At 37.2% G+C, this 72,089-nt stretch overlaps 5 protein-coding genes across 6 annotated transcripts in view; 3 read left to right on the plus strand and 2 right to left on the minus strand.

Annotated features, from left to right (window-relative positions):
• Window positions 1-1,874: 1,874 nt before the first annotated feature.
• Window positions 1,875-6,529, minus strand: LOC121793664 (laccase-6-like). The gene is made up of 6 exons (XM_042191703.1): window positions 6,267-6,529; window positions 6,027-6,178; window positions 5,712-5,956; window positions 5,491-5,619; window positions 4,221-5,162; window positions 1,875-4,001 (listed from the first exon to the last, which is right to left on the minus strand). Exons 1-6 carry the CDS (start codon window positions 6,396-6,398, stop codon window positions 3,871-3,873), a joined length of 1,731 nt encoding a protein of 576 aa, XP_042047637.1. The 5' UTR covers window positions 6,399-6,529; the 3' UTR covers window positions 1,875-3,870.
• Window positions 6,530-7,684: 1,155 nt separating this feature from the next.
• LOC121793767 (pentatricopeptide repeat-containing protein At5g08510-like) lies at window positions 7,685-9,611 on the minus strand. The gene is made up of 2 exons (XM_042191801.1): window positions 8,615-9,611; window positions 7,685-8,485 (listed from the first exon to the last, which is right to left on the minus strand). Exons 1-2 carry the CDS (start codon window positions 9,539-9,541, stop codon window positions 7,868-7,870), a joined length of 1,545 nt encoding a protein of 514 aa, XP_042047735.1. The 5' UTR covers window positions 9,542-9,611; the 3' UTR covers window positions 7,685-7,867.
• A 4,468-nt stretch (window positions 9,612-14,079) lies between these two features.
• On the plus strand, window positions 14,080-18,515 carry LOC121795310 (bifunctional fucokinase/fucose pyrophosphorylase-like). Of its 2 annotated transcripts, XM_042193829.1 has the most exons (7): window positions 14,080-14,529; window positions 14,854-15,115; window positions 15,304-15,668; window positions 15,822-15,948; window positions 16,116-17,129; window positions 17,262-17,956; window positions 18,043-18,515. In XM_042193829.1, exons 1-7 carry the CDS (start codon window positions 14,215-14,217, stop codon window positions 18,439-18,441), a joined length of 3,177 nt encoding a protein of 1,058 aa, XP_042049763.1. In that variant the 5' UTR covers window positions 14,080-14,214; the 3' UTR covers window positions 18,442-18,515. The 2 variants fall into 2 exon arrangements, with proteins under 2 accessions (XP_042049763.1, XP_042049765.1); XM_042193831.1 differs by lacking the exon at window positions 14,080-14,529 and having other exon boundaries at window positions 14,977-15,115; window positions 15,356-15,668.
• Window positions 18,516-52,002: 33,487 nt separating this feature from the next.
• Window positions 52,003-53,855, plus strand: LOC121793900 (GRF1-interacting factor 1-like). Its single transcript, XM_042191922.1, has 4 exons — window positions 52,003-52,394; window positions 53,025-53,101; window positions 53,177-53,261; window positions 53,372-53,855. The coding sequence occupies exons 1-4, from the start codon at window positions 52,314-52,316 to the stop codon at window positions 53,687-53,689; spliced, it is 561 nt and encodes a 186-aa protein (XP_042047856.1). The 5' UTR covers window positions 52,003-52,313; the 3' UTR covers window positions 53,690-53,855.
• A 6,243-nt stretch (window positions 53,856-60,098) lies between these two features.
• The window catches only part of LOC121795312 (myosin-11-like), a 20,776-nt gene continuing 8,785 nt past the window's right edge, over window positions 60,099-72,089 (plus strand). The window contains exons 1-15 of the mRNA XM_042193832.1: window positions 60,099-60,174; window positions 67,927-68,055; window positions 68,786-68,929; window positions 69,014-69,159; window positions 69,249-69,405; window positions 69,553-69,611; window positions 69,738-69,897; window positions 70,000-70,149; window positions 70,250-70,386; window positions 70,465-70,611; window positions 70,717-70,818; window positions 70,933-70,990; window positions 71,061-71,162; window positions 71,730-71,767; window positions 71,979-72,089. The exon at window positions 71,979-72,089 is cut by the window's right edge and continues 16 nt beyond it. Coding sequence (XP_042049766.1) covers window positions 60,172-60,174; window positions 67,927-68,055; window positions 68,786-68,929; window positions 69,014-69,159; window positions 69,249-69,405; window positions 69,553-69,611; window positions 69,738-69,897; window positions 70,000-70,149; window positions 70,250-70,386; window positions 70,465-70,611; window positions 70,717-70,818; window positions 70,933-70,990; window positions 71,061-71,162; window positions 71,730-71,767; window positions 71,979-72,089 — 1,643 coding nt within the window. The 5' untranslated portion in view covers window positions 60,099-60,171. The remainder of the gene's footprint in view (window positions 60,175-67,926; window positions 68,056-68,785; window positions 68,930-69,013; window positions 69,160-69,248; window positions 69,406-69,552; window positions 69,612-69,737; window positions 69,898-69,999; window positions 70,150-70,249; window positions 70,387-70,464; window positions 70,612-70,716; window positions 70,819-70,932; window positions 70,991-71,060; window positions 71,163-71,729; window positions 71,768-71,978) is intronic.

Below are 72,089 nucleotides of genomic sequence, written 5' to 3' on the forward strand. Positions count from 1 at the left end.
TGGGGGTTGGGTGCACCGGTTCAATGCAGTGGTGGTCCACCCCGCTGCTGATTCCGAGCCGCGAATCCAAGTCCGATACCGCCCGATGATGCGACTTTGTTGGTTGCGCCGGCTAGTTCGGTGGAGATTGCCGGCATGATTTTAAGCCGGGCGGTCTCCCTCTTTATCCAGCCGTATGCGACCTCGGCTGAGGGCCACGGTCGTTCTTTGAGCACTTCCCGCTTCATCTAATCGTATCTCTGGTTGAGTCCGGTTAGGAACTTGAATAATCGCCGGGTGTCGATGTACTTCCGGAATTGGCTGACCCCTTTCTCGCAACATGTGACCGGTTTCTCTTGACACCGGTCCACGTCGATCCATGTCCCGTGTAAGTGCCGCCAATATGTTTCGAGGCTTTGATCTCCTTGTTTGACGTTTTCTGCCTTTTCCTCTAGATCGAACAGTAAGAACGGATCGGATTTTCCTTCGAAGGTCACGGCTAAGCTCTTCCATAGAGCCTCTGCCGTTTGGTGATGAGCAAAATCAATGACGATGTCGGTCTCGATGTTGTCTAGTATCCACGAGAAGACAATTAGATTCGTCTCCTCCCACTCCGTGTAGTCGGCCGCCCCTGGTTCGGGTGGTGGCGGACTGCCGTTGATGTGGCGGAGCACCCTTCTACTCCCAATCTGGATCTTCATCAATCGTGACCATATTGAATAGTTTGTGCCGTTGAGCTTTACGGCAATATTCACGTTTTTGCTGACTCTCAGCTTGTTGTCGTCTGAGATTTTGGGTTTGTCGTCGTCGGCCATGGCTTGTTCTTCCTAAGGTCGAGAGAGGTATATTTCTAAGCTATGATAAAAATTTTCTGAGCCTTTGCTCTGATGCCATGTTGAAAGGCATAGATTTTTCATTCAACTTATGATTAACCGTGAATTACAACCATCTATATAGGAGGGAGGCTATAAAAAAAAGGTAAGATCTACCCTAATTCTAATTACCTTATTCTCAGTAATTTACAATCAATTCCATATCTTCACAATTATTTGCACTTTGATTTGATTCCACAATCTCCTCACATTAATTTACTTGATTTCTTTCCAACAAAAATGTCTCCCAAGAATCCGGCAAAGTATTGAGCAACCATAAACCAAGTATCTCGACACCAACACTAAACAACTGATGTGCTACGTCTTGAAAGTCATTCAAATTATTTGATATTATATACGTACATTTTTGAAGGAAATATAATAGGTCGTGCATCGCACCAATGAGATGCTAAAGTGAAAATTTTATGGTTTTCCCCTTTCCTTGATTTTAGTACCGAACATCCTAAATTAAATTTCGGAGAAAGTTCCTTGAATTCTCACTCCTTGTATAAATATGATTAAATAAGTTAATGCTTTCATATTACGATAAAAACAAAACTTTGCATGAGATACATTTTTGTGTTCGTGCTTATGAAATTATCATCCCTATAATAATCCCCTTCCTTAATTTTATTACCGAACTTCTGGAATAAATTTAGGGAGAAAGTTTCTTGAATTCTCACTCCTTGTATAAAAAATTATCCAAATAGAGTGAACTAAGCAAATGGTCTCTGAACTAATGCGTTTCGCACGTAAAATCTAAATTTTAAAAATATCATAGGTAGCCCCCGGATCAATGTAATCACATTTATGGTACCTTTTTCATTATTCATTATAAATTTACACCAAAAATGCCCCGAAAACATTTTTTGAATTTCATATCTAAATATTGGATATGAAATTATTTTATAATTTGAGTATATATTTTTAGTTAGAATTATGTTTTATTAAGCAGTATTAATTTGGCTGTTAGTGTTAATTAACTGAAAAAATGTCTATCCCCCAATAATCAATCTACCGGGCGTCGGCCAAGTCCAAAATGCCGCCGGCGCGGGGAACATATCAAATTGAGCTCTGCGTCTCGTTGCTCGCTTATTCTTCGATAATCGAATGCTTCCTTTTGGTACGTTTTGACCTTTGCTTGAATTACTTCCATGTTTTATTTCAATTGGATAACCATAGTTTTCTTCTGCTATGCTATTTGGATTGTGAGTTACAAAATATAAGTAGAAATTAGAAGGTATTCACAGAGATCTCGCATGCAGCCTTACTTCATTCATGCTTGTTTCATGTACATATTTCGATCGATTTGCATCTTGAATATTGCATGACGATCTTCTGCAGATAAATAGAGTTCAAATATGTTTCACTTTGGGTTCTGTTGCTCTCTATTGCCTTTGAAATTAGCTCTGGAATTTGGAAACAAGGGTGATGAAAGATGAGATGAGACTGATGTATGAAAGGTTTCACCAAATGAGATGATGAATTGATGATGTGTGCTATGTGTTTGAGTTATAATCAAGGATATGAAGTTGCATGCAGACATCATTGTAGATTTAACTTACCTGCACTTCATATTTGGTGATTGCTGCAGGAGTCTCTTCACCATATATGGTTCCCTTACACCTTAACTGACTAATACTTACACAACTAATCCCCGATTCTTGTTATTACTCCATTAAGCTTCTTCTAAAGAAGGTATGTCTTCTGTGCAAAACATCTTTCTCACATGAGTGTCTCAGTCGTGACATTTTCCAATGTCTGAGTTGGGGAACACTCATTTGAGCAAGATGTTTTCCAAATGAGGAGACTCGTCATGCCATATCACGTCTCTCAGAGGGCCTATTTATACTTGTTTTCAGGCCTCAGGACCCGGTTTATCAAGTAACTTAATGAAAAATCGCAGTTACTCTTATCTTATTGTGAGCCTGTCATTGTTTAACTGAGAGGATGTTAAAATATTGGTAGACTATCTTTCATTGGCTTTCTTTGTGTTGTTAGAGTTGCAGTACAGAGAATAATTGTACTTACAACAAGGTATTTGGCAGTACATTAAGTTAGTACCCTCCTTTGCTACTATAAATAGAGGGATATGTTGAATTAATTAGGAAATAGGTTCGATCTTTTCCCTCTTGAACTTGAGTTGTTAAGGTATGTGTATAAATCATCTTAGTTGTTGCGTAAGTTTTCTTCTATTTCTTTTTTACACTTACTGTAACTGTGGTTTAATATGCATCTTATTGTTTGAGGATAACCATAGTTTTTTCCACTTTTACGTTCTGCATGTGCTCTGATCTTCGAGCAGCAGCGAGCATTGATTCCATAAGGTACGTTTCAGCATATTCTGCTTGCAGTTTGTAGAACCCACTCACACATGTCAATGAACCAAGCTATTTCACTTATTGATCTTGAATTTCTTGAGATGAATATGCTAAAAATAAAAAACAATAGGCAATTGGTTGGTCCAGAGTTGATTTAATCTTGCCTTCTTTTAAACATTTTGAACAGACAAAATAGAATGAAAATGCCATGGTGATGTGTGGTTTTGTTCACTTTTGATATGTACTTTGTAACTTTTATAGTACTGCCATATTCTCAGTATTTTTAATCTGAGCATTATATTCCTTGAAGAATCAGGTTGGCATTTAATAGCTGTACATGTTTGTTGTAGAAACTTTCCATTTATAATAGGTATAGCATCTTCTATCTCCTGCACCTTCTCTTCCTCCTATCTTGCTTTTTGAAGAGGTTATCATTATAGCTTACTTTCAATACTGCCATATTTGTCTTCTGAATGAGCATTCATATTGAGATGTGTATATTTACCATCCATCACTTACAAGTTACAACAACGGCTTCTTATAGGTGAGAAAGCTAACAAAATGATTTAGAAACAGAGAGATTTTTATTGAGACAACCAAGCCACACATAGAAATGCATAATACACACTTGCACGAAAGAATCTGATCATGGAAAATAACGAAAGTCCTTCTGGTGATTCTTGATACAAACAAAGCTTCTAGCACCGAGGGTAATCAGCTGGTGGGTGCGGGAGGGTCTCCAGAGGTCCTTGCCCATTCTTGACGATAATCGCCACAGACAAACCCCATGATAAATGTATCTCCAGATGGCAGTGCATAAACCAGACCCCTACACCACATTCATATGGTCTCATCAAGTTTGTTTCGTGTAACGACTCAGATGTCTGTGTTAGTATATGTGTGTAAGACGAACGTGCTTATATCTCCATATGTATTTCTCTTATGCAGAGATGTTAGATTATATTTGATTCATCAATTTTCCGGTTATGCATGTCATTACATTAGGTGAATATTTGATGCAAAGACTGATTTTAAGTAGATACAATACCTGGATTGTCAGCTGTAAATCTAATTGCTGCCCATCCACCAACAGGCACGCCAATGGTGTTCATGTAGGGTGGATCCACCAAGTTGAAATTAGCAGTATCTGGATTGTAGTTTCCCGTGCCATAGCCCACGACATAGAAACTGTAGCCATGAAGATGAATCGGATGATTCTCAGTCGAGACAGTTCCAGTATCCTGCAAGATGAGCTGAACCCTTGTCCCATATTCGAGCACAAATACCCTCGTCCCATTCATAGAGTTGGTGTCGATAGGAGCATTGTTAGGCGCACCGTTAACAAAATCATAGAATTTTAAGGGTGCCCCAGGGAAATCATCTGTGAATATGCCTGCTCTATCCCTGTAATAAGCTTCTAGAAGTGAAACATTAGGCCTAATAAAACTTATATTGTTCATGGAAGCAGCAAACACCCCCCCATTGGTCCCTTTACAGTTTTTCTTTGGGTTTTTTCTACTACACTTCTGCACATTCACACCTATGGTGACAAACAAGTTCTTGTCAATCACTTTAGGAACATCCGAGGTGTTCAGACCCCGGAGCCCGTCCATTACAGTTTTAACGACAAGATTATCGTTGAACCTAGGTAGCATGGCTGGTAAAGATATGCTGTTTGGTGTTGCACCTAGGTACTGAAAATACCCAACTGAGGTTATGTTTTGAAAGGGTACGTTTCTAGCAGACATGTACGGCCCAACAGCCATGGAGTATCTGCTTATGGGCTGATTTGCTGTGACGAGGACATTGAGGGTCTGGCCCGGACCGAGCATCACCTTGTCCGTGGGCAGCGCCTTGGTGTACTCTGCGTCTGCTTCTACTATGGTGAGCTTGTGGTTGGCGATTGCAAAGAAGTTTTCTGTGTTCAATCCTGCGTTGATCAGCCTCAGCAGGTAGGTCTTCCCAGGCACCACGTTGATCCTGTAGACATCTGTGAAAACGACAACGAGTTTACCTTTTGTTACATATATACTACTCCCTCCGTCCCCTAAAAATAGGATCTTTTGAAATGGCGAGTTTTAATGCAAAATTGGAAAAGTAAGAGAGGGATAAAAAGAAAAATGTGTTAGTGGAAAATGGGTCTCACCAGAAAGAAATTGCCTTAAATAGAAAGGTTCTATTTTTAGGGGAAAGATTTTTTATTTTTAGGGGACGGAAGGAGTATTATATATACTGAGTTATGCCATAAACGTATATAGCATGATGTGAACTTGGTGTATTTTGTGATAAAACAGAGAAACTGAGGCAGCAGGTGTTACCATTGGCGGAGCAGTTATAGTTAGGGCCAGGGTGGCCGTTGATCGTGTAAGCATCAGCCTTCGGAGCACCTCCACCGCTGGCCAAAACTGCCTGCTCGAGCTTTAGAGCATCTTTCAACCAATATTCCCCTGTTATTTGCACAAAAGTGTTAAGACTAATTAACAACACTTGAGGTAAGTATACTTCCAAAGAATTAGTTAGCCATAATTAAGAGATGAACCTAGTATAATAATATGCTCCTCGTACGGGTAAGGAAAAGGGTAGGGGACTCCGGGTTTGGGGTAAACGATGAAGGCGCCATAAACGGTTGCCCGAAGCCAGGAGAAGTGAGCATGCCAGAAAAAGGTGCCCTTTTGTTGAACCAGAGTGAACTCGTAACTGAAAGTCTGCCCGGGTTGGATGGGGCATTGCGTGACGTAAGAAGGGCCGTCGAACCAGCACGACAACCGCTGGCGAACCCCATGCCTGCAGGATATCACATGGTCAAATTAATCATGGCAAGGGAAGGGAATCAAGGGAAGGGTCTGTATACTACCAGTGGATTGTGGCATTATGAGGCGTTAGATTGGTGACTCGAACGATGACTCGATCATCTTCTTGAGCGTAAACTACCGGGCCTGGGTACATTTCGTTAATGGTCACGATCTCCTTGCTACTACACAGCTTCGTCACCCTCTTCGTTTGCACCTATCATCGATACATACATACTTCACTCAATACAGTAATATATTTACCGAGTTACGAGAGAGAAAGAGAGCTAGAGCGAATAGGAGACCTTGAAATCGTAGTATCTTGTGGAGCCACCACCAGGCCATCTCTTGATTCCATGGACGCTGTGTGAGATGGAAAGTAAACTCAACAATGCACACACCAAGGCTGTGGTTGTAGTTGTAGTTGTAGTTGCCATGGAGAGAGATGGTTCAAACTAGCTCAATTGAAGGCCTTTTTAATGTAGCAAAACAATCAGATTATTGAAAAAATAAAAACGTAGCCAATAGCGATATGTATGTGTTTTTTTATTAAGTTGATGAAGTTAGATGGAAAATATTACTTATTTAAAATATAATTGTCTATCAGCTCCATGATTACAATTTTGTTATACTTTGCTTTTAATCGATTAACTTGGCCATGCGATTTGCTGCATTAGCTAAGGTGTTATACTTAGATTACTCACCGTATATGTTGGCTTCGACGAAAGGTGACTAGGCTAAGTGAGTAACTGAGTATGACCCAAAACAATCAGATTTATATAAATATCATTAAGTAAAAATAGAGTTTCCCTAGATATGATCTTATTACTCTTTCTTATTCATTTTCCATTTTTCACATCCATTTATATTATTTAAGAAATGTTTTTTCGAGCCTTATAACTGATTTGTACAATAGCAGTTGGCCTAAACAAGTCCATGCAATACGTATAAGCTAGCCCGTCTGTAAATTATTGGAATTAATTTTATTTAAGTCACCAAATTCAGAATTAAATAATTTTGAGGCTTGACTTTGATGCACTGTACCCAGCGGTCTTGTCGAAATAAGAATCTCTGATATTCAATTGCTCATGCGTAGCCATTTTTTTGTGCTCCCTCCGTTCGCGAAATAGGAGTCCCGTTTTTCCATTTTAGTTCGTCCGCGAATAGGAGTCCCGGTTCACTTTTACCATAAATGGTAATAAGGTCTCACATTCCACTAACTCATTTCACTCACATCTCATTTAAAACCAATATATACAAGTGAGACCTATATTCCAGTAACTCTTTTCCACCCATTTTTCTTAAAACTCGCGCCGCCAAGGAATGAAACTCCTAATAGCGGACGGAGGGAGTAAGTATAAAGCAAATGGGTAGTTGGAATATGTTCATATAAATATATACATAAATAGTGTGTGTGTGTGTGTGTGTCATGCACAAACTTGTTCTTTAATAAAAGAGCAGGCGTTTGCTGCAGGAAGAAAAAATCCCAGTTATAGACGCTGACAAATTGAAATTGTATAAGGATTGATCGTTACGGTATAACTAACTTCTTAACAAATCTCAAAATATAATGCGCAAAAATTTCATGGCTTAGACAATTTTTTCTTCCTGCGTCACATATTTAAATCGGTAGGTACTTAAATGATCTAATATTCGACTTCAGCCAATCGAGCTACAACAACTATAAATAGGTGACAGAGATACCACAAAGTTTGTAAATGAATTTTTTATAAAGTCAAAATGGTAATTGAGTTTATTAAATCTAAAATCAGATGCAAATGAGTTTCCAAGTACACAGAATGGAAAACAAAAAACAAATTGAATTCTGAGTAGAAGGTGATGAACAGGTTAGAAAGATCCTCATAATTTGGCTCATTAAGTATTTTCCTATTGAAACACAAAATATTCAAGATGACTCCATGAATCTTATTTCATCAGTGATTGAATCCAAAAAATCAGTTTTCCGAGGCAATCTCATTTGAGCAGTGACAAAATCTAACACAGTAAAAATCTCATTGGATCTGGAATGATACTTATCTTCGACTAAAAACTTGTGGAGTCTGCCTCCTTCTTCTATAAAGCTGTGGCCTGCTGCTTTAGAGGTGTTGGAGCCTTTCATGAACTTCCTCAGCTTCGCCACTTCGTTCCATTTGTTAGTTTTCGCATAGATGTTGGAAAGAATCACATAATTGCCAGGATTCCATGGCTCCGACTTAAAGAGTTCCTCAGCAGCTCTCTCGGCAAATTCGACGTTTCCAAGAAAACTGCAGGCTCCGAGCAAAGCTCCCCATACGACTGAATCTGGCTTCATCGGCATGGCCATAATTAGTTCATAGGCTTCTTGCATTAGTCCTGCTCGACCTAGAAGATCCACCATGCATCCGTAGTGTTCTAGCTTTGGCGAGATGAGAAACTTTTGCTCCATTGCGTTGAAGAGCTCCCGGCCTTTCTCAACCATCCCTCCATGAGTACATGCTAGGATCACACCCACGAACGTGACATCATCCGGGGTGATTCCTTCCCTCTGCATTACCAATCACAAGCAAAAAAAGGCCAGTTTGAATAATTTGGTGGGATACGCAACACTATTCTGCTGCTTTGTCCGAGCAATCAATCTCGAACAAAGTCAAATTGAAGCATTCAGAAAGCTCACCAGCATTTGGTTAAACAGATCCAGAGCTCCCTGACATCTTCCATGGACAGCTAAACCCATGATCATACTATTCCAAGAACATAAATTTCTACCGCCGCCAATTTCATCAAACAACTGCATTGCCTTCTCAATCATGCCACACCTTGCATACAGCTCCAGCGCCGCGTTACAGACAAAGGCGTTTCTGAAATAGCCATTTGCACGAGCATAAGCCTCAATCCTCTGCCCCACCTCCAACGCACCAAGATTAGCACAAGCCGGAAGAACACTAGCTATTGTGACATGATTAGGCCTAACTAAGCCCTCTCTCTCCATCTCCAAATACATCTCCAAAGCCTCCCTATATCTCCCATTCTGTGAATACCCCGACACCAAAGCAGTCCAAGAAATGACATTCCTTGACGGCATAGCCAAGAAGCAGCGCAACGCTTCATCCAAATCCCCTCTTCTTGCATAACCTGAAATTAAAGAATTCCATGTGGGCACATCTTTGCCATCCATCTCATCAAACACTTTTCTTGCGAAATGCAGCAAGCCCATCTTAGCATACATGTCAACCAATGCGGTCAAGGCATAGGCGTCTTGATCAAGCCCGAATTTGAGAAAATGGGCGTGGACCATTTGGCCGTGGGAACGACTAGAAAGCTTGGCACAGGCGACGAAGAGGAGGGTGAAGGAATGAGGAGTGGGAAGCAAGGATCGTTGAAGGAGTTGGGAGTAGAGAGAGAGGCATCGAGAATGCGGGCCGTGAGAAGAATGGGCTTGGATGAGCTTGTTGTAGAGGGAAATAGTTGGGTGGGGAAAACTGTCGAGCACCTTATGTGCATAATTTACGTTGGGGATTTCTATCAGTCTGGTGATTAGATCTTTGGCAAAATCTGTGCCGACCCTCAGTGAATGGGCGTGTAATTGTTTTAGTTGGTTCATACGAGGGATCGGACTCTATAATCTGTAGGTGTTCTTGAATAATAGACCTACTACAACCTCGTACACGACAGAGAGCTAATGAGCGCCAACGCCGCAGAGCATATTAAAAAGAGAAATTTCGGAATAAGGGTTTAAATTTGCTGACCTTTCATAATTAGGGATTCAATTCACTGACCTTTCGTAATTTGGGATCGAGGCATGCGTATTCTTCGTAATAAGGGATTTCTGATATTTTAGCTTATTTACGTGCTTTTAAAATATTATTTCTCTCTTAGCATTTATCAATCGTCTAAATTACCCCCTTCAAATTTTTACCAAAGTGTTCAAACAGCCTTCCAAATCCCGCAAGAACACGCTTGCTTCCTCAACACCAAAGTTTCTGCACACTGAAGACAGAATCTTGTTCCCATGTATAGCATCCAGTACAACTTTAAAGTCAGCAAAAAAAACTTAATAGATCATCGTAGTCCTTCTCATCACATTACCCACTAACGATTGCACTTATGATTAATCTACTTGGTTTCATTCCAAAACTCATGACCTTCCTAAACAGATCTCTAGCTTCCTACACTTTCCCATCCACACAAAGCCTTCAAATTACGCTTTCATGAATCCATTTTTTCTCCAAACTCCCCCTATCCCCACATTAATCATATCCTCGTGAACATGATACATCAATTGTGCTGCATCAACCTCAATCAAATACCTAAGCAGGGCTCGATAGCTCACCCCAGACGGCACTAAACCTAGGCCCCTCATTCTCTCATAAACCAACACAGCCCTATCCAATTCAAATTCCCCCACATACCCTTCAATCAAACCACTGAAAACTTCCTCATAAGCCAACAGAAATCCTTGGCATTCCCTCCTTGACAACAAGTTCTCCACCTCCCGATAAAACCCGGCCTGCACGAGCATCGAAGCCATAATATTACACGAACGAGGTAAATGTTCGAACTCTCTTGATTGATTGCTGGCCCACTTGAAAATTCCCCACAAAGATTCGACCTTTCTAACCTCAATCTCAGATTTCTCACTTATACATTCAAACCCCACCAGTAACTCAAGAACATCTTGAGGTCTTAACACAGAAACTCTCCAAAATTGACGCACTATCTTAGGGGATATGTGAGAGAGTCTAAAAATATAATCTTTGAGTAAGAGAGTGGTAGATTTATCACCTTTGTTCGAGGAGGACTATAATAGATTAAGACCGTTGAGTTATCGTGGAGCTGATTCTATTTTTATAAAATATTGGTAAAAATTTGAAGGGGGTAATTTAGACGATTGATAAATGGTTAGAGGGAAATATTATTAAAAAAGCACATAAATAAACTAAAATATCAGAAATCCCTTATTACGAAAAATACGCATGCCTCGATCCCAAATTACCAAAGGTCAGTGAATTGAATCCATGATTCCGAAAGGTCAGCGAATTTAAACCCTTATTCCGAAATTTCTCTATTAAAAAATAGACAATGACCCTCAATCGACTATCTATTTGATTCGGCACGAGTGTAAAAAATTATTTCACTTAATAAAAAGTTATTAACTGTATAAAAAATTATTTAATTGTAAAGTAAACGACTGAAAAAGTTGATTGAAATATAAATTCTATTTTTATAGAAGCATTAATTTTATAGTAGAATGTATAGTTGTTTTGTACTAAGTACTATATTACTTCCATTTATTAAAAATGAAAAAAAAACAACGGGTCATAGTGCAGTTAGCAGTGCGGAGCTTGATAACCTTGAGGTCATGGGTTCAAACCCCGCCATCCGCTTAGAGAATCCTGTCTTAATCCGCAAACACGATCGAACAAGATTAGTCGTGTTCGATACACATGTGGTCAAACCAAAAAAAAAAAAAGATAATTGTATCTTTAAATGTCGAACAGTCTCATAAATATGTGTCTCTATTAGTAATTTAATGAAAATTGAATCACATAATTAACTTCCAAAAGTTCATTAGATACTTTTATGGCTACATGATAATGGGTACTCCCTCCGTACCATGTTAATGGAGTATTTTGGGAAGTTTTAAGATAATTGAGTCATTTCTAGTTTCGGCAAAAAGTAATCATCTCTCTTATTTTATTCTCTCATAATCCTCTTACTTTATTTATTATCCACTTAACAAACCACTATTAATCCTCGTGCTGAAAAAAAATGTCTCTATTAATAAGGAACGGATGGAGTATATTTTATTTAAGATAGCAACAATTTCTTGACAATACATCTAAATCGTAGCTAAAGGTGTTAGGATATCTAATATTGTAAATGTTAGTACTTACGTTTTCCAAAACAAAATGTATACACCAAGGTTTCGTGGTGTAGTTGGTTATCACGTCAGTCTAACGCACTAAAGGTCAGGTCTCCGGTTCGAGTCCGACGAGGACGAAGCCAATTTTTTCTGATTTCCCAATACACTCAATAAAATAAATTTAAAGGTTTGTCCACTCTAAATAAGAGCATCCGCAGCGGCGCTCGCTGGGACGGACGACGTCCGTGCCGCTGCATTCCCGCTGCTGGCACGGCGCTGCTCGATGCATCGAGCACGTCCGTGCCGCTGAGCAGGCTACGTGGCGCGTTTTTATTGGCCAACGGATTATCCGTTGGAAATTCATTTTTTTTAAATAAAAAATAATATCAAAAAATAAAAAAAAATCAAATTCCCCAAAATATTGTCGTTTTATTACCGTTTTTCTGAATTTTTTTTATAATTTTTTTATTCCCAAAATCATCTATAAATACACACATTCATCATTCATTTTTCACATCAAATCATCTCTCATTCATCTCTCATTCATATTTTTTCATACAACTCATCTACATCTTCATCTCTCACTCAAACCCTCTCAAATGGATATCACCGATATCATGGCGGAAGCGGAGCGCGAAGAACAAGAATACTATGAACAATATCGTGCCGCCTATGAAGCCTATGTCGCCGCCACTTACCCCGCCCCTCCTCCTCGACCAACTAGATCAATTCGCCGCTAAATCCCTCGTGACCCGGAGGGAGCCAACGAAAGGCTCGTTGCCTACTATTTTTCCAACCAGCCGCGGTTTCCGGAAGATTACTTTTGACACCGTTTTCGCATGTCAAAACGGTTGTTTATGCGTATTGTCAACACATTGTCCGCCCGTGTTGAATACTTTCAATCAAGTAGAGACACAACCGGTCGACAAAGTCTCTCGGCGTTGCAGAAGTGTACTCGTGTCATCCGACAACTTGCTACTGGGTAAACAGCTGACCTCTTCGACAAGTATTTGCATGTCGGTGAGTCAACTGGAATCCTATGCCTTAAATTTTTTTGCAACGACGTTCGTTCTGCTTTCGGTGAGGAATTCCTTTGGGCACCCACCACCGATGATTGTCAACGGTTGCTTCGTCTTCACGAAACAGTCCACGGTTTTCCCGGTATGCTTGGCAGCATTGACTGCATGCATTGGAAGTGGAAGAATTGCCCGACTGCTTGGAGGGGGCAACACTTAAGCGGCCACAAAGGCGGCGGCCCAACACTTATCCTTGAAGCGGTCGCCGACTACCGCCTATGGATTTGGCATGCATATTTCGGTATTGCCGGATCCAACAACGACTTGAACGTGCTCTATTCTTCACCACTCTTCAATGATGTTTTGAATGGTGTAGCACCGGCGATCGCCTTCACCATCAACGGAAATGCATACCACATGGGTTACTATCTCGCCGATGGTATCTACCCAAGGTGGTCGACTTTCGTGAAGACGTTCAGCAATCCGTAAAACCTGAGATGGGTTCTTTTTGCGCAGCGTCAAGAGTCTGCTCGGAAAGACTTCAAAAGAGCTTTTGGGGTCCTTCAAGGCCGATTCAACATTGTGAAGGCCCCGTCTCGACTTTGGTACATTAAGAATATCGCCGACATCATGTACACGTGTATTATCTTGCACAACATGATTACAGCTGACGAAGGACCGAGGGCGGCTAACTTTTACGACGAGGATGAAGCCGGAAGCTCAACCGCGAGGTCTCCCCCATGCCGAGGTGTGCATACGACGGTGGGCGAGAGGATCGAAACAAGAAACACAATGCGCGATACCTGAACTCACACTGAGCTATAAGAAGACTTGATCAAACACATTTGCGCGAAATTCGGGCACGAGTATTGGGTTTTTTTAATTTTATGAATTTAATCATATAATTTTTAATTTTAGGATTTTAATTATGTAATTTTTTATTTTTTATAATTTGTAATAGTATTCCGGGTATTTTTAATACATTTTAATATTGTGGAAATGTTTTTATTTAAATTGAATAATAGAATGGTGAGACCTTGAGCATGTCCTTGCGGAAGAGCATGGATGTGGGTGTTGTGCTCTTGCCTTAGAGGAAGGAGTAAAAAAGTAATAAAAGTGAGTGTGGCTCTTTGGCAAGAGCACAGATGAGGATGCTCTAATACTCATACAAAATCATATTTTAATTTCCATTTTTTTATTTACCAGTAAAAGTACCGACGACGTCGTACATGTCTAACCGTCTTCCCCACCATTCCCAATTTTTCATTTTGATGTCGGATATAATTGCTCATCTCCAATCCCCATATATATTGACTTTAATTACTAGATTTCTCGCAGAAATTCACACTTCACACCCCATTTCTTAAAACAATTGACCACCCAGCCGTCGGAACTATGTCGGAGAGCTCAACCCGATCCAAGGCTGACCTCGCGGCGTCTCTGCGGCGCGCTTGGTACCATTTGAGGCTCTCGGTTCGTGATCCGACTCGGGTGCGCACTTGGGACGCCGTCGTTTTGACGGCAGCTAGTCCTGAGCAAGCCGAGCTCTACAACTTGCAGCTCAACCGCGCCAAGCGAATGGGCCGCATTGCCCCATCTACTGTCACTCTCGCCGTTCCTGACCCTCACGGCCACCGCATCGGCTCCGGCGCTGCCACTCTTAATGCCATTTTCGCTCTCGCCAATCACCTCTCTTTCATCGCTTCTGCGGTATCATTTCACCTATTTTCGTTTCTTCCCATCATTTTTTCGAGTAATCATCATTGTCTGTGACTCTAGTCTCTAGTATAGCTAAATTGCCTGTGAATGTGATCTTCTCAGTGCTGCTAGATTGAATGTGATCTTCTTTTGATAGAATACATGGGGGCAATGAGGTCAAATGTTAACCTGCATTAAGAGAATTCAGTCATATGCCTTTTTTTGTAGGACTCTCTTTTTCATTCTTCATCTTGCACTGGACTTTAATTGGTTTGTGGTGCTCACATAAGTTTTTCAATTAGCTATAACTTATCAGATACCTTCTTTGACATGAAGGACTGCAGCTCTACCTCTTCAATCTTGAACAGCTCTAGTGGAATTCCACTTCTTTCCCTTGTTGAAATCATAAAAAAGAAGCATGTCTTACTCCTTCACGCTGGAGGAGACTCTAAGAGGGTTCCATGGGCTAACCCGATGGGGAAGGTTTTCCTTCCGCTTCCGTATCTGGCGGCAGATGATCCTGATGGTCCAGTACCCCTGCTCTTCGATCATATACTTGCAATTGCTTCTTGTGCAAGACAAGCTTTTCGGAATGAAGGTACCTCTGTTCTGTCCTGTTAGCTGTAATTAGATAGTATTTTATAATTCAAGCTTTGATGCATCATAATTGATACTATAACTTGCTATGGTTGTGAAGCGTGCATCATAGACTAGGCTACAGTTGTTATGGATAGCATCCCATCTTCTAGCAAGATTATATTAATAAATTGAGATTTCAAATAACAGGCGGGATGTTCATAATGACTGGGGATGTTCTTCCTTGTTTTGATGCTTTCAGCATGGTTCTTCCTGAAGATACAGCCTCTATTATTACTGTTCCTATAACTCTTGACATTGCTTCCAACCATGGAGTTATTGAGGCATCCAAATCTGAGTCAGCAATTGATTACAGTCATGTCCAGTTGGTTGATAATTTGCTTCAAAAGCCTAACTTAGAGGAACTTGCCAGTCACCAAGCAATCCTTGACGATGGAAGAACGCTACTTGACACTGGAATTATAGCTGTCAAAGGTGAAGCATGGGTGGATCTTGCTACGCTTTCCTGTTCCAGCCAACCATTGATTTCAGGACTTCTGCTCAGCAAGAAAGAGGTTATCAAATTTTCTCAGTGATTTCTTTGCTTGCCATTATGCATGACTACAGTAGGTCCTAATCAATCTGCTTCTTGCATTGACATTTCAGAGACTCCAGTTCGTAAGCTTCTTGGAGCCTCTGTCTTAGCTTCTAACTTTTATCATGTGCAGATGAGCCTATATGAAGATCTGGTAGCAGCCTGGGTGCCTGCTAAGCATGAATGGTTGAAGAGACGCCCTTTGGGTGAAGAACTTGTTGCAACATTGGGAAAGAAAAAGATGTTTAGCTATTGCGCTTGTATGTTGAGTAAAATTTAGTTCTTGTGATATTAATCGATTCTGAAGTTTATATCCCATTTATTCTGTTTGGGCTTTCCATACTAACCCCACTTGGTATATATATTGGGCATCGGTTTCTTTTTCATGCCAATATATTTGATTCCACCATGTCTCAATTTTGTGCAGATGATCTCTTGTTCTTACACTTTGGAACCTCAAGTGAAGTTCTTGATCACCTCAATGGTACTGGTTCTGGACTTGTAGGTAGGAGGCACCTCTGTTCAATTCCAGCCACCACAGTGTCGGACATTGCTGCCTCAGCTATAATTATATCTAGCAAGATAGCTCCTGGTGTCTCTATTGGGGAGGAATCACTTGTGTATGATTCTGCCATTTCAACTAGTGTCCAAATCGGTTCTCAGTCGGTAGTTGTTGGCATAAATATTCCTGAACTCAAGCAAACCCCGAGTGGGAACTTACTGAAGTTCATGCTTCCAGATCGGCATTGTCTCTGGGAGGTTCCATTGGTGGGATGCACCGAAAGAATTATAGTATATTGTGGTCTGCATGATAATCCAAAAATTTCGCTTCCAAATGATGGGACTTTTTGTGGGAAACCCTGGAAAAAGATTTTAGGTGATTTAGGAATTCAAGATACTGATCTATGGGGCGCAAAAGAAAGCAAGGACATGTGCTTGTGGAATGCTAAAATATTTCCTGTACTTTCCTATCCGAAGATGCTACAATTGGCGACATGGCTTATGGGTTTAGGTAATCAACGTGATGAATACCTCCTAGATCTATGGAAAAGGTCTGACAGGATCAGTCTAGAGGAGCTGCCTAGATCGATTGACTTCTCTAACATGTGGATAGGCTCCATTAATCACCAAGCAGATCTTACAGCAGGGATTGTTGCCGCTTGCCTTAATTTCGGTTTGCTTGGTCGTAATCTATCTCAGTTGTGCCAGGAGATTTTGCAAAAAGAAGCCACTGGTGTTGAAATATGCCAAGAATTCTTGTCCCTGTGCCCTGATCTTCAAGCTCAAAATCCTCAAATTCTTCCAAAGAGCAGGGCTCACCAGGTCCACCTTGATCTTTTGCGAGTGTGTGATGAAAATGAGCTGGCTGCTGAAATGGAGCACAAAGTGTGGGCCGCTGTTGCTGATGAAACTGCTTCAGCCGTCAGATATGGCTTTGAAGGTGATAAGACTATCATATACTTATGTATTTTGTTCATTCAGTGTAAAGGAGCATTATAGCCAACTGCTGTAACCATCCTAGTCATTCAGTACATTGATATTAATCTTCTTTTTGTTTTCCAATTTGGTATAGAGCAAGAAACTAGCACATCTAATAGTATTCTGGAGCAACCTTTTCACCACAAGAAGGTAAAGGTGGAGTTACCTGTTCGAGTAGATTTTGTCGGTGGCTGGAGCGACACACCTCCATGGAGCTTGGAGCGTTCTGGCTGTGTACTGAACATGGCCATTACACTAGGAGGCTCACTTCCTGTTGGTACAATCATAGAAACTATGACAATGCCCGGACTCTTGATTAATGATGATACAGGAAATGAGTTGTACATCGACAATGTTACCTCCATTGTACCTCCATTTGACAGTAGTGATCATTTCCGGCTTGTCAAATCTGCATTGTTTGTCACTGATGTCAAAACTAAGATGAATCTTCAATCCAGTGGATTGCATATAAAGACATGGGCCAAAGTCCCTCGTGGTAGCGGCCTTGGCACTTCTAGTATCTTATCAGCAGCAGTTGTCAAAGCTCTTCTTCAATTAACCAATGGAGACGACAGTAATGAAAATGTCACCAGGCTCATTCTCGTCCTGGAACAGGTCATGGGTACCGGAGGTGGCTGGCAGGATCAGGTTGGTGGTCTCTACCCCGGCATCAAATTTACTTCGAGCGTTCCTGGAATCCCATTGCGGCTTCAAGTTAATCCTCTGCTCACTCCGCCTCACCTGATCACGGAGTTGCAGCAGCGACTTCTCGTTGTATTTACTGGTCAGGTATGAGAACATCACAGATACCCGTTTTCCTCGTTGGCATTCTCCAAATTGTCTCCAGTGAAATATTTATTGATATGACAATGCAGTTGCGACTTGCTCACCAAGTCCTGCAGAAGGTGGTGATTCGCTATCTCCAACGTGACAACCTACTCATCTCGAGCATCAGGCGCCTTGTTGAACTAGCTAAGGTCGGAAGGGAAGCTTTAATGAACCGTGATCTAGTCGAGCTGGGGGACGTAATGCGGGAGGCGTGGCGGCTACATCAGGAGCTCGATCCATACTGCAGTAACGAATTTGTCGACGCGCTGTTTGCGTTTGCCGATCCGTATTGCCAAGGATGCAAACTTGTTGGCGCTGGAGGTGGTGGATTCGCATTGATGCTGGCTAAATCTGCCGAGTCCGCAAAGAAACTGAAGCAGTTGCTTACTGAAAATTCTGACTTTGATGTTCAAATCTACGATTGGGAAATATTTTTAGGTAAGTAACCACATCTAATGTAAAGTGTCCATGTAACAATTATTGTTTGCATATAATGATTTCTTTTTATGATTCTTTATAAGAGATACGTGCAACATGTATTGGTATTTTTTCTTGAATTTTTATTATGGGTACATTACTTCTTTTCGTGAAAGCGAATTTCTCTATGCCAAAATCTGCAGATTGCTCAATTTAACATGAGAATTCGACTTTGGACTAATTTCAGAAATTAATCTCACTTCTAGTCTTCTGCCGGTGGTTGAATTTTATCTATGATGAAATTATATGCACAAAAATAATCTTAAATGTGTATTCTAATCATACATTGTTTATATATTAATACAATGACACTGTTTTTTCTTTAGAATAGGGTAGATAATTCATCTATGTTGGACTTATTATATGACAAAAATGATCTAAAATACATGTTCATATCATGTTCTGTTATAGTATATTAGTAATACAGTAACACCCTTTATGCTGTCAAGTTTTGTATATGAATACTATGATACCCTTTTTTCTTTAGTAGTATGGTTTAATCATTGAAAACTATATATAATGTGAAATCATTTTACGTTCAAAATATATAGTTTATTTAGTGATGTAATGTTGGTTGGATAAAATGCTCAAATTCAGCATATGCGTTAATGATTGGCGAACTTAGGAAATGCCGGAAAGATTGGTTGAAATTAGTTAAATTGCATAGTAATCGCATATCCAAATTAGGTCCACTAAGATATGTTAATTTCTCCTTTGACAACTATTGTTAATATTCTATGGTTTACAACTAGTCACTTTCAAAGTGACAAAACGCGTGGGTTGAGTCATTATTGAATCAACTTGAAAATGACCCAATCTAGTAAAGTTTAATCCAAATTTGATATAAATTCGTTAACGATATAATAACGACACAAACTAATTTACATGATTAAAACATGTTATTATAAAATTATTATTTATTTTTAAACTAAATTTACCCATCAAGACCCTCTATTTATATATTACTAACTCATTCTACTCACATTTTATTACTCCCTCCGTCCCGAGGAAGATGACCACTTTTTTGGGCGGTGCGGCAATTTATGCAACTTTATTTTGTATGTTAAGTAGAGAGAGTAAAGTAAGATATGGAATAAAGTAAAGAGAAAAGTGTTTCCATTTTTAGTAATATATCATCTTGATTGGGACAAACCAAAAAGAAAAATGGGTCATCTTTAGTGGGACAGAGGGATGGAGGGAGTATAAACTAATACTACCTCAGTCCCTTAAAATGGGCATTTCTATTTATGGAAAGTTATCCCTCATTATAGATTAATATATTTACACTTTATATCACTATGGTCCATTATTACAACTCATTAAACAATAATAATAGTATGAGTCTCATTATCCACTAATATTGTCACACCCAACCACTCTGACAATTATATTTTCAATAAATAAATACCACTTGAAATAAAAATAATCATATATCCATATGCATATGCCACTCTATTCAGTTTATTATTCTGTGACAAATCAAGCTTGATATATGCCCGGGTTTTCCAATATGCCAATACGATTTGACCCATATGTCCCAATATGAATTGACCCGAAGGTCCCACTGTGAATTGACATGTAGGTCCCAATATGATCTGACCCGAAGGTCCCATTGTGATCTGACCCGTAGGTCCCAATATGAATTGACCCGAAGGTCTCAATATAAATTGACCCGAAGGTTCCAATATGTCCACTATGATATCAGATCCAGGGCAAGACATCACAGATCCTCTTTAATCATATGATTCGTGTACTTTCAAACCATGAGTAAAATACATCAATTGCATCAAGCACATATCTATATCATAATCCATCAAATAATTCCAATACAATATATAAAACATATCCATTACACTATTCATAAATCTATATCATATTCTAACACAAATATCAAATAATATATAACCATATCAGGTTGCATTATCTAATTCAAATATTCACTCCAAGTCAATACAGAACAATCAATCATATAATATATGTAAAAATTAAAAGTGTGAATTTACCATGATAGGTATAAGTAACTTAACCGAACTTTTGTTTCATTCCGACGTTCTACTCCCTTGAACTTTTGTGATAGGAGACGGGAGTGTCTTCTACCTATTCTTCAAATTTCACTTCCTTTTATTTTTTTCTCGTTGTTTCTCTCATTTTTCTTTTTTCTAATAACCTGGAGTATCTATTATGCCCTCTCTTCTCTTTTTTTTTCCCTTATACAAATTGGCTATATATATTGATTAGTCAAATCCAATAACTTCCCAGACAATACAAAATAAAATAATGTAAACATATATTATAGTTCCATGCTTTTGAATTTTAAAATAATATAAGGGATGACATTACTTCCCATATGGTGCTACGCGTATAAAACTTAGTAATGATCCCTATATTTTTTACAACTAATTTTTGTTGCCATAATAAGTTAAAGAAATATTTATAATTAATAAATCTCAAAATTTATCCCACTACCTCGTGTCTATATTTTGCATGAATTATTGACATTACTATTTTCAACATAAAATGCTATAATTTGTGTTATCACACTCATCACGTCACTATCCATTTTTCAATTTAATCTCATTTAAAATAATAAACTTCTATTTTACACACCTTAACACATAACATATACATTTATAAACACACAATAAATATGAGGTACTCTATTATTTCATTAAAGATTATATTGTACCTTACCATATGTGTGTATATGTATGCTTAGCTATATTCAGCTTACCGTATTATCCTACCCACTTTTATATATATATATATATGATTATATTCAAATCCTTTTCACCTTATAAATCCTTTCTCCTTCTTAATTTCCGTGGATTTATAGTGATCTAATGGTTTAAATCTTAATCTGAAATTATCAAATTTTCTTAATTGTTAACGCTGGGGTAAAATAGAGAATAACAATTGGAGTTAGTTATGGAATGGTCCATGAATTACTCCGTTAAGGCTTTGTGCAGTTTCTCAACCTATTTTCTTCCCAAATTTCGCTGATTTCTTTCTCAATTAATCCGGGTTTAATTTTGATTTGATCACACTGCGAGAAATTGGTATTTCACAGATTCGTTGTCTCTGTATCAAACGCATACAGTTTTAGATTTTCCACGATTGTTCGATTATCAATGGAAGAAGGTAATTCACCCGCTTTTCGCCCATGTTTATTGATTTCGTTTCATTCTTTCTCCATCGACGAGAGCAAGCTCTACGATCTGTTCAGCCACGTTGCGCCTGTCGCCTCCGTCAGGATTTGCAGAGATGTGACACGCCGATCGTCGCTCGGATATGCCTACGTCAATTTCAATTCTCCGATCGACGGTGATCGTAATTCATTCTGTTTTTTCATTAGCATGCATCTCCAATTCATTACTCCACATATTTTTTTTGTTGGAATATCATTGAATTAATAGTGATGATGGTGTGATTTGATTATTCAGATCCCCAATCTGAATGAACTGTGTGTGTACAATTTTCCAATTCGTATTTCCTTATGAATTATGATTCTCATTTAGCAGTTTATAAGTGATGATAGATACAATTCTTGAGTGAAATGTTTTATGTTTGATGGCTTAAAATTGTGATAATGTGCAGCTTCTAATGCAAAAGATGCTTTGAATTTCACTCATGTCAATGGAAAGCCAATCCGGATCATGTTCTCTCACAGAGATCCTAGCCTCCGGAAAAGTGGATATGCTAATCTCTTCATCAAGAATCTGGATCAAGCAATCGACACAAAGGCGCTCTTCGAGACCTTCTCTGCCTTCGGAACTGTGCTCTCTTGCAAGATTGCAGTCGATCACAACGAGAACTCGATGGGCTATGGCTTCGTGCGGTTCGACAAGGAGGAAGCCGCGCAAAACGCACATAATGTACATATTATATAGTATAATGCGTAGTTTAGTTTCTGTAATGCATTATTTGTGATATGTAATGAACATTTATACTGACGCGTTTAATTTAAGTTTTGTCGTGTGTCGATGTTTGGCGTACGTTTCTTGTTTTCCCTAAGGGTTTAACAAGCCTAGGGGCTAGGGTGTAGTATGTTCTAAGTCTAAAAAACGTCGTCCAAATACACGAGCTGTAGTAATTCGTCTGGGTTTCCACATGCATAACGCGTAGGTATATTTTAAAACAGATATACATAATGTATACATATTGTGCAGTATAATGCATAGTTTAGTTTCTGTAATGCATTATTTGTGGTATGTAATGAACATTTATCCTTACCCGTTTAATTTAGGGTGTGTCGTGTTTCGATATTTTACGCACGTTTCTTGTTTTCCCTAAGGGTTTAACAAGCCTAGGGCTAGGGTGTAGTATGTTCTAAGTCTAAAAAACGTTGTCCAAATACACGAGCTGCAGTAATTCGTCTGGGGTTGCACATGCATAGCGCATAGGCATTTTTTTAAAACAAATATACATAATATACATATTATGTAGTGTAATGCGTAGTTTTAGTTTCTGTAATGCATTATTTGTGGTATGTAATGAACATTTATCATGCCCCGCTTTATTTAGGTTGTGCCGTGTTTCGATGTTTTACGCACTTTTCTTATTTTCCCTAAGGGTTTAACAAGTCTAGGGCTAGGGTGTAGTATGTTCTAAGTCTAAAAAACGTTGTCCAAATACACGAGCTGCAGTAATTCGTCTCGGGTTGCACATGCATAGCGCGTAGGTATTTTTTAAAACAGATATACATAATGTACATATTATGTAGTGTAATGCGTGATTTTAGTTTCTGTAATGCATTATTTGTGATATAATGAACATTTATCCTGACCAGTTTAATTTAAGTTGTGTCGTGTTTCGATGTTTGGCGCACGTTTCTTGTTTTCCCTAAGGGTTTAACAAGCCTAGGGGCTAGGGTGTAGTATGTACAACAGCAACCACGTGATACCTAAAACAGGATAAATAATGCATTCAAATAGCCAAATAATATACAGAATCACTCAAGTAATTAACATACAAATATTGCATTCATTCTTAGACTCATGTACAACAGCAGTCTAATGATGCATAATACAGGATAAATAATGCATAGAAATAGCTAAATAATGTACAAATATTGCATTTACTCTTAGACTCATGTACAAGTTTCGTACGGCTTCCTTCTGCCGTGGAGTTAAACTCTTTATACAATTCAGAAACTCTGTAGGGGTTCGTCGACAATACAGATGGTCGACGTTCCTACCCCTTGGTTTCCTATCCTCCGTCTCTTCCGGAGCTGTACTAGTCTCGGCCTCTGCTAATCGGTCCCGGAATTTCTGGGCAATTCCTACTGGCAGTATATCATCGACCGCCTCGTTGATGTCCAATCTTAGCTGCTTTGATGTTGTACAACATACAGAATAATAACATACAATTAGTTACATAATGTACAGACTGAATAAAATAATGTGGACAGTTATACTGCATTCACTTATACACCCTTGTACAGAAGCATCAAAATAATGCCTAAAAACTGATACATAATGCATTTTAATAATCAAATAATGTTCAGAATAAATCAACAAATGTACCATGAATATTGCAATCACCCATTGTCACATGTCCAACTACAGTCACATAAAGCATAAACCATGATAAATAATGCACTAAAATAACTAAATAATGTACAGATCCGGTCAAGTAATAAACAAACAAATATTTCATTCACTCTTTGACACATGTACAACAATAGTCACATGATGCATAAAACAGGATAAATAATGCATTCAAATAGCCAAATAATGAACAAAATCACTCAAGTAATGAACATATAAAAATATTCCATTCACTCTTAGACTCAGTACAACAGCAGTCAAATGATGCATAAAACATGAAAAACAATGTATAGAAATAGCTACATAATGTACAGATTCAGGTTAGTTATGAACATAAAAATATTCCATTCACTCTTTAACTCATATACAACAGCAAGCACTTGATGCATGAAACATGTATATAATGCATAGAAATAGTTAAATAATGTACAAATTCATTAAAACAATTCACATATAAATATTGCCTTCGCTCTTCGAAGGCTTTACAAAAGCAGTCACATTATGTATAAAACATGGTAAATAATGCATTCAAACAGGCAAATAATGCACTGAGTAAATCAAGTAATAAACATACAACTATTTCATTCTTTGACCATATACAACAACAGTCACATGATGCATGATACAAGATATATAATGCATAAAAATAGTTACATAATGTACAGATCCATTCAAGTAATGACCACACAAACATTGCATTCAAGTAATGACCACGCAAACATTACATAATGTACAGATCCATTCAAGTAAACACCAAGAACCATACTGTACACCACGCCGTACAATAATGTACAAATAATCCAACAAATATACAAGCAAATGCAAGTAATTGCTCACCTGCAGCCTGGGTTGGTTGGCTTTTGATAGGCATGCCTCTCTTCGTCATTGCAGATCTGTGAGACGAACCACAAATCAAAATCGGATACGATTTTCACTACCAAATCGCTCAATAGACAATAGTAAACCAGTCATTAACTACAAACTTCAATAATGTACATAACCCTAACAAAATCAAAAACGATTCTAAGATTTACGAAAATTCTCGGCAAAAACGAGTTTGAAAAATGTGATATTGTTTGGGAGAAAACATTGAATCGTCGATCCGGCGGTGAAAATCGTCGATTAACACTGTGTATTACGAAAAACTGAAGCATTTAAACCCTACCTTGTTGTCGATTTGAACTTGATGGTCACGGGCGAAGGGAGTGTGGTTTCGGCTGTGATTCACCGGCGGCTAGGGTTTGGAAAAGGGGGAAATTGAGGGAGACGAAATTTTGATTCTGGGTTGAGGAGAGTGACGGTTGGAGTGAGAGGGGGAGTGAGTAGATGGAAGGTCAATGAAAATCCCGCTGAAATCTCGCTCATTCCATTTTAATTCATTGTTGTTTTACAATTATACCCATATAATGCACAAAATGAGCCTAATAATGCAACACGGGATCATTAGTAAGCTTCTCATCCGGATCGTCCATCCCTCAAATCTAACGGTTCCAATTTTGAAGGAACTTAAATCTAAGGGAGGAAAAGGAGATTAACACTACCCATATATATATATATATAGGGGAGCGTTATTCTCCTTTTCACATCTTAGATCCTTTTTCCTTCTTAATATTACGTGTTAGATCTAAGGCATCAACGGATCAGATTGATTCTATAAAACTGGTTCCGTGTTGCATTATAGAAGGTGGTTGTATGCATTACAGGGTTATTATTGACATTTGACGGAAAAGTAACTACCACATTTTGGTATCTGCGAATAATGCACCACATGGTCACGAGTAATGCATATAATTGACTATATAATGCACAATATGTGAACTGCAATGCATACGAATAAGATGTACCATGTTATGATGTTTGGACACACGTTTCTTGTTTCCCCTAAGGGTTTAATAAGCTTAGGGGCTAGGGTATAGTACGTAGACACGTATGTAATCTTCACATGGTAACGAGTAATGGATATAATTGACTATATAATGCACAATTTGTGAACTGCAATGCATACGAACAAGATGTGTTGTGTTATGATGTTTGACACACGTTTCTTGTTTCCCCTAAGGGTTTAATAAGCTTAGGGGATAGGGTATAGTACGTACGCATTAATAACAAATTATAAAACGATACGAATAATTCACCAAATTGTCACGAGTAATGGATGTTATTAACTATATAATGCACAATATGTGAACTGCAATGCATACGAACAAGATGTACCATGTTATGATGTTTGACACACGTTTCTTGTTTCCCCTAAGGGTTTAATAAGCTTAGGGGCTAGGGTATAGTACGTAGACATTACTAACAAATTGTTGTTATTGGAATATACGTATGTGCATTATTTGGTTTAGGTAGTGCATTATGTAGCTGTCATTATCTTAGTATATTATGCATTATTAGAGGTATTGTGTATATGGGTTAGTCAACGGATTGAAGATTACATACGTGCATTTAGTAATGTCTACGTACTATACCCTAGCCCCTAAGCTTATTAAACCCTTAGGGGAAACAAGAAACGTGTGTCAAATATCATAACATGGTACATCTTATTCGTATGCATTGCAGTTCACATATTGTGCATTATATAGTTAATAACATCCATTACTCGTGACAATTTGGTGAATTATTCGTATCGTTTTATAATTTGTTATTAATGTGTACGTACTATACCCTAGCCCCTAAGCTTATTAAACCCTTAGGGGAAATAAAAAACGTGTGTCAAACATCATAACACAGCACATCTTGTTCGTATGCATTGCAGTTCACAAATTGTGCATTATATAGTCAATTATATCCATTACTCGTTACCATGTGAAGATTACATACGTGTCTACGTACTATACCCTAGCCCCTAAGCTTATTAAACCCTTAGGGGAAACAAGAAACGTGTGTCCAAACATCATAACATGGTACATCTTATTCGTATGCATTGCAGTTCACATATTGTGCATTATATAGTCAATTATATGCATTACTCGTGACCATGTGGTGCATTATTCACAGATACCAAAATGTGGCAGTTACTTTTCCGTCAAATGTCAATAATAACCCTGTAATGCATACAACCACCTTCTATAATGCAACACGGAACCAGTTTTATAGAATCAATCTGATCCGTTGATGCCTTAGATCTAACGCGTAATATTAAGAAGGTAAAATGATCTAAGATGTGAAAAGGAGAATAACGCTCCCCTATATGGATGTATTCATTTCCTTTTTACATATTTCCTCATATTTCCTTCTTCATCTTAGCCGTTGATTTACTATATCATATGGCCTAAATTAGTGGATTTAATCATTTAAATTAATCAGTAAAAAAACCGAAAAGGGCTTAATGGAAATCAAATTATTTGTTGGTTATGGCAACTTCCTTAATTTACTCATCTCAAGATCTTTACGTTTATTCTCCTTCTTCCAATTGATTTTTTTGCTGCAGACGTGAATTACTCCATTCTTCACTCTTCAATTGATTTTTCCTCTTAAGATCTTCACGGTTTTTCTCCTTCTTCCAATTGATTTTTTCGCTGCAGACGTGAATTACTCCATTCTTCACTCTTCAATTGATTTTTTCGATCAGCCACTCTTTCCAATTATCGAATCTCCATTCACGTTTCCTCATTGGTACTATCGTTTGTTGCCGGCGGTGTAGAGATCGTTGTTCTCTCAAAAATGGAAGAATGTAATTAAGCGCCGCGCTCGTTTGTTTTTGTATCGCTTGTGTTAATAACAATAAAGATCAGTCCGAATAGTCGGTTGTTGGTGAGCAAGTCCGATTAGTCTGATTAATCACTCGTTGTTTATGTATCGGTTGTGTTTAAACATATCCCGTGATGGAGGATCGCGTGTATGTGAGAATTATTAAGGGTGTAGATATCGGCCTGAATATGGTTGTAGTTTAAAAGATACGAATAATGCACCACATGTTAACTAATAATGGATATTATTGACTATATAATGCTCAATATGTGAACCGCAATGCATACGAATAAGATGCGTCGTGTTTCGTTATTTGGCACACGATTATTGTTTATCCTAAGGGTTTAATTAGTTGATGGGCTTGGGTTTAGTAGCGACGTCTAAAAAAACGGATACATATAATGCACCAAATGAGTATGCATAATGATATCTACTGTCTGTATAATGCATAAAACGTTGGAGGACGTAATGAAGGACCTCGAGTATGCCTCATTCATTTAGGTTTTTGATGTGCCGTGTTGAGATGTTTGGAACACGTTGCTTGTTTACCCCAAGGGTTTAATAAGCATAGGGGCTAGGGTATAGTACTTACATATATAAATCACATATTTTTGTAATTAAAATTTTTTTACCGAATAAAGTTATGAAAAAGGTGCACGGTTACATATAATGCACCAACTGAAAGTGCATAATGAAGTTTATTGTCTGTATAATGCATAATACGTTGGAGGAATTAATGATGGACCGCGAGTATGCCTCATGAATTTAGTGTTTTTGATGTGCCGTTTTTAGATGTTTGGAACACGTTACTTGTTTACCCCAAGGGTTTAATAAGCATAGGGGCTATGGTATAGTACTTACATATATAAATCACGTATTTTTGTAATTAAAATTTTTACCGAATAAAGTTATGAAAAAGGTGCACGGTTACATATAATGCACCAACTGAAAGTACATAATGAAATTAATTGTCTGTATAATGCATAATACGTTGGAGGAATTAATGATGGACCGCGAGTATGCCTCATGAATTTAGTGTTTTTGATGTGCCGTTTTAGATGTTTGGAACACGTTACTTGTTTACCCCAAGGGTTTAATAAGCATAGGGGCTAGGGTATACTCCCTCCGTTCCTTGTTAATAGAGGCGTTTCTTTTCGGCACGGAGTTTAAGAATAGTGTGTTAAGTGGTTGGTGAATAAAGTAAGAGAGAATAAAGTAAGAGAGATGTAGAGAGAATAAAGTAAGAGAGGGGGTTACTTTTTACCAAATATAGAAATGACTCAATTAACTTGGAACTTTCAAAAATGGTAAAATGACTCTATTAACATGGAACGGAGGGAGTAGTATTTACATATATAAATCACGTATTTTTATAATTAATATTTTTACCGAATAAAGTTATGAAAAAGGTGCACGGTTACATATAATGCACCAACTGAAAGTGCATAATGAAATATATTGTCTGTATAATGCATAATACGTTGGAGGAATTAATGATGGACCGCGAGTATGCCTCATGAATTTAGTGTTTTCATGTGCCGTGTTTCGATGTTTGCCACACGTGTTTGTTTACCCCAAGGGTTTAATAGGCCTAGGAGCTAGGGTATAGTACTTACACATTAATAACAACGATGTAAAATAGCGCGCGGTTGACCTATATATAAATCACGTATTTTTGAAATTTACATATTTTAGTAAACATAATGCATAAATTATGTTCCATAATACATAGTCTATACTACAATATGCACATATGAACTGCTAATGCATTGTCTCAACATGAAAATACACATGTGTTACACACAAAATGTATTAAACTATATTAAATAATACAACGCATATAATGCAGACAATACTACAAAAAAATGCAAGATTACAGTTCCACAATGCATTGCCCCCACAACATAATACAAAAAACTCATCCTGACTGAGGGTATAGTACGTAGACATTAATAACAAATTATAAAACGATACGAATAATTCACCAAATTGTAACGAGTAATGGATATTATTAACTATATAATGCACAATATGTGAAGTGCAATGAATATGAATAAGATGTACCGTGTTATGATGTTTGGCACACGTTTCTTGTTTCCCCTAAGGGTTTAATAAGCTTAGGGGCTAGGGTATAGTACGTAGACATTACTAACAAATTGTAAACCGATACCAATAATGCACCACATGGTAACGAGTAATGGATATGAATGACTATATAATGCACAATATGTGATCTGAAATGCATGCGCACAAGTTGTACCGTGTTCTGATGTTTGGCACACGTTTCTTGTTTCCCCTAACGGTTTAATAAGCTTAGGGGCTAGGGTATAGTACGTAGACATTAATAACAATGTTTAAAAATAGCGCGTGTTTGAGTTAAACATAATTAACGTATTATGTAATGTAAATATATACATAGTAAAGTTATTCTTAGGTCCATTACATGTCAGAACATGACATGCCATGTATGCATTTGCTGATCTCTTGGTTTTTTGTACAGTGGTTGTTGTACCTGAGTGTTATTCGGAGTAGAAGCCTCTTGTCGGTCGGAAACGTTTTAATTAAATAATGTCATGTATCCCTAAATTCTGGCGCAACGTTTTAATTAAATAATGCACTTATTTGAGTAAATAATGCAGCCCATTGATATGTCATATTCCCTAAAACATTTTAAATAATGACAATTTCTGGGTACATAATTCAACGGTTTAATCAAATAATGCACTTATCTGTCTACTGATGAATTTATATCCACTTTTAATATACCATGCATACTTCTCATAATGCATAATGCATTGCAAATAATGACAATTTAATTATACATAATGCACAGCTAAAAAAACGTAATGCACTTTGTTTATTGCTGAATAATGATAAGTTCTCGAAATATAATGAAAGGTTTAATTCAAGTAGTGCACATTTTCATATCGTTTTTATACATCCACTTATGACAAACAAGGCAACGCGGGCTCGATTAAGGGCGTTCAACACCCAATAAGCAAGATAACAGGGGATTTCCTTAATGTCAAAACAAAGGACCGCCCCAAACGTACAGTCGATCACCCTTTCGTCCTTTAGTCTGTTTCGGCTCACTATCATCTCCGGACGTACTAGGGCCTACCTCGGCCAACCTATACCTAAACTTTTTCGCCAGCGCAACGGGAATAACATCGTCCACTGCATCGTCTATGTCTAATCTAAGTTGCTTCTCTGATATGGAACAAACAAAATATTAAATCAGAAAATTATCACTTAATCAGAATACATAATGATATGAACTTTTAAAGGATAAATTCATATATCATATCAAATAATGCATGAATCATACGAAATTATGAATTAAAAATGACCGATAATGCATAACACAAGGCAAGTAATGCACATATGATACATACACTACCTGTTTCACAATGTATGTACACATACAAATTACCTTTGATAATGCATAATATACATCAGTTAATGTAAATATCATGATACATAATGCATTGTCTAAACCCAAGAATGCACATGTATTACATACAAAGTTTATTAACCCATATAAAGAATATCAGTCAACATGTACAACATACTCCAACAGATGCATAATTACAGATTCACACTGCACTGCCCACACCAAATAATTAACATATTTAATCTTGACTGAGTAGATTAACCAACACAACCAATACCCTTATGAATGCATAATATACTCAACATAATGCATAAATCATTGTACATAATGCACATTCTAACCTAAATAATGCACATATATAATCTGTCCTGAGTTTAGTCACTAAAACACACAAAACCCTATATATTGCATAATTTACTACACAAAATGACAATTTAAATATATACATAATGCACTACTCAAACCAAATAATATGTACATGTACTATTGACTTAGTTGCGTAAACAATACACACAATACCCTTAAAATGCATGATGTACTGCAGATTATGACAATGAACATGTTCATAATGCACTTCATAAACAAAATAATGCAGATACAAATCAAAATAATGCATAAAAAATTCTTTCAAGAACCACTTTTCGCAGAACCACGACAGATCCTGTTACATTTATCAATATTTTTTTCAATAATGCAACCCACTTCATATGCAATGCGGTTTTAACATGGCCTAATGCGCACTAAACAGACATGCAATTAACATTCCACACACTCAACACATATGGTTTTGAATTGCACAATTAGCGACTCAAATATACCTGCAGCTTGTGAAGGTTGTGAGCGCGGTCGACCTCGATTAGACATTTTGGATCTGGCAGAAACCAAAAAACCATAAGATACCGGAATTTATGTCTATTGAACCGAACCCAATATCACGACAGATTCAGTGAAAATCATGAACAAATAACAAGTTATTTCTGAAATTTCTGCGTCTCGGCATATTCAAAGTTGCAATTTTAGCAATTCGGGTCTGCAAAATCGCCCAGGAAAAAATGCCCACGTCCCTTTTCAAACATACCTAGACGAAAGGAGTCGGTGTTTAGAAGCCGATGTAACGCCGGTAGCTAGTTGTCGGCGAAATTTGTGTGCACTGCTGCTAATTCTTCAAACGCGGCGACGGGGAGTGAGATCTAGGGTTTTCAGTAGTGGAGAGAGTGGAGGGAGTGGTTTTGGTGGTGTGCGTAATGAATGATGAAAGAAGAAGAGTCGGATTGTTACAAACCCGTAAAATTCGCAGATACCAAAACAGGGCAGTTCGTTTACTGTCAAATGTCAATAATAACCCTGTAATGCATACAGCCACCTTCTATAATGCAACACGGAACCAGATTTATAGAATCAATCTGATCTGTTGATGCCTTAGATCTAACGCGTAATATTAAGAAGGAAAAAGGATCTAAGAGGTGAAAAGGAGAATAAGGCTCCCCTATATATATACAAAAGTGCAGTTCGGCAACTACAGCGTTTGCTTTGTACTTCCTCCGTTTTGCGTTAATCAAGGCACTTCTTTTCGGCATGAATATTAAGAAATAGATGTTTAATGAGTTAAGTAGATATGTTAATAAAATCGATAAAGTAATGCGATGCTTGCTTTTTATATTTAAACTAGTGTAAGTGTAACACCTATATGTGTTATGTACAGATCTTTTAATTTATTTTATAGTATTTGTTTAATTTTTTAAAAATTGAGCAATATCTACATTATATTTTTCTACTGCGGGTTTATTGGATAAATATAACACTTCCATTTGGTCAATGTAATATATAATGGAAAGGTTAAGGTAATAAAATTGCACTATTTTGACTTACGCTTTCTTTTTTGTCTTTTTTTCATATTTTGATTATTGTGTACATTTATTAAAAAAATTATGAAAGTATATTAATATTTAAAAAACTAAATGAGAAAAGTTAAGTATAAGTAAATTGTATGAATAATGATAAGGAAAATTTTAGTTGCAATACTAACAAAAATGATTTAATTTTAATTAATGCATAAACAAATTAAAATATAAAAACTATATTGTGTTGTTAAAACACAACCAAGACGTTTAAAAAGTGCTATTATTTCAAAAATTGCTTATTTAATAAACTTTTCACTCCATTTTTCAATTTTTAGTTTTTTTGTCAGTCATTCTTAAACACTTGTAAAAATACTTAAATTTATAAATAAATTTTTACTTATATAGCAATAGACTCTAATTTTATTTTTAAATAAATACATAAAAAAAATAAAGAACATGCAAAGAGTAAGGATAAGTGAAGAAAAAGTACAGTACTAAAACTGTACATGTACAGTTTTGTTCAAAAACAACACAATTGAGTCAATCATGATTTCATACTATTATATCCCATTTTAGGTTTTTTCTCAATGTAATTAACAGAAGCTATAGACCGCCCATTGTCTGGCATGTTAATGCCACTAATCACAATATCGAACCCATCCTTGCGCTCTCGTAGCAAGTCGAGACTCAACCAATCCTTGCGCTACCGTAGCAAGTCGAGACTCGAGAGCCTCCCTGGCCAAATTACATGTTGTAATCGAAATTTTATAAAAACAACAATTCAGGAATTTGCATATTATGCCTAAGCAATAGATTTTGCAAGCGCCCGTCGCCCCCGTCTATACTCATTATCTTCAGCATTACCAGAATTTATAGGGAGAATAGAAAAAATTATTGGCATAAATGTGTGGGAAAAGAAGAAAGGGCTAGGAATTCAGGTAGTTTTTGAAACTGAAAAACTCTCTTAATAAACCTAACTTAAGGATTGATATTTGAATACCATTTATTTTATTTCACTAAAAACTTTTCAGTCATCATTTTTTCATTAAAATATTCATAATAGTCTTTTAGTTAATTTTCCCAAAACTCTATGTATAGATTGTTATAAATAATATTGGTATGATGGTATTTTTCTTTTCTAACTCACTAAATTAAATTATGTTAAATTTGAAGTAAAGTTGGAAAAATTAAATGTTGTTTTAAGCAAAAACTAAATAATGGATGCAATTAAGAATAAATGCTTGCTCCACAAAAATTAAATGTTAAATTTAAGAAGATAATTACTCCAATCTTCATTAAGAACAAGTAGTTCAGTTCCTCAATTCCTCCAGTGGCAACAAGATGGCTAGAAGCCTTGAACAAAATATTCCTCTTAATTTAAGAACCAAGTAGTTCAATTAATCATTGAAAAGTGTGTCAACGATAATACCATCTTGTAGCACATTAAAGGAAGCTCATATGAAAGTCCAAATCGGCAGTCAAACCTTAATTTTAAGGTTATTTCGTAGTGTTTAATTATATTCATTTATGAATTAAAATGATTATTTAGATCATCAGTGTTATAGTTATGTTAAAAGATAAATCTATTAAATGAACTTTCATATGTTACTAAGTAACTCTCTATATATAAGTTTATATATATAGTTCGATCCTACAAATTAAGTCCGCGTAAAAAAGTAAATACGTATAAGGTTATAAGGTCTCTCAAAAAACTACTTTTTCATCCTGAAAAATATCCTTGCCCTATATTAGTCTAATTTCTTCTATTTTCCTTGAGAGAAAGATACAAATAAACACAATTACGAAAACGTACAATACACATAAATTAAGCCCTTTTTCTCGTTAAAAGCATTGATTCAGCGCATGCTAATAGTAAAGAATAAAAAGAATGTTAGTGTTCTTTAAATAGAAGCTTCGTACTAATAAAATCAAAGTATTATACTCTATATACTGCATACAGATCATGCACGGAAGCAGCATGTCTGTGGTTGAGTTTCTATGTAATTTATTTTTCCAAGTTGATAGTAATATTCATATTTCTCGCAATTGAAGCAACAAGTTGTTTAATTATCGTTTTTGTGGTGACTAAATGCTCAAAATATAATTTAAGTGATTACCATACATTTCTACTTGGATCTTTCAAGTTTGAGCATTTAATATCCCAAGTACAACAAAATATGCAAATTAAGAACCGACAATGATAGAAATAATTAACGAAATTTTGAGATATAATTGGGTATATATATATTTGGTCTTAAACTAAACATATATAAATAAGTTTATTTAACTTTAGCTAGGTAGGCCCACTTCTCTAGCCCAAAGTAGTTTCAGTTTGGGCCAATTGGGCTTTCCAAGTTTACTATGCTGGCATTAATTCTTTTCTGCATATTCTGTATACCAGGGTGTTGTTCGGTTGCCCCGACTCACTAGCATATGATTACTCATCTATGATTAGATTGTAAAATTATTTTAGTTGGACGATGGTGGCTATGACTAATTATCATATGACTATATATCCATCTAGGATCAAGTTGTGGGATTCAATCTTATGAAACAGGTAAATAAAGAGAGACTTTGAATTACGATTTGAATTAAAGAAACTTGAATATATACATAGACTTGTTCTAATGAATCTATGTTATAAGTATAATAGTAAATCATTTTCAAATAATAGGTCAGGAAAATTCAAGGTGCACTAGTCACATTACTCAATCAATTCCTGGTTCATGATTATAATTAATCTCATAGGTAGACATGTTTTTGGATTGATCATTTTAACGAATTAATAATGTTTTATAGTGTTTCAACGGGGCCTTTTTCATACGATAAATTTGGTTAGGCATGAAAATTATGGTTGTGATGTATTCCTACTTTTTTTGGGGTCACATGGGTGGAATGGAAGTGATGCAGAGTATTATAATCTTGCAAAACTATTGGTCGATTAGTTTGAATAAGAATGTGATGGCTTATATTATATCACCACATAAGTGGAAAGACATACATGTAATCTTATACTCCCTTCGTCCCAATAGAAATGAAACATATTTTTTTCGGCACGAGATTTTATATAGTGTTGTTTTATGAATTATGAATAGAGATAAAGTAAGAAAGATGAAAAAGTAGAGATGATTTTATTTTTATTTTAGAAAACGTTTCATTTTTAATAAGACAATCCAAAAGGAAAATATTTTATTTTTAAAGGGACGTATGTATAAAGTATATTATACTATCACCATGGAAAGACATACATACATGTAATGTGAACTACGAGCATTTGCTTTTTTGTTAGGGTACGTAAGATTATTATTATGGAGTGATTAGTTAGTTAACCAAAAAAAGAGTAGAAATGTGTATGAAGTATGAACAAATATAGGGCAGCAGAAAAGCAGCAACCCGTGACATGTCTAATTAATTCCTCAGGACTAAATATCCATTTTTGAATAATTACATAACTTTGAAAATTTCATAGGTCTAAACCTAGCTAGCTAGCTACTTCCAAACTGAAAATCTTTTACAGTGGGAGTGGGACCATATATAATTGGAGAAGGATCATTCTACTCTTTTATCTTTGGAGATTTTTTTTCCCATATGTTACAAACCCTAAATATGTGCATGTCAGTCTCCGATAACGACCATTGAGTTTGTAATGCCACGTGGGATGGCATCATACTGTATATTTCAAAAATCGAAAAGTTAAAATTACATTATTGCATACTACTCTATAGACTATAGTTGAAGAAAAAAATGTCCAATTGAAGATGATGGGCGTTGAAAATATTCCGATTCACAGTCTCGTGATACATAAATGTGCAGAGAAAAAGAATATTACGAGAGTCACACAACCACAAAAACAAATGAAAAAAGCTGAATCGAAGATATGTAGATATATATGTGTGTATGTATGTATGCATGTAAGGGCACCCCAAGCATTAACCCTTGATGTTTGCACAGCTGGGAGCACCACCAACTCTTTTTTCCATGATATGATTGGAATATTGATTATTGACCCACACCACCCTCTCTCTCTTATATAATCCACAAAATATATATTCTTATTTTACTATTTTTTTATGTTCAAAAAAATAGTAGTCTTTTACCCACCCTTTCTCCATAATCTCTTATGTTCCCAACTTTTTCTGTTTATTTTTTTTACTTTATCAATTTCTTATTAAAACTCATATTATCCATAAACGATACTGCTTTTATGGCTATATATATATATAAGGGTTGTGATCAATTGAGATTTTTTAGCCTAATTGAGAATTGCGATACATTATCAGCTACTCATTTTTATTAAATGAGTGGTTTAGAATTTGCCACCTGGAAAATATTTTTAGATTAATTAATTATGAAAGGGCAGAATGGTAATTTCATGTTTTAATTAGGGTTCTTCCGCCTGTGTTGGGCGATTTGGGCGATTTCTGTGAGATTTCTCTCGGATTTCAACGATTCCTCAGAGAAACTTTTCATGATGCTTTTACGCTAATAACTGCGATTGTCTTTTTATGATGTGGTACCAAAGGCGTGAATCGAAGGTGGATGGATGTGGCGAGGATAACTTGGGGGAAGCTGGTGGCCCCGCTGATTGCGCCGCCGTAAGTGACGCCACGGCCGTATCCGGAGACGCCGTGCAGCACCTCGGACCACCACTGGTATGCGGGGATGCCGAGCCACGGAATGGATGCGGACGAATCAACCAGCTGCCAAATCTTCTCGTCTAATGTCAGCCGCGAAACTAGGTCGCGAGCTCGTTGTGCAATCGGCAGATATTTAGAACTTGAACGATTTGGTTTTAGGATCGGCTGAATCGCACGAGAACGGTGGCAGAGCTGAATCGCCGCCGCGCGGGAGGCGGAGTAGGAGGAATGCGGCGAGGAAATAGAAATGGAGCTTCATTGACAGTGTTTGAGCTTTTGCAAATTTAATTGTTGATTCGAGTATGAATTTGGAGGTATTAGGCTTTGCATTATCAATTGTATTGGATGTGAACTGATTTGAGAGATTGATTTTCCAAAATTTGCTTTTGTTATAGGATTTGAACTTTTTGCAAGCTTAATTATTGATTCGTTTATGGAAGTGGAAGTTTTAGGGTTTGGGTTATCAATTGTGTTGGATGTGAGCTGGATTGGGGAATCAAACTTAATCATAATGCACTCTAGGTGTTTGGTGATATTCCCCAGTTGAGAATTAGTTGCTAAGAGTTAGATTCAAGATTTAGCTATTTCCCTTTTTTAATGTCAACTACACACATATAATGTCAGCTACATATATAATTCATATCAACTACATACATATAATGTCAACTACATATACAATTCATGTCAACTATACACATATAATGTCAACCATGTATACAATCCATGTCAATTACATATATAATCCATGTACACACAATACATAAATAAATAGTGATATAGGGCAAGTGCCCACTAACTACATAACTAGAGAACAAATCACAACCACAAGATTAAGAAAATCAAGGGCTAGTATTAATACATGTAATTTTAGAATTTAAAGGAGAAATTAGTTCTTTCTTTCACAAATTTACTCCACAATAACAAAGCGGAGTATAATGGTCATTGACAGCCAAAATTAGGTTACGCCATTACAAATTCAATTCATTTGAAAGAAACCGCGTCGCATCTTCTCCTCTTCTCCTCCTCTTCCCTCTTCGCCAAAATTAAACCGCGATTCAAGGTTCCAACGAGTCTTGGACATATCTTCCACATAACACGAGACACTAGCAAGCAAAGTCTCTTCTCATGCATGAGGAATTATGTTCAGTTAGTGCAAGTATAAAAACTGTGAAATCCTCAACAGGGCAGGGAGATCCCGTTTTCCATGAAATCGACAGCTTGAGCGGACAATAGATGCAGACATAGAACAAGAAATGCTTGAAGGGTGATAAGAAGCATGTGCAGATTGCATAGAAGATATACACACATTAACACTCCCTTCATGAACCAAAATCATATTCAAGATACTTCTCATATTGTAATTGTATAATTAGACCTCTGATTCCATATTCAGACTACGAAAAACGAGTAAAATATCATGTCAAATGAAATCTCAACGACATAAAAAGATTCAAAACTTTTTTTGTTATAGTGATGTATTTTATTAACACCAGTTAAATACTTGGTTATAGTAAAATCATGCTAATAGTGATGTATTTTGTTAACAACAGCGAAGTAAAATCATTCTAATAGTGATGTGTTTTGTTAACAACAGTGAAGTAAAATCATTCTAATAGTGATGTATTTTGTTAACAACAATGAAGTAAAATCATTCTAATAGTGACGTGTTTTGTTAACAACAGTGAAGTAAAATCATTCTAATAGTGATGTGTTTTGTTAACAACAGTGAAGTAAAATCATGCTAATAGTAATGTAATTTGTTAACAACAGTGAAGTAAAATCACTCTAATAGTGATGTGTTTTGTTAAAAACAGTGAAGTAAAATCATTCTAATAGTGATGTGTTTTGTTAAAAACAGTGAATTTAAATCATTCTAATAGTGATGTGTTTTGTTAACAACAGTGAAGTAAAATCATGCTAATAGTGATGTATTTTGTTAACAACAGTGAAGTAAAATCATTCTAATAGTGATGTGAAGTAATTAATAGCAGATCCTTCATACACCACAAGCCCGATGGAACGGTTGAGTTCAAGAAGTTGGATTCGAGATGCAGTTTGCGTAAGGATGTCACATTTTGTAAACACTCAGGAATTGCACCATGCAACTGATTCGCACTGAAACTCAATAAAGACAAGCTTTGTAAATCACAGGTGATGAAGCATGTGATGGTTGTTGAATGCTAAATCCAAATGCTCCCAACGAGGCGATTGTCGTCTAAACCGAGCATGATCAAATCAGATAAATTGCCCCTCTCTGCAGAGATGCTTCCCTTCAATCCGCATCCATAGGCGTTGAACTGTTGGAGACGGGGAGATAAGTTTCCAACGGAAGACGGAAGAATGCCGCCGAGAGGATTGTTGTTGAATCCCAAATTAATCAGTTTGTCAATGAAGTAATGAAACTCAAATCGGAAGTTGAATGCGGCCGCTGCAGCCACGGTCGCCGCCGCATTTGTACAGGAAGCAGAGGGACGGAGCCAGTGTTCAGATGCTCGAGAGGGAGATTTTTTTTTAGACGTGAGGGAGATTGCCTTTTTAGACGTGAGTTTTTTTCTCCCCAAAATACCCCATGCAATTTTTATTAATAGAAAATGAATACTTAATTTAGTCATTAGATTAAGATAATGAGTGACTTAGATTTGTTCTCTAGTTATACACTTAATATTAGTTATAATTTGATCTTTTATATATATATATATATATATATATATATATAAATTATAATTAATGGTGATGAGAGAGAGAATAGAAAGTCCAAAAAAGAGTATATATATATATAAATTATAATTAATGGTGATGAGAGTGAGAATAGAAAGTCCAAAAAAGAGGTTCACATCACAATAGTAAGCTAAGCATGTACCACCCAACCACCGCGCAAAAGCATGTTATTCATCTTTCACCAAAACAAAAATTGAATGGTAGTAGAATTGGAGAAGAAAAGCTTTGGCTTCCTTCTACACACCTACAATCTTTGCTGTTTGCAGCTTGCAGGTCCTACATCTATATTTGATCTATACATATTCATACTCTTCTTCAAAATAATTATTTACTGTATAATATTCACAACTACAAAAATCAAACAAAATACGTATCTATGTAGTACAAAAGTAACGGTATCGCACGGCTGACAGTCAACGTCCCTCTGAACTAGTCTTTTAATTTTTTTTAAAACTAGTAACTTGAAAAAAAAAGATGATTTTGAATTAATTTGATTTTCGCATGTGACTTTAGGGTATTGTCCATTATAGTACTGTAATAAAATTATTTTCAGTTTTGGCAAATAATGAATGCTACCAGTACATTTTTTCTTATCTGTTGGAGTACATTATTATGTCTATGTTTTATTATATCTGTACTTGCTACGAACATCTCTTATTTAATATTCGCATTGAAAAGAAATTTCCATTATGAAGTGAGTACTCCTCCCGGTCTTCATTAAATGTCTTATATTTGATCGTTGCATGTTTTAAAAAATTAATGGGATTGAGGTTTACTTATAAAAGTAAAAAAGAAAGTAAATAATTTATTAGGATCTATCCAAATAACAAATAATTTATTGGAATCTATCCAAATAAGGTTATATGAATAGACCAAGATGGAGTAATTGTTTAAAAGAGTTTTGATATCATTTCTAAAGTTATATTAAAACTGGATCCGCCGGTAAATAGCTTTTGTAATTAACCAAAAAAAAATTAGTATAAGTAGTAGACAAGACTTTTTTTCTGGGAAGGATATCTACATTAATATTTATAGGCAATATCTGGCGAAATTATACTATTGCGGTGATAATGAATAAACGTTATTCTAGAAGGGCCCAGTAGGGTTTATCTTTGAAGTATTAATTTATCAGAACCTCAATTACAACTTTAATTATATCTACACCCTTAAATCATTGGGCCTCACAACAGTTTCTACTGCATTTCCACATTTATATTTTATTTTGCGTTGGATGTAATACGCAATATATGTTTAACGCCCGTAACAGATACACCTTGTTCTGTTTATTAATCTATATATTACAAAGGGCCATGATATTTGAAAAATCAAATATGAAATGCTCGATTTATATAAGTGTATTTAATTTATAGTAATATGCAGCGTCTCAAAAAAAAAGCAGCGCCCATATATAAGTGTATTTAATCGATGAGTGAAAATGGTTTATGGGCCATTTGGGAAATTAAATTATCGTAACTCGATATACTGATAATGCAGAACTTAATAAGCCTTAATGGTAATGGACTCGAAAGTAGCACATCTTATTAAAGTTCAACGGATAAAATAATTGGTACTTGAGCCCAATTTGAGGGATTCGTGATTATCTATCTAATTACAAAAAATTAAATATTTGATAAACTATCCACACGAATGTGAATATGTGAGGATTCTTCAAGAATTTGAAATTCTAGCGAACTATAAGAGCATCCACTATAGGACCGCCGCGCCTATAGCCCCGGCGGGGGCGGTCCCGGGGCGGTTTATAGTGGGGGGAGATGTCCGCCCCCGGGGTGGACGACGAATTGGGGCGGTATGCGGCGGACGACGGGAGGGCGAGGACGCGTCGGGCGTCCTTTCGCCGCGCCTATAGGCGCGCCGGCCATAGTGTCCGGCGATCGGCGCGCCGGCGGTCACCTCGAATTTTTTATTTTTTTTTATTACTTACCTCTATAAATACCACTCTCCACCACCTATTTTTTCACCATTTTCACAAAATCTCTCCATTCACTATCTACACTTTCACTCTCTATAAAATGCACGGTGGAGACGACGAATCACCCGACTCGCAGGAATCGGGCTATGGCAGCAATTCTTCACAGCTGTCGGCCGGCTATCCTTCATAGCCGTCGGGATATGGCGGATATCCTTCTCAGCCGACGGGATATGGCGGGGCTCCGTTTCAGCCATGGATGTGGAGTCAATCTCCCCCGCCGTGGGCATCGAGCCCAAACCTACCTCCATCTCAGTCGTGGAGGTCTTCTCCAACGCCCCCACCTATTCAGCGGAATCTGAGTGGCTCCGCATTTGGAGATTACAGACCCAACCTCGATGCGCTTAACCAGTCGCGTCCGGAGTCCCCTTTCCAATCCAGCCAATCTCCTTTCACCGAAGCAGATCAAGACGCGCTGGATACTATGATAGGTCTGCTCAGTTCCGGCGTCCCGGATACGCCGGCAGAACGGGTGGAAACGTCGTTTCCGGCCTGAGGCGGCGGCGATAGGGGCGGAGGGGGTGGAGGTAGGGGCGGAGGCGGCAATGGAGGCAGCCGTGGCTCGGGGAGGGGCGGTGGCGGCTCGGGCAGCGGCGTCGACAGTGCAGGTGGCGAGGGCAGTGGCATCGGCGGTAGCGGTGGCTCCAACCGGGGCAAGCTCTACACCAAACAGGAGAGCATTGTCGTGGCGAGGGCGTGGGATGCCATCACATCGGACCCCGTGGTGGGCACCGATCAGCCCGAGGGAAGCTTTTGGAGGCACGTCATGATGGCATACGAGGACTTCAAACCCTACGGCCCCGAGAAGCGCGACCCAAAACAATTTTGAAAAAAGTGGGGTAGGATTCTGCGGGCTACCAAGCGGTTCGCGTCCATATACCAGAACAACCTTCTCCACGCTGAGAGTGGCCGAAGCGAAACAGACGTGAAGGCCATGTCGATGGGCCAATACAACACGGAGGGCTGGCCGTAGGGCTGGCAATTTTTGACACGACACGATAACACGACACGAACCGGCACGAAAATAATGGGTTTGGGTCGGAGCTTATTGGGTTCGTGTCCTTATCGGGTCGACCCGTTAAGGACACGAAAATTTCGTGTCGTGTTCGTGTCGTGTTCGTGTCGGGTTCGTGTTATCCGTTAACAATACGTGTTCGTGTCGTGTTCGTGTCGTGTTCGTATTATCCGTTAACAAATAATATTTTAATATTATTAATTCTTATTATTTTCATTTTTAATAGGATTAACCGTTATCAGGTCGTGTTGTTATCGAGTCGTTATCGTGTCATCTCGTGTACGTGTTGTTATCGTGTCGTGTTGACCCGAATTGGTTCGTGTCGTTAATGGGTTCGTGTCGTGTTCGTGTCGTGTTCGTGTCTGAGGATTTCGTGTCGTGTTCGTGTTCGTGTTTGAGGTTTTCTTAACGGGTCGTGTTCATGTTTGTTGTTATCGTGTTCGTGTCGTTATCGTGTCGACACGATAACGACCCGACACGCACGATTTGCCACCCCTAGCTGGCCGAAGTTCACATTGTGGGAAGAGTATCTGGTCCTCGCGGATTGTCCGAAATTCAAGTCCATCGTGGCGCGAGAGGTCAACACAGATCCTGGGCCGAAGCGTACAAGGCACAACCTTGCCGGGGACTACAGCAGCGGAAGCGGCTCGCACTCGTTCGAGCAGCCCGACGAGCAAGTCGAAGAGCTAGCCGCTACACACACTAGGCGAGGACGGCCCCCGGGACAACAGGCCTCCATCCGCAGAGCTAGAGGGGCTAGAAGTGCCTCCCGCCTACCGTCGGCCGCGTCTAGATCGCGCATCCCCCAGCCCTCCCCAATCCCACAGCACATGGTGAAGAAGCCGACTCCGACACCGAGTAGACGGTGGCTGAGTTTTTAGTTGTATTTTATTTTAATTATTCGTTGTATAATTTTACCCTTTTGCAATACAACGAATATTCGGCCTCAATTACCTCGTTTTCTAATTATTTACATTGCGATAATTTTAATTATACTTGATTGAAACTAAAAACATTTTAAAATTAAAATTGATTATAAAATTTGGGGGCTATTGGAAGTGTCCACCATAGTGGCGGAAATAAAATTTTGAGGCTATGGACAAAAACTGTGGCGGGGCTATTGGGATGTCCGCCTTATAGTGGACACCTAAATTGTCACTTTATCAGTTAAAGCGTTTTATATTGATATGGTTTGTTAGATTGAAACAACTATATCCCAAGAGATGAAAATAGATGGAACAAATATAAGGAGACATCATCATTCAAATCGAATTCAGCATAAAAGTAGCATTAATTCCATAATTCAAATTGAACCATAAATTTGTCATTTGCCAAGTCATGCCTCCGGCGCGCCCCGTAGGATATGTTTATGTCGAAAATCTATCGGATCAGATGACAAATTTACACAGTCCGATAAAATTCATGATTTGTCATGCAATACTTTAAGTTGGCAAAAAAAAATCAAACTATTTCAAAAATTCATAACTTTACTAGCAATTGCCCTATTTTTAATAGAGTGGAATTAACTCACCTAATAATCTTTTACTTTGATATTCATAATCTTTTGTCAGCCAAATTATATTAGTCCCTTTTACTAGTATTTTTATATAGAAAGATAAAATAACCCGGTAAAATATAATTTTACTCTGAAAAGCGTAATGAAGTTTTAGTTTGTAGATTTCAAAATTGACTACCAGAGAATATATAATTCTAAATACTCAAAGTAGTTTAAAAATATTAATGACAGTCATCGAAAGGGTAGAGCTGCTATCCGTGCACCCTACCTTACCTGAAAAATTGCCCCGGCCCCATCGCATTGGATGGTGCGTGGGTTGTTTTTGGGTGTGATGGACGCGGTGGTTCGGCGCGTGATGGTGAGAGGAATTCCTCGAATGTATAAAGGGAGAGTGACGTCATGATACAAGTTAGCGACCTATCGGTGACCGAGATGGGGCGGCCCAAAGACCAATGGTTATTGTCCTTTCTTCCCTTTACCTTGATCTACTCAATAACTATTTTTGTTTTTTTTAACTTTTTACTCCTACAACATGCTATCTTTTCACATGTTTTTTTTTTACTATATTTATAGCTCAGACCCTATATAAAATATTTGTAAATATCAACGCCTTCGAACTTGTAAAATTTGGGTAATCTCTGCCAAATCTTATTGTTTTGGCTCCTCTATCGCGCTCTCGCATTTACTCGTTATCCATCCAAATTTTGAATTGCATGTGGTCTTTTCTCAATTGAATGAGTGAATTGCTAAATATTCCTTCCGTCTTATAAAAATATGGTCATAGTACGAGAATTAAAATAAAATTAATAAAGTAACAAAAATGAAAATTATGGTAGTTAAAGTAGTATTAATGGATAGTAGAAACCAAATTATTAATAATGTTTAATGATGGTATAACTTGTAAATTAATTGATGATAGAGGTATTAAATTAGGACAACTTTCCACAAATGAAATGCACATATTTTTGTGGGACGAACGAAAATGGAAAGTGCACATATTTTTATGGGACAAATGGAGCATTAAGGAAAGTTTGGTTGAAATATTTAGTGGAATATGAGTCTCATTTTTATATACTCCCCCCGTCCCAAGATAAGTGAATCACTTCTTTTGACACGGGATTTAATGATTTGATATTTAAAGAGTTAAAACAGACATAGTAAAATATGAAAGAGATAAAAGTAGAGAAGTAAAGACAAGAATAAAGTAAGGGAGATGATTTTTCGCTAAAAATGGAAATGACTCACTTATAGTGCCGCATCCTAAAGAAGAATACGACTTGCTTATGTTGTGACGGAGGGTGTATTAGTTTTATAATAAGATGTTAGTTGGAATAAGTTAGTGCAATGTAAGATCCATTACCTTCTGTGGTAAAAAGTTTAAGTAGACAATTAATGGAGAACAGTCGAAAATGGCAAAAGTGGACAATTAATGAGAGACTGTCAGAGTAATTAATTTCGCTTGATTAGTGCTATAAACAAAAATTGATCTCGGTACAAAATGCATGCCAAAATTCTAAATTGTGGCCACGAGATTTGTCAATCTAATGGTCAATAATTAATCAAAAATACGAAAGGTCATTATTAATCAGTTTTGAGTCATTTTATAAAATCCGGGTTTGAAGTTTTTTTTATCATTTTAAGTCATTCTTACAAAAATTACCTAAAAACAAATTAACAATGACCTAAACCTGATCTATGTATGTTTGTTCTGTATTTTATATTAAGATTTAATTTTGCATAGATCACAAACCTAGGTATATTTAGATAATTAGACTTAATCGAATGCAAATTGCATTTTCACTATAAATCGCAAACTAATATTTGACTATTATATTTTCAAATTTAATATTAATATATGATAATTAACGTCAATAAAAAAATATCAAAATAATAGTATTAATTTGTGGATGATTGCTAATTAAGTTGTTACATTTACTTTTAAGAAGTAAAGATTATGTAATTGAAGTGTTTAAAGACTTAGTAGAGGAAGCCGAAAATCAACTTTGATGTCAAATAAAATGTATTCGGAGTGATAGGGGTATTGAATATGTGGCACCGTTTGCATAATTAAGTTATGAGTAGTATAATTCATCAAACTACGATTTTATATTCTCTTTAATCGAATGACGTTGTTGAACGTAAAAATCTAATAGTAATATGTAATATATATGATGAATACTTTGTTGATTAATTTATGTGTACCCGAAATATGTGGGGGAATTTTGTGTTAACAACGAATTATATTATCAACATGATTCAACTAAAAGAATAAGGATGAGACTCTTACGAGTTGGGGACCGGAAAGAAAATTTCGTATGCACATCTGAAAATATGAGAGTGCTTATTGAAGGCATGAACAAGTTGCAATTCCCTACTTTTATTCATATTTTCTTCATTGTCCTTAGCTAATGCACAACACAACAACTAGGGATGTTAGTGCAGCCTACAATCCATGGGATGACCCAAATAGCCTGCCAAATTTATAGGATTAGGGTTGATTATTTCTAGCCTGATAAAATTACAACACGATTAGCCCGCAACCCTTTAGGGTCACACCCGAAAGCCCATGATCCATGTCGATGATCGTCCACTATCGTCTGCCACTGTAGCCATGCGGAAGATGCCCGATGCATCGTCCGCGCCCTATACATCGTCCGCGGACGATGCGTGTTTCGGACGATGGTGTCGGAACACGCATCGTCCGCGGTATTGTCCGCCCCACTGCGGGTCACGCAGACGATACCACGGACGATGCAACGCGTTTTCCTTTTTTTTGAAATTTTTATCTATTTAAACCCCATTTCTCTTCCATTTCCCACACCAATGATTCTCTCCCATCTCTCACTTTCCCCACACACTAATATTTCACTCTCAATCTTTCTCACTGAAAAAAATAAGACCCGGCGACGACTGGAGTACCTCGGAGGGCATTACTCTGGCCTTGACTCGAGCCTTATTCGATTGCCTTCAGGAGGTTGCACGGAAGGATGTGGAGCGGGCATTTGGTATGCTCCAAGCGCGGTGGGCAATAGTGAAGGGTCCTGCGCGGTTCTGGTACAAGGACGTCATCGCCGATGTCATGTATGCATGCATCATCTTGCATAACATGACAGTCGAACACGAATGTGAAAGAGTCACCGATTGGGGCGATGATGAAGGTGAATCTAGCTCCAGCACGGCGGCCCCGCCCCACGTTCGAGGATTACCGATGGGCTTCAATGAGGTTCTATCTAGACAGGCCTCAATGCGCAACCAACAAGGCCATGCTCAGCTCATGAACGACATGATTGAATAAGTTTGGGACCGTTACTGTAGTTGAGAATTTGTAGTTTTTTTATTTCGTAGTGTAATGTTTGAATTTTAATGAAATGAAGTTTTTTTCCATTTTTTGTAGTGTTTTAAATATTCAAATAAATAAAATGCTTATGGAGGACTATAGGGCGGCCTATAGGGCATCCCACTGCAGGTGGAAGGGTAGGAGGATGAAATGCTGATGTGGCGGAGAATAGGGCGCCCTATATGGCGCACTATAGGGAGCCCCATTGTGGATGCCCTTAGAAACAAGAGTTCGGAAAATTGAAACGAAGGATGCAACAATGTGAGCAGCCTAAGAGCATCCTTAACCCCGACCCCAATTCAGGCCCAAGTCCCCTCCACGTCATCATTTCCCTAAATTTGAGTCTCAAGCCACAACTGCTCTAACTCTGCAGGCCTCATCCCAGGCCACAACTATTAAATTGCACTATTCACAATTTACCATGTCACACCTCAACCCCTCTGACGTATACTCTTTTAATAAATAAAACCCTTATCATAAAAGCAATCAATACACGTGTCTAATTCATAGAATACCCATATTATATAAGTTCAAACCAACACTTATCCAATACATATTTCAAAATATCCTGTAAAGTAGTGGAACCCTCTCACCACTCTATATACTATACATTTATCTACATGCAAAATGATGAGGAGGAGAAGAAGGTTGCCAATATGCGTCAGCCGCCGAACCTGATAACACGTACAGTTCCTACGACTCACGTCAACCAAAAACTTCACTGATATCTTATTCCTGAAAAATTTAGTGGTTTATATGAGCCACAACTCAGTATATATAAACCTTACCTTTAATTCCACAGTCCAATAGTCAGCCATATTCTTAAACCAAAATATATAGCAATAACCAGCAAATATTCAATCCAAATTCATATACATATGCACATGCCACTTTGTTCAGTTTATTATTCTGTAACAGTCAAGCCTGGTATCTGCCCGGGATTCCTCTATGATTGACCCGTAGGTCCCATTATGATTTGGACTCATAGGTCCCTCTGTATTTGGACTCATAGGTCCCTCTATATTTGGACACATAGGTCCCTCTGTATTTGGACTCATAGGTCCCTCTGTAATTTCAGATCCAGTACAAGGCTGTCACAGATCCTCTTTAATCACATGATTCATGTACTTTCAATACCATATGTAAAACATCAATTACATATTTTTATCATATAATTCATTTACAACATCATATCCATTGCACCGATCACATATCCATATCATATTCCACCATCTATATCAAATAACACATAATCATATTAATTTCACACCATATAATCCAATAATGAATCAACCACATAACACATGTTTTTTCCAATTCAACATATAACAATATAACAATAAACCACATAACACATGTAAAACTAAAATTGTGATTTATACACACCTGATTATAATAGATTGATTAACTGAACTTCTGATCTTGTCTCATGATTTTCAGTCGTCAATCCTAATACTTTTTAAATATTTTATTTCTCTTCTCTAGAATTACTCTACCTTCCACCGAAAACCCATCTTTCTCTCTCGTCGGAGATGTTTTTTTTCTCTATTCTTTGCTTTAGGCTTTTTATCTCCAATATACAAAATGAATGTAACCCTTTTATAGTGATTCATAGTCGGTTAAACCGACTAATATTCTACTTTATATAATATAATAATTGTAATGGCTTTTGACTGCATAATTCATTTTACATATTTATATCAGCTACATGAATGCATACACGAGTTAGTCATTATATATAAGAAGAAAATTTTATCATAGCTAGCCATAGCCAACAATTTGTTATATACTCCAATTTTTTTACTGTCTCACACATCACTATATATGACACGTGCACTACAAGGAAAGAGTGCTAGGTTTGAATCATCTTATGGAAAATTATTATTTCCAAAAAGGGCTATTCTTGATTATTAAAATAATTAATGTAAATAACTTCAACTATACTAAATGAATAAAATAGCAATCTTAAGACGTACATTACTATATTTTGCTTCACTAAATAAAGTTAATAATTAGGAGATTCGTCATATTCAATTTTGTGCCTATGTGTGTAAGAACGTGTATATATATATATTGTCATGCACTAAACACTCCCATGCACCCACTTAAATTAGCTATTTAAGGTCACGTACACACACACGCTTATACATGTATAATATATAATTATTTAAATAGCATTATATATATGCAATGATAAATAAAACCATATTAATATGCAAAATGATGCATGTTTCGGGTTGGGGATGTCACATACCATTTATTTTACGCGTAAAATAAAAAACGTTGAACAATTATAACACGGGAAATTTATTTTTAATTCAAAAATAATAAATTATAAACTAAAATATTAAATTAGAACATAAAAAAATGCAAAAAAATCACTCTTCTTCCTCTTCCTCTCGCCCCTCTTCATCCTTCTTCAAAATGCAAAAAAAAATAATGAGAAAATTGGGGGTGCAAATGCAAAAGAAACCAGAAATCGTCGCCCTCTTCTTCCTCTTCCTCTATCTTCTTCCTTTCCCCATCCCCCTCCTTCCTCTTCCAAATGCAAAAGAAACCTAAAATTGGGGCCCGGGACCGGAAAAAGAGCACCTCCAACGCCGGCCAGGCCGGAGCCCGGGCGTGTCCTCAGGCCTCAAACGTCGGACGGTTGTCCGACGCGACCACGCAGCAGCTCACCAACGTCTGATTGCAGACTATTTTTCCGAGCAACCACGGTGGGGACCGACCGTTTTCCGCCGCCGATTTAGAATGCCGCGTTACCTTTTTCTCAGCATTGTCCGAATTTGTCGTCACGTGATGAATACATGACGTATAGGGAAGATGGTGTCGGCAGACCCGGCCTTACACCGTTGCAAAAGTGCACGGCTGCACTTCGTCAGTTGGCCTACGGTACCACGGGGGACATTTTCGACGAGTACCTCCACGTCGGGGAGACAACAGGCCGGGAGTGCCTGAATAGATTTTGTAGGGGAGTTGTGGAGGCCTACGACGACACATATTTGCGCATGCCGACTGTCGTTGATTGCCCGGGCATGATGAAATATGATTTGTATGCTTATAGTTAAATGATATTAGGTTTATATTTGATAGTTTGGCTGCCTATTTTATTTATAATTTGTAATATTATTTCAGTTTTTTTAATGAATTTTAATAATATGAAAATGTTTTTATTTAAATTGAATAATAGAATGGTGTGACTCTTGTGCTCGTCCTTGCGGAAGAGCACGGCTGTGGGTATTGTATTCTTACTTAAGAGTAGGTAAAAAAAATGAGGCCGGGCCTACAACCTTGTTCGTTGGCAAGAGCACCGACAAAAGAGCACGATTGTGGATGCTCTAATGCTCCGAATCATTTATAGAGGTAACCAATAACCATAAAATAACTAAATTATGTCCACATAAAAGTAGTTGTACAAGTAATTAATTGTTTAGGAATGAAGAGGTGAGATGTTTGTGTTTCTCTCTCCTGTGCGAACGAGTCTCTATCAGCATCCATCACGTGACCAACTTTTTGATCGACAGAGCAACGGCAGCAGACCAAACCCCCAAAGTGAAAACTCCCCTTATTTTTTCAATTCACTCAATAATGCTGCTGCTGCTGCTGCTGCCTGGCTGCCTCGGTCCCTCCCTCTGTCCTTTGCCAGATTCTTTTCTCTCTCCTACACCTCGCACACAATGACAACGACACACCACATAAACACAATCCTTTCATTTTTTTTATTATATTTACAATTACAATCCATCTTATTTATTCACGTAGTACAAGCAAATATCCTCAGCCACTAGTACCTATGCCACTGTTCCTATTTTAATATACACGTTGCCCACTGCTCCCCAGATTATTATGAGTATATATATATATATATATATCTTAATCTTGTTAATCTTGTTTATTAGAGAGAGTTAGGTTGAGTTCTTGAACTCGAAGTTACAAATATAAAGCGGGGTAGTGTGTGTTGCGAAGAGAGACCCAAACCAGGAGGGGCCATATTTCTCCTTGCAGCTCCAGTCTTTCTTGTTAACACAGTCAAACATACAGAGGGATAGATAGAGATAGTAGGAATCTTGATATTTTGAGAGAGAGAGAGAGGGGTCAGTCTGTTGCTGTGTGTGTGTGTGTTTTTGTGTGGAAGGGTGGATATAAAAGAGAGAGGCATGCAGCAGCACCTGATGCAGATGCAGCCCATGATGGCAGCCTACTATCCCAGCAACGTCACTACTGATCATATTCAACAGGTTTCCCCCCTTCCCCCTCTCCTCTCTTCTCTTCTTCCCCACCTCCTTCTCTTTCTCTATCTCTGCCCTTATCCTGCTCTTTCTCTTTCACTTTTGTCTGCCTCAATACCTGCTTTTTTCTTGCATTTCTGCCAACTTTTCTGCTCACAAATCTTCAGATCAACGAATTTTGCACATTATATACATACATGTTCCTCTCTTTGAATATATAAGCACTGCGTGTGTTAAATTAAATGCCCACCCTTTTCCCATTTGTTTGGTGATTTGGTGTTGGTGGTGTAAAGGAGGACTTTCTGCTCTTCCCTTTTCACACTGATATGGATGTTTCAGAACCTTTTCAAAGACCCTTTTTTATGTCTTTCATTAATCTATTCTTCCACTTTATCTATTTGTTTAAAACTGCAATCTTGGTGGGGTTAATTGGTCATTTCTCTTCACTAGAATATAGTTTATGCAGCCCCATAGAATATATGAGCATCCTTTGGGAGTTGGGGATTTTTAATTTTGCTTATTTAGGGTTTCTCACTTTTGATCAAATGAATACCCTTTTTGTCCCTCTTTCTTGCACAAGGTCCATGGACTCATAAGTTTCTCACTTCCATCTCTTTCAATATTTTGATTTTTTTGTAGTATCTGGATGAGAACAAATCGCTGATTCTGAAGATTGTGGAGAGCCAAAACTCGGGAAAGCTTAGTGAGTGTGCGGAGTAAGTATCTTTTGGTTGAAAAGTTGATGATTTAGGTTTGTACTAGTAAACTTAGAGTTGATTTGGTGTTGCCAGGAACCAAGCGAGACTTCAAAGAAACTTGATGTATCTCGCCGCCATTGCTGATTCACAGCCCCAACCACCAACCATGCATTCTCAGGTATAGTAGTATTAACTAACCAACTAACTAACTGCCTTGGCTTGGCTTGGCTTGGCTTTGTATACTGACAAGAATAGTTGCATTATGCGGGGGGCGGCGGGATGATGCAGGCGGGCGGCGCGCACTACCTGCAGCAGGCTCAGCAGCAGTCCCTGATGGCGGCGCGCTCTTCTATGCTGTACGGATCCCAGCCGTACCCGTCGCTGCAGCAGCAGGCCCTGCACAACCAGCTCGGTATGAGCTCCGGGGGGCTCATGCTGCAGGGGGAGCCTCACAGCGCCGCTGCCAGCTCGGGCCTCGGATTCCCGGACTTTGTGCGCGGGGGCAGCAGCGACGGGAGGGGTATGGGCAAGCAGGATATGGGGAGCGAGGTCCGCGGCGACGGAGGCGAGACGCTCTACTTGAGAAGCTCCGAAGATGGGAATTGAGGTTAAAAGGTAAGCGAGGAAGGGAAGGGAAGGGAATGGAAGAGTTGCTTCTTGTAATCTAATTAGTGGAACAAACTTTTATTTGGTATCGGAATCACCAGGATCTTATCTAGACTACTTACGCTACTTATCATATAATTATAATGTATATTTCTAGTTTTAATTCTTTGGCATGCTCTTTTATGTTTTGGTTCTTATTCGTTGTGCTTGCAAACATCGTCCCTATTCTTAGTTAGGCTCCTGCGTTCGTATATTTTTATGAATTTGCTCCATTTCTTGTGAGTTGAAATTCTATATATGTTCATGAATCATAATTGATTATTTAAAATCTTGCACAGGACCAATCTGGATTTGAAATTTTTTTTGTAGTTCAGTTTTAGTGAAGTGTCATTTACGAATTACTATGTGCTAACAAGAATTATTTCATTAAGTTAATGCTCAAGGTATCAAACAAAGTAAATGAGCAAATTTTCTGACTTTTACCAATTATTTGTTGGGTTACATAGAAATATGATTTGTATGCTTATAGTTGAATGATATTAGGTTTATATTTGATAGTTTGGCGGCCTATTTTTCTCACACTCATTATTGGCATTTGAATGATTATTTCGAATAAAAAATAAAAATTGAAATTAAAATGATTTAACACACAGAGTTCAACATTCATTTTAAAATAAATTACTCCGACTAGAAATAGGCATACACACGGGTCGGAAACCGCCGGTTCATATGCCTATTTTTCTCACACTCATTATTGGCATTTGAATGATTATTTCGAATAATAAATAAAAATTGAAATTAAAATGATTTAACACACAGAGTTCAACATTCATTTTAAAATAAATTACTCCGACTAGAAATAGGCATGCACATGGGTCGGAAACTGCACGTTTCGGTTCATGAACCGGCGGTTAATGGTTCATCATTCCCATGAACCGGAACCGGCCCGCCAAGGGTCCCGGCAGTTCCGGTTCAAAAAACCACCGGTTCACAAGGCAGTTCAAAACCGCTGGTTTTTGGCATGAACCGCCGGTTCGGCGGTTCGTTTAATTTTTTTTCATTTCTTCTCGTTTTAGTATTTATTTCAACGAGACTACAAGTCAAAAGTCACAACTTATAAGTTACTTACAATTTACACTTAATGCCGGACTTGAGCTTTTGGGTTGAAAGAGAGTGTATTAGATGATTCTCTTTTATAGCTACATGTTCTTGGATGTGTTGCTCTTTCTTTCAATGTGGGATAAAACTCCTTATTTATAACTACATGATACATCTCCATCATCTTTGTTTATATTATTTTATATCTTAACTATCTTCTATTATTATAACTTCACAACAAATATAATTATATAAAGTATTATTCTTTAATTCTTTATCATTATCGATTTGTTTGTGTATAAGTTTATGTGTATATTAACTAATAAATACCATTATAATTTATACACATTAATAGAATAATTATTATACAAATTGTATTAATCTAGTGATCTCTATAATATGAATAATTATTTATATATATACAAATCATATTACTCAATAATTGTTTATTCTTATCCGTCAAGAATATATTCACAAATAATAATTTTATTTATATAAATTATACTACATCTATTAGAATAACAACCATTATACAACAAATCATTCTTTAGTTATCTATTTTTATCATTATTATACCAATTATACTAATTGTTATTTTTTTCACATTTTAATCAATATATTGAGAAAAATTAACAACATACTTACATTTAAATCCAATTATTTGAACACGTCCACATTCTATAAATATACAAATTATTAGCAACATGCAACATTCAAATTTAATTAAACTATTCTAGTTGATGATGTTATTATCTATAAATCTGTCTTAGAAAAAGAATCATAACAAAAATAAAGATAAAGTTAGTGAATAATAAAATGTAGTAAAAAATAAAGAAAAGTAGAAAACAATAAAAGTTTTGTATCTCACATTGGAAAAAGATGAATGAATGATCTAAACATGTAGTTATAAAAGAAAATACTTCAACATATTTTGTTCCACATTGAAAGTGAAACAAAAAATATTCAAGGATGTCTCTATAAAAGAGAAACAACAAATAATGGTTTCTTAGAATTCTTAAAAGTGAACACAATTAAATCCAATTATTATTATTATTTGAACACATCCACATTCTATAAATATAGAAATTATGAGCAACATGCAACATTCAAATTTAATTGAACTATTCTATTTGATTCTATTTTTATCTATAAATTTGTCTTAGAAAATGAATCATAACAAAAATAAAGATAAAGTTAGTGAATAATAAAATGTAGTAAAAAATAAAGAAAAGTAGAAAACAAATGAAAGTTTTGTATCCCACATTGGAAAAAGATGAATGAATGATCTAAATATGTACTTATAAGAGAAAATAATTCAACATATTTTGTCCCACATCGAAAGCTCGAAAGCGAAACACAAAATATTCAAGGATGTCTCTATAAAAGAGGAACAACCAAGAATGGTTTCTTAGAATCATAGGCCCAACAAATAAATATGGGCTATTATGAAATTATTGTATTTTTTTATTTGTGAAAATTGATTTTTATATATAAAAATTAATTTTATAAATAACAAATTTTTTAAAAAATTTTATTGAACCTGTGGCTCGAACCGGTGAACCGCCGGTTATGGTTCGTGATATTTCTGAACCTGAACTGTCCCGCTTGAACCGCTGAAACGCCGCCGGTTCCGGTTCATGAACCGGCAGTTCCGAACCACCAATGTAATAGCCAAGACTTAGATTCTCGAGATTTTTGAAATTTAATACTAGAATTTTTTTTTGAATAAAGAAAGGAGTTTTTATTTCTTGAATAAAAAGTATAAATACAATATAAGAACTTTAAGCTAATGAGCTACAAAATGCTAGAATGAAATACACCCAACTGTTACATAGCGAGGAAAGGAAATTTACAAAGGGAACTATGCCATTTCAAACAAGAAATCCTAGAGGACTTCATTGGCCTCTTCCGCAAGTCGTCTCGGTCAGAATCATAGAAAGCCCGAGAGGGCAAGATCACGAGGAAAGGCAGCGTCGGCAGCTAGCCTTAGACACTGCCCACGCCGAGCAAATCGGTTAAGACCGAACCAGGGTGAAGGGCCGTGCCCCAACGTCCCTTAGACTGAATCAGAACTGAGCAAGATAGCTGCCCAGCCCCTTTAACGGAAATAGCATGGGATTCAGTGGCCAATCCCTGCCATGCATTGTGCACCTGCCATAAGGGACTAGAACTCATGAATAAGCCAAGTACTAGACCCCTCACATAGAGTCAAATACAGTTAATATGTGCAGTAAGAGGGTACAAATATAAAACACCAGATCAAGATAGCAACAGAACCACATTTAAGTCACAAGTACACCACCGGGTGCACTTGCAATGTGCCGCCAAAATCGGTTAAAGAAGGCTGCAAGACCAGCCAACATACAACCAACCAAGGACCCCTTTTCAGCCAAGTACACCAGCCTTTTCTCAGGCTTTCAGTTACGGATTTAGGATATATATGGGAGCAACCCTCAGCCTGCTCCTTCACACCACATATCAGCTCCATTTGTTAACCAGAACCGAAGGGGAAGAGAGGCCAGCACCCGGAGCTAGAGGAAAGGAATCGGAGTAGTGGAAGAAGGTAACTCCCACACCCTTCTATTTCCTCAAACTCAAATATAGCTCATAGCATCACATAATATCTCATACTAGGGAAACATCTCATAGTAGTAGTGAGAGTCCCACTACACGATTAAAACTCTACGGAGAAACTTCTAAGCGAACGCACCAATAAAACACCAAGGCTAGAACACCAACTTTCCAAAAGGATACAGTAACAGTAGAATATCAAGCCAAAGCATGTAGTAGTCAGATGTGAAGTATGAAACGTGAGGACAATACTCCACTCTCCCTCAAAACCTTAGATCACATCAGCTACAATAGTAGTAATCAACGGATTTAGACCACAAATCGATATCCTATGATGAAGTATTCATACTTAGACAACAAAATAAGGATTTAAAAAGGGGAGGGGACTTAGCCGCGGTGACTGAGTGGCTGTACACCCGACCGGGACCCAAGCTCGGAAGGAGCGACGGCCTCTCCCTTCTGACGAGCGTGAGCGGCGAGGATACACGGAGGAGAGACGGCGAAACTACCGCCGGAGCCACACCTCGAATCACGTCGAACAACAGCCAAGGTCCAGCTCGACGAAGGAGCTCCCGCCGAGATGAGGAACTGACGGAGGGAGCGTGACGGCGACGACTACGGATGTCGCCGCTCGTTCCCCGATTCGACCCCTGTTCCCTTTTGATTAGGGTTTGCTCGAATTGGGGGAAAAGAATATTGTTGTGCGGCGAGTTAGACGAGGATGGAGGGAGGATCCGGGAGAGAGGCGGAGACGGTCGGTAATGAAGGGAATGGCGGGGGTGACGCGGGGGTTCCCGGTGGCGTCGACGAGAGAATTAGAGAGAGAGGCGGTATTAGGGTGGAGGGGGGATTTTGGAATTTGGGTATGAATGTTGGATGTGGCCGATGGTGAAGGAGAGTATGTTTGGGCCTCACCAATTTATTTAGGTGGGCCTGAGATTAAATCTTTGGGGCAGATTAAATTAAATTTCTAGCTGGGCCTAGAATTTTAGCTGGAGCCATTACCTTGGATAAATTTCAAGAGTATAGTGGGATTAATCCCTAAGCCACGCAAGGAAATAATTATTAAGCCGTATTGAGATAGTATTCGATAAATAATTAAAGCAGAATTTATTAGTCCCATAAAGTATTTTAAAATACTTAAGATAATCCAGAAATTTAGTATAGCCTTACGGTTCGGCCAGATTCCGAATAAATTAAATCGCCGATTTAATTACAGAATTAAGATTTCTAAATTTAGAAAGAAGGAAATAAAATAATAAGCACACACTTAGGCATGCATTCATGCAAGAGAAATAATTACTTAAAGCCTAATTTAAGTATATTAATTTTGTAAAGGAACATCGTCGCTCGACGAGTAATCTCAGGACAAGGAAAGCGTCCGTTTTGCAAGAGTTTAAGCAATCGAGGTGGGCTTCTTCTTTTTTTCTTCATAAATGTGATTTATGTGAAAAAGCATGAATATTTTGAATGAGTTGTCATGCCTAGTTTTGATTTATGATTGCCTCTCTGTTTGGCTATGCCAAACCAGTTTAATCGAATTCGGGTCCCAGTAGGGCCGAGAACCCTACTCGGACTAGTGTACACTCAGGGACCGTGAGCTAGCGCCAGCGTTGGCCAGTCCGGTGATCGTGGAATGTGGCCACATTCTCGATTCACACATATTAGATATGATATATCATCAGAAGTTTAAATGACTGCAGTCTATTTTCAGAAAGAATCAATAGTTTTAGTGACCGGGACTTATTTTCAGAAAAACCCCGTGTTCAATCAAGTTGGCTGACAACTAAAAGAGAAAATGTTTTTGGCATGAGCCTACTGAGTATATCAAGTATTCAGCCCTGCATATTGTTTTCCTTAATGTGCAGGTTGATCGGTCGAGGCAGAGGAGGTGTTGGGGACAGAAGATTGAATAAGTAGGTAAGTAGGAAGATAGCTGATGTAGTATGTCTTCATACATATTACATTTGTCTTGGTACTCTTCCGTTGTGCAAATTTAGAATTTGCTTTTAGCAAAGACAATTGTCTCATAACTACTCTGATTCAGTATGATTTGTACCCTCAAAATATTTCAGACAATGTTTTTTTTGATTTAAGCATCTTAGGATGAGTTGAGACAGTTTCAGTAAGATTTAGTCGCGATATAGCTACACTTTCTTTGACTAGGGAGATGTGGTCGTGACAGCTGATTAACCGGCGGTCCGGTTCGATTTGTGCATGCCTACTACTAGAAAGTTAATGACCAATTTGATAAATTGTCGTAGTTTAATATTTTATGATAGTAATAATCAATTAGAGAAATGGACAAACTACATAACGGACATCGATTTGCATGTCATGATTTATTTTTTGAAATTGCAATTTGACATTCAACATTTATAACATGTTTAAAAGTTTAAAGTAGTACTATCTCTTAATCGCGTTTTGGATGATTTATAAATGCTCAGCAACTTACAAAAATTTCAAGTCGTTTCGTAACAAAATTGCGACATGAAACAAAATACATATGTTATGATTGGGAAAAAGAAAAGAAACATTGTGAAAAATTACGATTGTCGAGAAAGGAAAGAGAAATCGGAAATGGTGCGTTTTTTGTAAGCCACTAATTTCCAAGGAAGAGCTTAAGATCCGAAGTTGCAGGAGCAATTCCATGCAAAAGCTATGGAGACACTTACAGAATACTCGCATTTGCATGCTTCCTTTTCCTATCCGAAGAAACACGGCGTAGGCGTATTCTTCAACCGAACACATGCAGACCTTTCCAGACAGATGATGAGAAGGCCACTGAGAAATTACAAATTTAAGATCTAGAAATGGTACGTTTTGTGTTGAATTTCTGATAATAGATTGCTGTAGAACGTATTGATCTAGTTTAATAGAGATGAAAATTAAGGAACCCCTATAGATAGATCGACTCTTTATTGAATACATCTTTAATTTATAGAGGTCTTTCGGTATATGATGACTGATTTTTAGTAAGATCGATTTAGGCTTAATATTATGATTTGCCTTTTCGAAATGTCAGCTTCTAGCAATTACTGTTAGCCATCTTTCGATGCTTTACTGATTTCTATACCGAAATCACATTCTAGATTCGTATTAATTCAACCATAACACGTAATACATCAAAGAGATGATTTACCAACCTCCATCCATAGCTTATATTTGATTTAGGGTAGTATTCCACGAGTTGATGTTTCCCCTAAAGCTGTGGTTGATCTTTTCGTCTCTTTGGCCTTTCTTTTTTGAATTCTTTTGATGGAGAAGAATTCGATATCAATATGACTTTTTGTATATAGAATTCTGTAGTAAATTGTGTAACCTTAAAGCTGTAAAATCTGATTGTATATATAGGCAACACACAACCTTTCAAGAAGAGTAGTGTCCGTTCGTTCGCACCTTTTCATATATACAGCAGATTTATCCTACAGCTTTTAATATTCTACACACATTAATATACACATATTTATATCATCTATGTAAGGCAAGAGAAGAGGGTTATCAATACACCCGATTCTAATTCTTTAATCGAAACCGATCCATCACGGTATCGTCTTTTATATTAGAATCCAACTGATATGTTTGAACTTGATCTTTAATATTAAATCAATATCTACATAGGTCACATTTAGGAATAAATATTCCTACATTCTCCCACTTGACCTTTGTAGCTTTCAATGATTTAATTACTTTTCTGCGCACTTTACATCAAGTTCATATATCCTTTAAATACCTATAAAGTTAGACTTGACTGAATCATGGCGGTCACACAATCATTTAGTTGACATGATTCCTTCCATGTATCACAAATCAATTCTAACCTTATATGAATAAACCTTTCATTGAGATGAACTTTAATTCTCAATACAACATATGTTATCTAAACAACCATACTGTATACAAGCTTTAATGATAACATATAAACAAGCAGAAACATAACTTTTATTGAATTCACAAGAGTGGTTTACAATACATGAGCACACAACTAAAATAGCAAGGCTTTATCTATAATACTCATACGCTCTACATGGCCAATAAACATGTTGGGTGGTGGTCCTTTAGTTAACGGATCCGCTGCCATCATATCCGTCCTAATATGCTCAAAGTACACCCTTTGTTTCTGCACTTCTTCTTTAACCGATAAGTATTTCAATTCCATGTGCTTAGCACCTTTCGAGTACTTATCGTTCTTTGAGAAGAAGACATCTGCGGGATTATCACAATAAATTTTCAGCGGTCTAGCTATAGAGTCGACAATTCTAAGCCTTGAAATAAAGTTCCGCAACCACAATCTGTGAACAGTGGCCTCAAAGCAAGCCACAAATTCAGCCTCCATAGTGGAAGTAGCAATGACAGACTGCTGTCCACTTTTCCATGATACTGCTCCCTCTGCTAAAAGGAACAGATAACCAAACGTTGACTTTCTACTATCAACGCACCCGGCATAGTCTGAATCTGAATATCCAAAGACCTCTAGATGATCGAATCTTCTATACGTAAGCATGTGCTCTTTGGTGCCTTGCAAGTATATGATGACTTTCTTTGCAGCCTTCCAGTGGTCCATTCCGGGATTACTTTGATATCGACCCAACATACCAACCGCAAAGGTGATATCTGGTCGAGTACATGTTTGAACATAGTTCAAACTCCCAACCACTGATGCATATGGAATTCTTTCCATTTCCTTACGCTCCAATTCATTTTTCGGACATTGCATTTTACTAAACTTGCCTCCCTTTTGAATTGGAGCAATTCCTGCGGAGCATTTTTCCATTCTATATCTCTCTAATACTTTATTGATATAACCTTTCTGAGACAAACTTAACAATCCTTGTGATCTATCCCGAAATATCTCTATTCCAATCACATAAGATGCCTCACCCATGTCCTTCATTTCGAAGATCAAAGAGAGATATTTCTTTACATCATGTAATAGACTCATGTCATTTGCGGCTAGCAAAATGTCATCAACATATAGGACTAATATAATAAACTTGCCCCCACTGATTTTAATATAGATACATCGATCAACGATGATTTCTATAAAACCATATGACACAATGATATCATTGAACTTTATATATCATTGTCTAGAAGCTTGTTTGAGTCTATATATTGACTTTCTCAACTTACATACTAAACCTTCTTTTCATTCTATCATAAATCCTTCGGTTTCATGTGTACCTCCTCTTCAAGTACTCCATTTAGGAAGACCGTCTTTACATCCATTTGGTGAAGCTCTAAATCATAATGAGCCACCAAAGCCAACACAATTCTTAAAGAATCCTTCTTTGAAACTGGAGAGAAGGTTTCTTTGTAGTCAATGTCATCATTTTGAGTGAAACCTTTGGCGACAAGGCGAGCCTTGTACCTTTCAATGTCACCTTTCGAATCACGTTTTGTTTTAAAGATCCATTTACAACCAATGGCTTTAAAACCTGTAGGCAATTCTACTAAGTCCCAAACATTGTTATAGCCCATAGATTTCATCTCTTCCCTTGCTGCATTTAACCAATTTTCAGAATTGTTACTTTCCATGGCTTGTTGGAATGAGATCGGGTCTTCATCAATGCTCAAGTCACATTCACTTTCAACAGAATATACCACATAGTCATCCGATATGGCCGATCGACGTTCCCTTTCGCCTTAAAGGTTCTATTGGTTCATTATTCTGTTCTTGAATTATGACTGGTTCATCTTCAATCTCAACAAGTGGGTTATGCACTTCATGTTGTTCAATAGGAACAACAACTTTAGGTGCAACAATAGGTGGATGAACAACTTTGTCTTGAACTTCATTAAAGTCCACTTTACGAGGTTCACCACTCCCACTAGTTTCATTGTTTTCAATGAACCTAGCATTTTCCGTCTCAACTATCCTCGTACTATGGTTAGGACAATAGAATGTATATCCCTTCGACTTATCTGGATAGCCAATGAAGAATCCACTGACCGTCTTTAAATCCAGCGTCTTTTCATGTGGATTATACAACTTTACTTCTGCAGGGCATCCCCAAATACGTATATGCCTAAAACTCAGTTTCCTTCCCGTCCACAGTTCAAAAGGGGTTTTTGGAACTGCCTTACTAGGAATCCGATTAAGCATATACGTTGCAGTCTTTAATGCATAAATCCACAACGAAAGAGGTAAATTACATCCACTTAACATGCATCTAACCATATCCAAAAGAGTACGATTCCGCCTTTCCGCTACACCATTCTGTTGCAGAGTACCGGGCATTGTATACTGTGCACAAATGCCTTTACTTTCGAGGTACTTTGCAAATGGGTCCGGACATTATTCAGACTCATTAAATTTTCCGTAGAATTCACCACCTCTATCTGATCTCACAACTTTTACTTTTCTATCTAGTTGTCTTTCTACTTCATCTATGAATATCTTCAAGACATTCACTGATTCAGCCTTTTCACGCAATAGATATATAACCATACCGTGAGAAATCATCAATAAAGGTGATAAAATAATTTCTACCATCCCACGAAGGTGCATCAAAAGGACCACATATATCAGTATGAATTAACTCAAGAAGTTGAGAACTTCTTGTGGCTGATTTCTTTACTATGTGTTTAGTTTGCTTCCTCTTTATGCAATCTATACACATATCTAGATCAATAAAATCCAATTGAGGAAAAATTTCATTCTTTACCAACCTCATTATCCTTTCTTTGGATATATGACCTAGTCTTTGATGCCACAAGTAAGCCGAACATTTACTTGACATACTACGTTTTATGCATCTACTTTCAATATTGAATAAGGATTCAGAAAACTTTGCATCAAGATTAAAACTGTAGAGTGAATCAAACAAAGTACCACTTCTATAGAAGTAATCATTTCTGTACAATGTGAATACACTATTTACAAACTTGATTTTAAAACCTAATCTATCCAACCTACTAACAGATACAAGATTTCTAGCACAATCTGGTACATAGAGACATTCCTTAAGATCTATATGACAGCCTGTGTCTAAGATCAGTCTATAGGTCCCGACTCCTTTAATTTGTGCCTTCATCATGTTTCCCATGAACAAGTATTGTTCACTTCCTTTTATAGGCTGGATCGTACTGAATCCCTGTTCAATATGAGACACATGAGTAGTAGCACCAGAATCTTACCACCAAGTATTATTAGGCACTTCAATAAGATTCGATTCAAAGCAAACGAAACTGTTATGTTTACCTTTCTTATCAAACCATGCCTTTCTTTTCGGACAATCCTTCTTGAAGTGTCCCGTTTCTCTACAGAAGAAACACTTTCTTTCCTTCTGGATCTTCTTTTCAGGGCCTTTAGGTAAAGAAGAATATTTACGTTTGTCCTTTTTACTCGATTTTCCCTTACTAGTGTTTGCTCCTCCATTACCCATTAGATTCACAACTTGGTCACCCATCTTCTTTAGTCTCCCTTCCTCTTGTACTAACATGGCCTTTAGTTCTTTGAGGTCCCATTTTTCTTTTATGGTGTTATAATTCACCTGGAACTGGCCGAATTCAATAGGAAGAGAGTTTATGATGAATTGAACCAAGAACTGTTCGTGAACCTCCATTCCCAAGGTCGAGAGCCTACTGCCAAGTTTGACATGTGTGTTACATGATCATGAATAGGTTGAGACCAGTCAAACTTTCTTGTAGTGAGTTCACTCATTAAGCTCCCTACAATTGACTTGTCGGCCAATTCCGATTGTGAACACTCCTTTATCTTTTCTATGAATTCCCTTGCATTCTCTGTCTTAGGCATGGATGGCTTAAAACTTTCCGCCAACGTCATCATCATAAGATTGAGACTTAGCCTGTTAGAGCGCTCCCAAGTCTCGTATCGAGACTTGTCCGTTTCGGAGCTCTCTTCTGTAATGTCTGCAGGCTCATCTTCCGTAAGTATGGCATGGTCAAGTGCCATAACACCCAGTGAAAACCGGATCTGTTCTGACCATTCACCATAGTTCTGCCCATTAAACTTTACAACAGAGTTTGCAGATACATATATATTAGATGGAGCTGCAACATTTATACATGCTTACAATTATTGCTTTGAACTTTAAACACCGATTCAGATAACTGTAATAAACTTTAAATAACATGCATTCAGGCAACCTTTGGGCAATACTTAAACACACATACTTTCATTTTGATGCTAGAATATACTTTAATGATCAATCAAATCATACACATATCAAATAAGCATGTTGCCTTTGGGTATACATACTACATATGACACTGTAGACAAGATTAATCCTTTTCATTTTATCAACTTATACACAATGATCCACCTTTGGGTGATCTCCAAGTATATAGTTAATAAAGTTATTGATCAATCAACTTTCATGTCATTTATAGCATCCTTTAATCATGATCAATAAATAACCTTTCATCCTTTTCCATAATCATAATATCATATAACAAGACCACTTTGGTGATTAACAAGTCATACAACATCTACATGCATCTTAAAAGGATTAAAAAAATAACATTCTCGGAAATGTCAGAGAGTTTGCCCGGTCCGGGCGTCTAAACACCCGACCGGGCGTTAATGCATCGGTGAGTCCAGAGAGTTCGGCCGGTCAGGCGTTTTTATACTGTCTAAACGGCCGCCCAGGCGTTCGAGCGCCATGCATTGTCGGACTCCAGAAAGTTCGCCCGGTCGGGCGTTTTGAATGACTGTTATCGCCCTGTCGGGCGTTTCATCAACCGACGTATCCTGTGAAAACGCCCGGGCGGGTATCTGATCGCCCGGTCGGGCGTTTTCTCTGTATTCGAATTTCTCCCTTCGATTTTCATGTTTCAACATTCCATGAAACAATCACTCAATGCGCAATGAAATAAAGACATTCATATTTGATTTTTGAACACTTAAATTGGTGAATTAACCAAATCTAGATTGGCTCTGATACCAACTGTTAGTCATCTTTCGATGCTTTACTGATTTCTATACCGAAATCACATTCTAGATTCGTATTAATTCAATCATAACACGTAATACATCAAAGAGATGATTTACCAACCTCCATCCATAGCTTATATTTGATGTAGGGTTGTATTCCACGAGTTGATGTTTTCCCTAAAGCTGCGGTTGATCTTTTCGTCTCTTTGGCCTTTCTTTTTTGAATTCTTTTGATGGAGAAGAATTCGATATCAATATGACTTTTCTGTATATAGAATTCTGTAGTAAATTGTGTAACCTTAAAGCTGCAAAATCTGATTGTATATATAGGCAACACACAACCTTTCAAGAAGAGTTGTGTCCGTTCGTTCGCACCTTTTCATATATACATCAGATTTATCCTACATCTTTTAATATTTTACACACATTAATATACACATATTTATATCATCTATGCAAGGCAAGAGAAGAGGGTTATCAATACACCCGATTCTAATTCTTTAATCGAAACCGATCCATCACGATATCGTCTTTTATATTAGAATCCAACTGATATGTTTGAACTTGATCTTTAATATTAAATCAATATCTACATAGGTCACATATAGGAATAAATATTCCTACAATTACTACAACACTTAGTGGCAAGTAATCCTCCTCTCGTCATGATCATGTTATCTAGTTTCTGCTACTTAATATGTTTTCTATTGGATCGATATTAACTTGACTATTCGATGCTGTTTGAGAAGGTTCAGATTGAAGAAAGTATTACTCCTATTGTGGATTTTGGTAAACTGTTTTAAAAAAGAAATTTGGTTGAGATTTGGTCCATATGTACGAGCATGAGCTTTAACTTGAACTTGAAAATAACATGGATTCTTGAATAGTTCCATTAAAAAGAAAACTTGCTTGAATGATTACATATCCTTTTCTACCATTAATAATTTTTTTATTTCCATTTATTTTTTAAGCAGATGTTATAATGGGATGTAGTAACATATTATTGGTTGTTGGCTTCTCGAATTCAAAAGGTCCAATAAACTATGGATTTCGTCTGAAACATTGTCACTTTATTGCATTACATGCATCTAAATCTCTAACAAAACTGGTTATCCTCCGAGTGACGAGACTCATTTGATGTTTTCTCTTCTTTTTCACTTAATGTGAAATGATTTTCTCCATTTGTGCCAAACTTGATCCCTGAACAAATCCACCAACGAATTGCAATTAGAGATTCTCCAGCAATGTGAAGGATCAATAGTCATATATATGAGCGTTGATATGACTAACCAATGTAAGTTGAAATGTTAGAATACTCAGCAACTTATGTTAAACATTTTGTTTAATCAGTAAACTTATAGTTGCTTTTGAAGAGATAATTAGAGTGACTAGGTTAGATGTTTAAGATCACTGTTATCTAGTTCAAGCAGTCTCATCTACTCAGATAACCAAACTGATGATGTCAAATTAAGGCAACTCAGTTATTAATAGTACTATAATTCTCTTCTCTAGAGGAATGTACATGTTACTTTTAGAATATAGGCTTGGTTAATCTTGTCATATACTCGAGATCTATTTTTTATGTACTCCACTGAATTTGTTGAAATTACAAGATCTTATCATTATTTATGAATGTAACTTATCACCAGCAACGTTGAACTCCTAACAGGGTACTCCAGTGAACATAATTGTTGGATCCCATGTCTGGGCTGAAGACCCTGCAGTGGCTTGGATTGATGGGCAGGTTACCAAAATCAACGGCCAAGAAGCTGTGATCCAAAGGAGTGATGGGAAGGAGGTATGTTTTGGATACTTGGTCTACTATTTTTTATATGCTTATGTATCCTTCTATGATTAGTAAACGGTGCAGTATATAGAAGAAATCATATACTGCCACAAGTCATTGCAGGACGTATAAATTTCATCTCTCATTATGACATTAATCTTCATCACATTTTTATTCTAGACTTGTTATTGTATAACAATTCCTCATTGATCTTGCTATTAGATTTGCATCTTGCCTTCAACCTTGGTCACATTAGCTTGTTTTTTTATAACATGCGAACTCTTAGTTAAACTTTTGGCATTACTTGTAACTTTCAGTATGCTACTTTAATCCCTGCCACCTCATGTAGTGCATGCTTTATTCTTGAATAAGGCAAGTGTAACATTTAGAGTCCTTTGTTGAACTTGTAGTTATGTATTCAGTGCATTTCTATATATGGATAGAACTATGACTTTGCTTGCTTGTGGTGCTTGTTACAGAAAACAATTTAGGAAGTAACAGCTGAATAGGCATTTGATAGTTGGACTTTACTGTTGCTGTTGTATATTTAGTCTTGTTCTATCTATTCACGTAAGGTTCACAACCCTGCACCTCATGCACATGTACTTTGTTGCTGGATTACAATAGAACTCTGTAGTTAGCTTATTTTTCATATCCACGAAGTATGGTGATATGAACTTTAATATATAGTCCAGTTTCAATAACAGACTCATTGATAGGGACTTTCCTTGTTTTTTTACAGGTTGTTTCCAAGTTATCGAAACTTTATCCTAAAGATACAGAAGCTCCTCCTGCAGGTGTTGATGACATGACAAAGCTATCTTACCTGCATGAGCCGGGAGTGCTGGCCAATCTGAGAACTAGATATGAACTCAATGAAATTTATGTATGCTTCCTCAGTTATCCAAGCTATTGATAATCATATCACTTTTCCCCGATTTGGTCTAATCATTGATAATTGTATGTGCAGACATACACTGGAAATATTCTGATTGCTATAAATCCTTTCCAAAAATTGGCTCATTTGTCTAATTCACACATGATGCAACAATACAAGGGAGCTCCTCTCGGAGATCTCAGCCCTCATGTCTTTGCAATTGCTGATGTTGCATACAGGTTAAATTTATCAAACTTTGTCAACAGATGAAGCACAATTATGAAAATGTGTCAAATAAACTACGTAATGATATTTTTACTGGAAACAGGGCCATGATAAATGAAGGGAAGAGCAACTCTATTCTGGTTAGTGGTGAAAGTGGAGCGGGTAAAACCGAGACCACAAAAATGCTTATGAGGTATCTAGCCTATTTAGGAGGCCGCGCAGTTACAGAAGGACGCACTGTTGAACAGCAAGTCCTTGAAGTATGATACACGATAAATCTATTTAGTTATAGTAATTAAAATTGGTGTTAGACTGTTAGCAAAGTCACTTTTGGCTTGCTATATTTTGTCACTGGAGCAAACAAATGCAGCATAATTAACTCTAGGCTTACTATCATGTGAATGCAGTCGAACCCTGTTCTTGAAGCATTTGGCAATGCTAAAACTGTTAGAAATAACAATTCCAGGTGAAACCCTTTTTACACTTTTGCACTTGTGGTTTTCCTATTCATCTCCTAATGAATGTACTGAAATTTTACATAATCAATAATGAAGTCAAGTCCCTTATGTCATATGTTGTTTACACACTGTAGCCGATTTGGTAAATTTGTGGAGATTCAGTTTGACAAGAATGGGAGAATATCTGGAGCAGCTATCAGAACCTACCTTCTTGAAAGATCTCGAGTTTGCCAAGTTTCTGATCCTGAGCGCAACTATCACTGCTTTTACCTCTTATGTGCAGCACCAAAAGAGGTATTCTAGTTCTCTGTTACTGCTTAATGCTTTTGGTAATGCTTTCCTTCACCATAATTGAAAAGAAGTTCTTATACTTGCTGCAAATGCATTCCCTTCCAGGAAATTGACAAGTACAAGTTAGATCATCCTAAATCATATCACTATCTTAACCAATCAAAATGCTATGAGCTGGTTGGTGTAAGTGATGCCAGTGAGTACCTTGAGACTAGACGAGCAATGGATATTGTTGGAATAAGTAAATTGGAGCAGGTATGTCCTATGTTGTTTATGTCCATAACCTCCAGTGAAATACTATAAGTATCTATCATCTCACTCACTCACGCACTCATTCCCCTTCTCACGGTCTTAGGAAGCAATATTCAGGGTAGTTGCTGCTATTCTTCATATTGGTAATATTGAATTTGGAAAGGGAAAAGAAGTCGACTCATCAATCCCTAAAGATGACAAAGCCAAGTTTCACCTGAAAACAACTGCCGAACTTCTAATGTATGTTAGCCTCTACTTTTCATGTTAATCCTCCCATACTGCATTCTAGATGGTGAAATTTTTACTACTCTGTCTTAGGTGTGACCCTCTTGCATTGGAAGATGCACTTTGTAAACGTGTGATGATCACTCCTGAAGAAGTTATCAAGAGAAGCCTTGATCCTCTTAGTGCTACATTTAGCAGGGATGGATTAGCCAAGACGTTATATTCTAGACTGTTTGACTGGTATTCAGCTCTTTGCTTGTCAATTTTTCTAATAGATTATAGAGATCTAAAATGAAGTTAATAAAATGCTAAAAATATTTCTAATTTATGGTGATTCATGTGTAGGCTGGTGAATAAGATCAATAACTCAATTGGGCAAGATAAAAACTCAAAATATCTGATTGGGGTCCTTGACATTTATGGTTTCGAGAGCTTCAAACACAACAGGTAGGAACTTTATCTGATTTAGCACTGGTTAATAACCCAGCAGTGCTTTAGTTCTCGTGGTGGGAAATGCTCTACCACTGATTTCTTATAACAAAACCATATTATACTATGCAGTTTTGAACAGTTCTGCATCAACTTTACAAATGAGAAGCTGCAGCAACATTTTAATCAGGTAATATTGATATCAGCTGGTTGTATAGCTATCTCCCATTATATGCTTGCTAAGTCTGCTCTACTTGCAGCATGTCTTTAAAATGGAACAAGAAGAATACACGAAGGAGGACATTGATTGGAGCTACATTGAGTTTGTCGACAACCAAGATGTGTTAGATCTAATTGAAAAGGTACTTCCCAGTGAGATAGGTGTGCACAACATTGAAATGTTAATCTGCTAAAGAGAATTTTGTTAAATTTTCCATATTAATATTTAATGTCATTGACAACTTGTTTTCCGAAGAACTTCACCTTCTCTTCTTTTTTTATGCATATCGTCTCCAGTTTGCACACTTACTTTCTATAATACTTAGTCCGTCCCAGAATAGTATGAACTTTCTAATTTTGTAATAGTTAAACAACACATTATCCCTACACATCATTTTAGTTACAACTTATACCATTACACTACACTACTAGTGATGTGGAGCCCACTCTCCACCGACACTAGCTTACACTACCTTTTATCTATCTCTTTCTTACTTTATCAATTATATATTAAAACCCGTGCCAAACCAAATGCTCATGCTTTTCAGGGACGGAGGGAGTATTAATTTTCTCACGTTACCTACCCATCTTGATCTTATCTTCCTTAAGAAGCATACTTATAAGCATAAGGCCTATGATCTTCATCTTATGCTGTATGCATTTCATCATTGATTTTGCATTGAACCAGAACTAAGACTAATTTTTTGCAGAAACCTGGTGGCATTATTGCTCTCCTCGATGAAGCTTGGTAATGCTTTTTAGTTATCCTGCATTTCTTTTTTATCCTTCATTTGAGAATATATTCCTCTCACATTACTTTCCTAGTAAGCATCACAAATCAACTAGACCCTAGATTTAGTTCTTTCTCAATTTGGTTTCATTTATTTCTTGGAACAACTTGTAGGCCTATGAATAATTATACATTCCATTTTCTAATGTAATATCTTTACTTTTTGCAGTATGTTCCCAAAATCAACTCATGAGACATTCTGTAATAAGCTCTATCAGACTTTTAAAGTTCATAAGCGCTTCATCAAGCCAAAATTATCACGTACCGATTTTACTGTTGG

Source organism: Salvia splendens, chromosome 3, assembly GCF_004379255.2.
Source record: "Salvia splendens isolate huo1 chromosome 3, SspV2, whole genome shotgun sequence".
NCBI lineage: Eukaryota > Viridiplantae > Streptophyta > Magnoliopsida > Lamiales > Lamiaceae > Salvia > Salvia splendens.

What these genes read in the sequence shown, in the direction of transcription:
- LOC121793664 (XM_042191703.1), bottom strand. Translation starts at nt 6,398, where the DNA reads ATGGCAACTACAACTACAACTACAACCACAGCCTTGGTGTGTGCATTG. An exon ending in CATAATGCCACAATCCACTG is followed by an intron (nt 5,957 to 6,026) that starts GTAGTATACAGA and finishes GATATCCTGCAG; the next exon opens with GCATGGGGTTCGCCAGCGGT. An exon ending in CTATAACTGCTCCGCCAATG is followed by an intron (nt 5,163 to 5,490) that starts GTAACACCTGCT and finishes TCGTTTTCACAG; the next exon opens with ATGTCTACAGGATCAACGTG.
- LOC121793767 (XM_042191801.1), bottom strand. Translation starts at nt 9,541, where the DNA reads ATGAACCAACTAAAACAATTACACGCCCATTCACTGAGGGTCGGCACA. An exon ending in ATCTGTTTAACCAAATGCTG is followed by an intron (nt 8,486 to 8,614) that starts GTGAGCTTTCTG and finishes TTGGTAATGCAG; the next exon opens with AGGGAAGGAATCACCCCGGA.
- LOC121795310 (XM_042193829.1), top strand. Translation starts at nt 14,215, where the DNA reads ATGTCGGAGAGCTCAACCCGATCCAAGGCTGACCTCGCGGCGTCTCTG. An exon ending in TTCTGCTCAGCAAGAAAGAG is followed by an intron (nt 15,669 to 15,821) that starts GTTATCAAATTT and finishes TATCATGTGCAG; the next exon opens with ATGAGCCTATATGAAGATCT. An exon ending in CGTCAGATATGGCTTTGAAG is followed by an intron (nt 17,130 to 17,261) that starts GTGATAAGACTA and finishes AATTTGGTATAG; the next exon opens with AGCAAGAAACTAGCACATCT.
- LOC121793900 (XM_042191922.1), top strand. Translation starts at nt 52,314, where the DNA reads ATGCAGCAGCACCTGATGCAGATGCAGCCCATGATGGCAGCCTACTAT. An exon ending in AAGCTTAGTGAGTGTGCGGA is followed by an intron (nt 53,102 to 53,176) that starts GTAAGTATCTTT and finishes TGGTGTTGCCAG; the next exon opens with GAACCAAGCGAGACTTCAAA. An exon ending in CACCAACCATGCATTCTCAG is followed by an intron (nt 53,262 to 53,371) that starts GTATAGTAGTAT and finishes GGGATGATGCAG; the next exon opens with GCGGGCGGCGCGCACTACCT.